The sequence below is a fragment of the Stylophora pistillata genome, chromosome 5, assembly GCF_964205215.1.
Source record: "Stylophora pistillata chromosome 5, jaStyPist1.2, whole genome shotgun sequence".
Lineage (NCBI taxonomy): Eukaryota > Metazoa > Cnidaria > Anthozoa > Scleractinia > Pocilloporidae > Stylophora > Stylophora pistillata.
In genome coordinates, this window is record NC_142523.1 from 22,805,681 (window position 1) to 22,877,769 (window position 72,089).

General features: G+C 39.2%; 5 protein-coding genes, 2 long non-coding RNA genes and 2 pseudogenes across 9 annotated transcripts in view; 3 read left to right on the forward strand and 6 right to left on the reverse strand.

The window, feature by feature from the left end:
• Positions 1 to 2,423, forward strand: part of LOC148730848 (beta-1 adrenergic receptor-like) — a 3,777-nt gene extending 1,354 nt beyond the window's left edge. Inside the window, exon 1 of the mRNA XM_088762102.1 lies at positions 1 to 2,423. This exon is cut by the window's left edge and continues 1,354 nt beyond it. The gene's annotated coding sequence lies outside the window, so the exon portion shown is untranslated.
• Positions 2,424 to 6,317: 3,894 nt separating this feature from the next.
• On the reverse strand, positions 6,318 to 7,939 carry LOC148730849 (beta-1 adrenergic receptor-like). Its single transcript, XM_088762159.1, has one exon. It carries the CDS (start codon positions 7,549 to 7,551, stop codon positions 6,574 to 6,576), a length of 978 nt encoding a protein of 325 aa, XP_088618285.1. The 5' UTR covers positions 7,552 to 7,939; the 3' UTR covers positions 6,318 to 6,573.
• Positions 7,940 to 14,022: 6,083 nt separating this feature from the next.
• On the forward strand, positions 14,023 to 16,056 carry LOC148730850 (beta-1 adrenergic receptor-like). The gene has a single exon (XM_088762139.1). The coding sequence runs from the start codon at positions 14,192 to 14,194 to the stop codon at positions 15,164 to 15,166; it is 975 nt and encodes a 324-aa protein (XP_088618265.1). The 5' UTR covers positions 14,023 to 14,191; the 3' UTR covers positions 15,167 to 16,056.
• Positions 16,057 to 19,366: 3,310 nt separating this feature from the next.
• Positions 19,367 to 21,417, reverse strand: LOC148730851 (melanocyte-stimulating hormone receptor-like). Its single transcript, XM_088761067.1, has one exon. It carries the CDS (start codon positions 21,218 to 21,220, stop codon positions 20,243 to 20,245), a length of 978 nt encoding a protein of 325 aa, XP_088617193.1. The 5' UTR covers positions 21,221 to 21,417; the 3' UTR covers positions 19,367 to 20,242.
• A 19,223-nt stretch (positions 21,418 to 40,640) lies between these two features.
• On the reverse strand, positions 40,641 to 48,575 carry LOC148730852 (adenosine receptor A2b-like). 2 transcript variants are annotated; one of them, XM_088761350.1, is made up of 2 exons: positions 47,781 to 48,575; positions 40,641 to 41,503 (listed from the first exon to the last, which is right to left on the reverse strand). In XM_088761350.1, exons 1-2 carry the CDS (start codon positions 48,413 to 48,415, stop codon positions 41,185 to 41,187), a joined length of 954 nt encoding a protein of 317 aa, XP_088617476.1. In that variant the 5' UTR covers positions 48,416 to 48,575; the 3' UTR covers positions 40,641 to 41,184. The 2 variants fall into 2 exon arrangements, with proteins under 2 accessions (XP_088617476.1, XP_088617477.1); XM_088761351.1 differs by having other exon boundaries at positions 40,641 to 41,484; positions 47,759 to 48,575.
• On the forward strand, positions 41,485 to 46,675 carry LOC148730853 (uncharacterized). Of its 2 annotated transcripts, XR_016001792.1 has the most exons (3): positions 41,485 to 42,317; positions 43,029 to 43,055; positions 43,637 to 46,675. It is a non-coding gene; the product is annotated as an uncharacterized LOC148730853 (long non-coding RNA). The 2 variants fall into 2 exon arrangements; XR_016001793.1 differs by lacking the exon at positions 43,029 to 43,055.
• Positions 45,239 to 47,674, reverse strand: LOC148730854 (uncharacterized). Its single transcript, XR_016001794.1, has 2 exons — positions 46,625 to 47,674; positions 45,239 to 45,878 (listed from the first exon to the last, which is right to left on the reverse strand). It is a non-coding gene; the product is annotated as an uncharacterized LOC148730854 (long non-coding RNA).
• Positions 48,576 to 52,571: 3,996 nt separating the features above from the next.
• LOC148730855 (uncharacterized) lies at positions 52,572 to 54,929 on the reverse strand (annotated as a pseudogene).
• A 298-nt stretch (positions 54,930 to 55,227) lies between these two features.
• Positions 55,228 to 56,374, reverse strand: LOC148730856 (uncharacterized; annotated as a pseudogene).
• Between the last annotated feature and the right edge of the window lie 15,715 nt (positions 56,375 to 72,089).

Below are 72,089 nucleotides of genomic sequence, written 5' to 3' on the forward strand. Positions count from 1 at the left end.
CTAAACATAAACCTAATGATATGACCCGTCAACCAAATAATTGCGCAGTTCCGAATTTAACTACACAACATATCAAATTGTCGCAACTGGAGAGAAAAAGGCCACTTTGAAGAGGAAAAATGGTTTTGTTATGGATGGACCGTGAGATTGTTATTACGGATGGCAATGAAACAAGGATAACAGACATGATATTAATGATATTATTCATATCAAAGTTTTCGTAGCTCTAAATTCAAAATCACGATTGAAAAAGACGGGAGGGGATGCGAACATGACCTTCGTGCTTTTAACTAATTGAAAAGTTTGTCCGTGACTGCGAAATGTTACGCTAACTCTCTGTAAACTAGCACTGATAACTGAATGATGCACCAGCTTGGAATAAAACAGAAGGAAACTTGTGCCATCCATGCTTCTGCCTCAAAGGTAGAATTCCCAAATTACGCCATATTTTCGTGTAGGTCAGGATGTATTTAACTGTCCGACGACACAAGAATAGCATTCAGTCTATGCAAATGTGCGGGACGTAGCTCAGTCTAATGAGATGGACAACCTCGCTGTCCTTATTAAATCGACGGTAACATATTCTATGTATATCTTATGTTATTAATTTGTCATCTGCCTTTTCTTATTTGCATGGCTGTTATTCGAATCTATGGTTCGCTTTCTGCTTTTAAAAAATTGTATTTTTTCTCATGGACTTTGTGTATCTTAATTCATCTTTGAACCCGGTCATTTACTGCTGGAAGATGACACGTTCGACACGTCATCATAAACATACTGCGAAAGATGTCTTGAAAGAGCAATCGGACATTTCGGACAAACTACAATCCGTCATCAAATGTCGTCCATACTGATAAGTAAATCTACTCTGTTTTGCTTACAAGGACTATCCGCGGTAATTGTTTACAATAAATGAAATAGGGAGAAAGAGGATTGCAAGTTAACTTTAGTTACTGATATAATCTAGAGGCTATATAATTGGGTTGTTCCAAATTCAAGTACACAATAAATCACAAGTGAATTCGAACGGGAAAGCTCGTTTTGTCATCGATGGACAGTGAAATTGTAATTATGGATGCAATTAAAAGTAGGATAGCAGACATGATATTATTCTTATCCAGGATTCCGTCGCTCTTTTAAATCCTTATGAAAACAAAACAGAAGTGGTTGCAGACCTCTATAAGCTTCGTACAGGGGTTCTTTCCTCCCACATTAATTTTACCCATGACTGTGGACTGTTTTGCCAAAATTTCTCAGAACTAGCACTGACAACTGAATGACGTGCCAGCGTCCAATAAAACAGAAGGAAGGTTGTGCCATTCATCCTTCTGCCACTAAAGCAGTGCTTAAAATTTTTTATGATTTTGAAGGACAATCGATAGCTTAAAAAACGATTACGTGGCGATTTGAAAAGTCACTTCCAAATATTGGAGAATATTCCCAACAACGTTATTTCTCGTGGCTTTCAGGGTAACGGAGAGAGGATCAGGAAAGGGGATTGTCGCCAATGGAGTGATAACCCTGATGAATAACGATCGGTTTCAAAGGAAGATAAATGAAAATCAACTATTTTTTTTAAGATTTTCTCCTGTACTATCCCAAATTATACGCATTTACTTTTAGCGAGGAAAGAGGTATTAGAAAATCGATGATGCCCAGAGTTTCATGAGCATTTTTTCAATAAAACGATGTTAACAGTTATATAGTAATGAAGCTGGCTTTATAAATGTAAATAATACTTGGACACCGGTCATAATGTTATTCACATTAAGGTCTTCGTTGCTCTTTAAAATTTCGATGAATTCCGAAGGAAAAAAGGTTTTAAAGCTTTTTTGTTGTTTTGTTGGATTTCCATTTGAATGCATGGTGTTTTCTAAAATATCTCTCAAAATTATCATTTAATGCGTGCCAGCGTCATAAAGAAGGACATTAAGCAGTTAGGACGCAAAGCTAAGGAAGACGTCAGTCAAAAAATGAATTTCTACTGATAATTAGAATTTCGAAAATAGCTGCACGTGTTTACCGTCTATTATTGTGCTACATCTCATCCTCAGCATGAAGTATCGAGGAGCGTTGAGTTACAAATGGAAATTAAATAATTTTCCGTCGCGATTTTCGTTTGCAGGCGACGTAGATTTTGGTAATTTCACGTTGTTGTTTTGCAAAGGACTGCTACGAAGTGTACAAAATTTTAAAACGCAGGTGTTGGCCATTGTTCTGCCCGTTAGATCTTTTGTTTTGCCACGTCCTCGTTGCCGTCGCCATCATGGTGTTAATAGGGAACTTGAGCAGTCACGACGGCAACGCCATGGAAGACGTCGATTAAAAGACGTCTATCGTTTTCAGGCGACGTAGATTTTGGTAATTTCACGTTGTTGTTTTGCAAAGGACTGCTACGAAGTGTACAAAATTTTAAAACGCAGGTGTTGGCCATTGTTCTGCCAGTAAGATCTTTTGTTTTGCCACGTCCTCGTTGCCGTCGCCGTCGTGGTTTGCTTAAATTCCCCAATAGGGACCTTAAGCAAACCACGACAGCGACGGCAATGAGGACGTGGAAAACAAAAGATCTAATTGGCAGAACAATAACTCAGCACGTGCGTTTTAAAACTTTGTACATTTCTTAGCCGTCCTTTGCAAAACAACAACGTGAAATCACCAAAATTTGCGTCATCTACGAACCGGAACCGCGACGGCAAATTGTTTTAATTTCCATTTGGAACTCAACGCTCCTTGTATGCGTTTTGTTGAGGTTGAGGTGTGACGCCATAGGAGACGGTAAACACATGCGACCATTTTCCAAATTCTAAGTAAAAGGGGAAACTCGTTTTTAATCGACGTCTTCCTTGGCGTTGTCGTCCTGACTGCTTAAGGTCCCTAATAGGGACTTTAAGCAAACCACGACGGCGACGGCAACGAGAACGTGGAAAAACAATAGATCTGATTGGCAGAACAATAGCCCAGCACGTGCGTTTTAAAACTTTGTACATTTCTTAGCCGTCCTTTGCAAAACAACAACGTGAAATCCCCAAAATTTGCGTCGTCTGCGAACCGAAACCGCGGAGGCAAATTATTTTAATTTACATTTGGAACTCAACGCTACTTTTATGCTTTATGTTGAGTTTGTGGTCTGGCGCCCTATGAGACGGTAAACACATGCAGCCAATTTCCAAATTATAACTAAAAGTAGAAACTAATTTTTTTAATCGACGTCTTCCGTGGCGTTGCCGTCGGGACTGCTTAAGTTCCCTAATAAGAAACACGTTGTTGTTTTGCAAAGGACGGCTAAGAAATGTACAAAGTTTTAAAACGCATGTGCTGGACTATTATTCCTCCAATTAGATCTATTTTTTCCACGTTCTAGTTGCTGTAGCCGTCGCGGTTTGCTTAAAGTCCCTTTTTTTTAAGGTCAGTGATGACGGCCGGCTTGCGGGCTAATTTTCCATTTATTTTATTCAATGAAAGTTGCTGCAACTCGCAGAAACGAAAGAAAAAGAAAGAAGGTAACAAATACGGGGGATAGGGAAGTATTCAGAAAGCGACACAGGCACCAAGTCAAGAAGGCACTTAACATATAAAAATTGGAATTTCATCATATCTCGGTTAGCCTCCCGGTTAGCTCAATGGATAGAGCGCTGGACTGTTGTGCGGGAGGTCGAGGGTTCGAGCCCCGGCCGGACCAACACTCAGGGTCTTAAAATAATTGAGAAGAATTTGCTGCCTTTCTATAACATCAAGAAATGGTTAGATATTCTAGTCTTCTCGGATAGGGACGAATAAATGGAGGTCCCGTCTCCTGCAGGGTTGGGGTAGGAGACGTTAATTTCCCACACACGAGATTACTGTGTGATGGATGTCCTCCCCTGGGGTGGGATGGGTGGGAGGGTGGACTAGCACGAATGGTTCCTATGTTCCTTTCTAGTCCTTCCCCACTGCAAAACTTAATGCAGTGAAAATGGACTAAATTAAATTAAATTATATCTTCCAATTAAATAAATAACTATGGAAAGTCTCAAAGGTTTTCGGGGCGATCCAGGCGCAAAGCCATGGAAATTCCTTATTACAGATCTTGCCATTCAAGTGCATCACACTAAAATTATTTTAGGTCGTGTCCTGCGAGCAAGCGAGCGAAGCTCGATGAAAAAAGTGTGGGCTTCGAGGACAAACATACGAGCATATTTTCGCGCAGCATTAAATAGGGGGGCGAATAGCTAAAGGCCAGGACTAACACTCAAAAAACCGGTCGACCTTGGAAACTCTACTCGGTTGTCAATTTACATTTATGTCAACTCGGTCGATAAAATCGGTCACTAAACTCAGTTGAAAAACCCAAGTTACTTTGTAACACAGACGCAGCATCCTTTCTGGGGAAGTGCATAATTAAAACCCGGACAAAGGACCAGTTTCTGGAAGAAAGATAGTTCGTTCGAGATGTTCATGATATGTTCCTCGATATCCGTTTCTCTGTATAATAACCTTGCGATCTTGCGGCATCATTCCTTTATTCATTTACAGTCTCGATTTAAACCGAAATTTAACGGTTTGTGTCAAATTCAACCGCTGCTTGTCGGGACACCGGAGATTAGCTTGTCCAGTTATTTCCTTTCCGTCTCAATAAAAATGACATAAACGTTCCTGTTATGAATTGAGCCGTTTTGTATGGACTTGGCATGCATAGTATTAAAGACACTTACCAAGCTAAACACAAATAAAATTTCAATCAAAAGCGAATACTAAGCACGTCATAGGCTGGCATAGTTAGCCTTGTTCCCAGGGTCCTCTCTCCCCCAAGTTCCTTCCCCCTTTTCTTTTGGGGGGAGAATATATTTGCACATCCTTATTTCATTGGATGAGCTTCCATTGATAAACTATAACAAAGAAAGGGGAGGTTTGAACTCGATATTCTTGGAAAAAAATCGTCGTAAAGTTTTATTTAATGTTCGAATTGCAAAGCGCCAATGATAGATGCCACAGAAAAGACAGGCCTGGAAGTTTCATGTCAGACTATTGGCAAAAGTAAACTTAAAAAATCACCACGTCATCAGTGGCGATCTAGGGTAGGGGCCCGTTTATTTTAGTAAACGCAGAGGAAGAAGAGCCGGCAGGTGTACATATACACACAGAGCTCTGTTACTTGTTAATTAGTGTGCATTGGTCCAAACCGTAATATATGCAGAGACGCTTCCAAGTATAAAATGAATTAAAGCTCGCGAGCTTTGTTCAACAGGATTATTACTTTGTGTGTAGGAATAAAATTTTTGCAAAACCGAGTAGTTAACAACCATCTGCAAACATTTGCTTCTGTTTTCGTTTCATGCGCGGCTTTCTGCTTCGGCTAAGTTTTTACCTCGAAAGTGTGAAGGCAAATGAGATGATTTCTGCTGTTTCTCTATTTTTCAAGCTTATCGGTCAATCCATTTCCTTTTTAATTCACTCTAGAGGGATCTTAAGCATACCATGACGGCAACGGCAACGACGACAGGGAAAAACAAAAGATCTGATTGGCAGAACAATAGCTCAGAGAGTGCTTTTCAAAACTTAGTACATTTCTTAGCCGTCCTTTCAAAAGACCAACGTAAAATCCCTAAAATATGCGTCGTCTGCGAACCGAAACAGCGACGGCAAATTATTTTAATTTCCATTTGGAACTCAACGCTACTTTTATACGTTATGTTGAGGTTGAGGTGTGGCGCCGTATGAGATGGTAAACACAAGCAGTTATTTTCAAAATTCTAATTAAAAGTAGAGATTAATTTTTTGATCGGCGTCTTCCTTGGCGTTAACGTCGCCGTCCTAACTGCTTAAGGTTCCTAATAATAACGTCAATTAATAATTTACTCCCCTCTTAAACACTAGCTCCTGGTGCTTCTCTTCTTCTGCACTCAGATGTGAGGCTATAAAGTTCTAGTCGCAGGATCATTTAAACTTTGAACTTTCAATGTAAGCCCTGAAAGTTTATCTTAACTCGTGCGTTACATTTACTTTTTGTTTGGTCCTGAGGATCTTTTTATCGATATCATGTCTTCTATATTATCATCTTTTTTTATTCTCATTACCTGCTTGTCCTTATCATGGCGTAACTTGGGGAAATCTCCTCTTGATGCAGAAGAATGGATGGCAAAAGTTTCCTTCTGTTTAATTTGAAGGTGACACGTCATTCAGTTGTCAGTGCTGGTTTTAGGAGATTTTGGCAGAACAGTCTGCAGTCATGGACAAAGTTTACGAGGGATAAAAGAAACCCCGGTACGAAGCCTCATTGGTTTTCAATCCTGATCTTCAATTTAGAGCGACGAAAATCTTAATACGAATGATATCATGTCTGCTATCCTTATTTTATTTCCATCCAAAAATACAATTTCATAGTCTATCGATAACAAAACCAGCTATCCTCTACAAAATATCTTCTTAATCTCCAATTGTGATTATTTGATAAATTTGACATTTAAATGCCACGCTGCTCAATTATTTAGCTTACCGGTAATATCACTAAAGTTTATGTTTAACCTTCTGTGTTCCCATTTGCTTTGTCGTAAATTTGTAAACTGCACACAGCCCTTGTTACCCACACAGAGTGAATCAGTTATTGACATGGACGACACTCGATGATCGGTTGTAATACACCCAAAATGGCGGATTGCTGCCGCCCCGCGACATCTTTCGCAGTATGTTTGTGATGACGTGTCGAATGTGTCTCATCTTCCAGCAGTAAATGAAAGGGTTTAAAGATGAACTTAGATAAAAGAGTGGATATGAGAAAAGAAAGAGTTTCTTTAAAACTATACTCGAGCCACAGATTCGAATAACAGCTATGCATGTAAACCAAGGCAAACAACAAACTAAAAACACGAGATATACGTAGAATATGCCAACTGTGGATTTGATGAGGACTGCAAAGTTTTTTATTTCCTGAGACTGAGCTTCGTCTCGTATTTGCATGGACTGAATATGATTCTTGTGCCGTCGGATAGTTAAATATACTCTGATGTAGATCACAAATGTGAGAATGAAAACGAAAGCTGCAACGACTAAAGTAGTGAGATCCTGAACACTCGGCAATCCCCAAAATATCATCAAAGAAACAAATGCACTGTATACCCATATGCCAATCACAACAATAACAACGCACTTGTGAGTGACAAGCTCTTGGTATCTGAGATGAAGATGAAGCGCAAAGAACCTGTCTACACTTACAGCCACAACACCAAAGAAAGAAGCAATTGCAAAAAAATAATCTGAAATCCTCTGCATTTGGTAAAGATCACAGCTAGGATTGGCCAGTTGTAGCCACTTGATCAGAAGGAAAGTGTATAATGGTTGAGTAAACAAACCAACAGCAAAGTCAGAGCAGGCAAGGCTCAGCAGTAGAGTTTTCAAAGTTTTTGTCATTGTTGAAGTATTGTGTATAGCGTAGATTGTCACGGTATTTAACATGATGGCGGTGTAAGTTAGAAAGTTGTTGAAGATACCGTTGGCGATCAATGTAGCACGAAGATCTTTAAGTTCGGTATATATCGGGAAAAATTGCGAAGACTCATTACAATACAATTTGTTCATGATATCAACTCACTAATTAAAGATAGGAACCTCTAGTATGTGTTGCGTTTCTTTAGCAGGACAATTTCTCCTTATATCGGGCAGTGATTCTGATTACACTTTCTGTCTGAAATGTTGCCTTTCCTTTACAAAATGAAATCCATTTCTCATGGCATGGTGTTCTTAAGATGCAAGCCGATGACAGCTGGAAAACGTTGTCAGGTATATCGACAGATATTTTTAAATTGCAAATTGGACAAATTTTAGACAGCCAAATCTAAATATCATGTTACACAATCGGTGGTAGGTGTTGCGGCTAGGATTGTCCACTTGCAACCATTTAATCAGCAAAATAGTGTGCAATGGTCGAGCAAATAAACTAACTCTAACATCACAAACTGCAAGACAAAACTGCAACCCAATTCTCGAGTAAAAGCCTTGGGCAAAAATAGAGTCTTTTGCATGGCGCCCATATTAATAATATTTAACATGCCGCCGGCATGATCTGAAAATTTTTGGAATAAAACAGCTATGGTTAACGATGAAAGGTGTTCGAATCTCTCTCTCAACTCCCTCTGAGCGATCTTTTAGGAGACTGGAATTATTGAAGAATGTTTGTACAAACAGGGACCGCGGTGGGGGAGGGGCTGGTAGGCCTATAGTCCTAGGACCTTTATTGCTGGAATTTATTTCTTAGGGCTTCCGTTGAAGGGAACAGAATATGGATTTAACTACTTGAAAGTAATAAAAGGCATGAAGCCAAAGAGCTGGTCATTATGTTGGTTCGTAACAAACCCGTGAAGTGATGAGTCAACTCATTTTCACAATTGCCTAAGTAGTGTTCGTTACTGCGAAGATCGTTCTTATACTCGTTCTTTACCCGCAGTTCAAATACACGATTTCATACATCCACAAACGTTAAACGGCAAACAATGAATACGAGGCTCATATGGCACAGCACCAATCAGGGAAGGGTAGTTCGTATCCCGTGGTACAAATCAGTTAATCATCTTCCAATGAGGCCTGATTGGTTCCAGTTCTACCACGTGGAACAAAATAATCCTCTGTAATTGGCTGTGTGCCATATGAACCCCATATACTATTCAAATACGCCATTTTTAACACTTCAATTATGTGCACATAAAATCTCCAGAAAATTATTAAAACCAAGAAAGAGCTATCCCCATCAGTATGGTCAAGCATAAAATGAGCCGTCGTCGTAAAATCAGTTGAAAATAAAAGTTATGTGACTTGTTATCGAGAAGGTAGATAAAGTGAAACATGTTTCCTCAAGCTTCGCTTTCGGAAAACTGTTCGCGCCTTGGAACAGATAATGCCAGCGGGCAAAAGATCCATGCATATTTTCGCGCCAAATAAAGTAGAATACATCGTGCACAACCTCGTCCAATAACTGCTTAGTGTTAGACCCCAGCAAACCTCTCACCGACTCGTCTCCAATCTTCCTACGCGCGAAATAAGGCGCGTCCTGCTGCGCAATAACGAGAGCCTGTTCACAGGACACGACCTGAAAATAAATTAGAAAGATGCACTCGAATGATAAAATCCATATAGAGAATTTTCATAATGGCGATGCTTTTCATAGTTATGAATTATATCTAAAGATATGATGAAATATCAATTTCCATGTGTTAAGTGCATCCTTCGATTGGTGCATGTGGTACTTTTTGGATGCTTCTCTTTCCACACGTGTTTTACCTTCTTTCTTTTTCTGTCCTTTTTGCGAGTTGCAATAACTTTCATTGAATCAATGGAGGGAAAGTTAGCCCGTGAGCCAGCTGTCATAATTTATGACGCAGGTGCGCCACCGTTGAAACAAATGCTAATTTTAAGAGATGTTTTGGCAAATGCCGTGCAGTCAGGGGTAAACTCGACATAACAATAAAAAAGCCTTAAAACCTGCTCGTTCAAAGCGTCAAATTTCTTTCTTTTTTTTTGAAATTCATCGCAATTTAAAGAGCAACGACGACCTTAATATAAATAATATCATGACCGCTATCCTACTTTTATTTACACTTAAAATATCAGCTTTATCTCTATATAATTGTAATCATTGCTTTATTAAAAACGTTTATAAAACTTTTGGTATCACCGCTTTTCCAACACCTCGGTCCTCACTATTCCCGAATAAGTTTTTCCGACAAACCATGCTATTAGAAGGAAATGCGTATAATTTGGGTTTCAACAGCAGTAAGCCACTAAAAAGATAATTCACCTGTCATTTATCTTTCTATGCAACTGATCATTAGATATCACGGGGGAGGGGGGAAGGGGAATTGAGTCATGACAAATTTGCATGATCCCCCTTATAAGACCCCCACGCCCCTATTCCCTGGCTTTCTTTATTAGCAGTTATTTTACGGGAATTTTTTACAATCCCCTTTTGTACTCTGCAGCTGTTGGCGAGGATCCCCTATCCTGATCCCCTGTCCGTTACCACTGAAAACCAGGAGAAATCGACCTTGTTACAAATATTCGCTGAGATTTGTTGATCAGTTTTTCAAATCGCCACGTAATTAGTCATAATGGATTTCACCTACATAACACCAGTCAAAATCGGAAAGTGTTAAAGGGCTTATTTATAACTTGAATATCGTGCTTTAGAAGAATCCTTGTTAGCAGTTGCGTAGCACCATTGATAAAAGGAAGGAGAGCAAAACCGTTTGAGTTCTCTTGAGGTTCAATCCATTTAAGAAACATGCAAACCAATTCTTCAGGTGAATGGATGACAGATGTGGGTGGTTTGGAAAGTTGTTTGGAAAGTTATTGGAAATAACAAATAAGGGATATCTGTTGGCTCGTAGAGCATCAATGATAGGATTGATTTCAATATTTTTCCTCAGGGGTGTACTTGGGAGTTTAACTGCGTGGTGTAGAGGGGTCTCAGCTATATATTATATGATCTTTTGTTTTCTTACAATGTAGCCTTGTTTCGTTTTGATTACGGAATATAAAATATCCTTTTTCGGTTTGCCGCACAAAGAGTTCTTTAAGTTTAGTTTCCTTGACATCATAGAAGTATATTAAGCCTTTTTTCACGCGAAAATTTTAGTTTTAAGGAGTTTCTCTGGAATAAAGAGGAGTTTTATAGGAGTCTTTCGGAGTTTTTGTTTTTTTTATAACTTGGATTTTTTTCATCCCCGGAGTCAAGATCAGACGTAAGTCACGATCGTTGAGTTCCTGTTAATTTTTAGTTGTGTTTTCTGTCGTGAAATTTGTAGTTTAGCTTGTTTCCTTAGTTTACAAATTGTGCATTCCTTTTTAGTTCTCACCGCAACTGTTGTAACAAGTCGGCTAACCTGATTACATGATTTAATCCAATAAACGTGTGTAAGAGTCTGCTGTCCGTCCTGTACTTCAATGTGGTTGATCTGGCGGACCCAATTACGCTACACCCCGTGTCTGCCGTGCTAGGAACGCGACATAATTTTTTACCTCAAAAGTGACGCGTCAAGGCAAACGCAAGGCTTTTCACAGTTTGGTTAGTTAGCTAACAACCTCTACACTTACAGCCAAAAAACCAAGGAACGAAGTGGCCGAAAATGTATAACCTGAGATATCTAACACTCGGTAGTTGTTACAGCCAAACTTTAATTGTAGCAACTTTACCAGAATAACGTACACAGTCCTTAAAAACGTCGTCACATGGTACTCTGCGCTCGCTGTCACTCTGCAAATTATCCTATTAGCACTTTTGTTCTCTTCACTTAAGATAGATAGGAACTTTTCTGACGATGGTTCCTTCTTACTTGTTGCTCGTAAACTAAATTACATTCAATATCCTAGCCGTAATTGGACGCTTCGACATCAGCAACATCGCGGACCGACTTTTCCATCATCTTTCAAGGCGGCAGCTGGACTTTAAATGCTGAACGCATCACTTTTTCCGTCCTTAATATTACTATCTGGAGACGTTAACCTAAATCCTGGTCCTGTTAAAGACCCGTGCTTTCTGTATAACAAGGGATGTAGGACCAATCAAAAAGCGGTTCAGTGTGACGACGTTCTGTGACAACTGGTATCATGTTAAGTGCATCGGCCTAAGGAACAGTGAATAATTCGACCTTGTATCTGACCCTTCTGCGAATTGGATTTGCACCAAGTGCATCTGCTCTCTGCCTTTGCACTTGCTTGATATGGATGACGATTCTTATAGAAGTAAATCTACCTCTCACGAACCAGATAATCCAGAAATACGGATGTTACGAGGATTTAAAGTCGGCCACTTGAATGTCAACCGCCTTTTCAACAAACTAGGCAGTGTGAAGGAATTAATCCATACATACTCCTTTGATGTTTTGGCTTTATCTGAAACATGGCCTACATCTGAAATTGGTGATAGTGAGATTTCTATTAATGGATACTCAATTGTGCGTAAAGACCGACAGGATTCGTCGAAAGCTTGCGGAGATGGAGTTCTTATTTATGTCAGAGAAGGTATTCCATTTATTCGCCAAACTGACTTTGTAGATGATAACTTTGAATGTCTCTGGATCGAAATCAACAGACGTTTCTGCAAGCCCATGGCTGTCAGTGTTTTGTATAGACCGGGCTATTCGAACATCGAAATTTTTACTAAAGCTCTGACACGTCTTTTGGATAAAGTTGAAACAATCACCCTTGGCGATGTTAATGTTGATTATTCAGCAAAGAGAATTCCCTTACGTCGCAGTTTAAATGAATTTGCACTTTCGTTTGATTTAACACAGATGATTTCGAAACCCACTAGAGTCACGGAGACATCCAAAAGTACAATAGACTTAATTTTAGTCAACAACACCCACAAAATAGTTCAGTGTGACGTTTTAGATTCGAGCATTAGTGATCATAATGTAATCTTTTGTGTGGCGAAAGGAGGCGTTAAGAAACTACCGCCAAAGGTCTTTGAGTATAGGTCTTTCAAAAGCTATGACAAGAAAGCATTCATTGGCGATCTAGAACAAGTTCCATAGAGGGCAATTGAGGCAATCGGTGATATTGACGAGACTGTTTTCCTTTGGGAGAAACTGTTTAAAGATTGTGCAGATCAACACGCACCTATTAAATCAAGACGCGTTAAAGGTATGCCAACACCTTGGGTGTCTTACAAACTTTTGGAATTGAGACGCGACCGGGACTTTCATCGAAGAAAGGCATTATCCTCGAACACTCAGTATCATTGGGGAATGTATCGCAAGTTGAAAAATTTGGCTAGTCGGGAAGAGAGATCTCTCAAATCACGGTATTACGGTAAGCTAATTGAAAATGCTAAGAATGACAGCTCTTCGATGTGGAAAGCGATTAAGCAAACCTTGCTTATATTGCTCATATGGATACAAACGCCATCTTCTCTAATGGAAATCTCCACACTAACTTTACTGATATTGTCAAACATCTTAATCAGCATTTCTCGAACACTGGAAGATATCTAGTGATTACGACTTCAAGCTGAATCCGGTATCAAATAATGTTTGTTCATAAAGAATTAAGCAAGATGAAAGTAAATAAAGCTATTGGTCTGGACAAGATCAGTGCTCGACTTTTACGTGACGCAGCCTGGGTCAATACTCCTCCGTTAACTGATATCATCAATAATTCCTTGAAGTTTGGAAAATTTCCTTCTAATCGGAAGTGTGCAAAGGTCACCGCAGTTCACACATATCTTTCATATGTTTGTTGTTGTTTGATTTATCATCTACGGGTTTATATCGAATTAATTTGATGGCCTGCTCCCAGTTGGCTTGTTAGCTCAATTGGTAGAGCGCTGCACTAGTATCGCAGAGGTCAGTGGTTCGAATCCCGTACAGGCCTGAAATTTTTTTCAGGTCTGATTTTCACTATTGCTCAAATAGTGCTTTACTGCGAAGGATCGTGCTCATATACGTCTCATAACTGCAGTTCACACATAGGTTTCATATGTTTGTTGTTGTTTAAACATCACTTAATTAAGCAGCCTCTATGAGCGCTGCACTAGTATCGCAGAGGTCAGTGGTTCGAATCCCGTACAGGCCTGAAATTTTTTTCAGGTCTGATTTTCACTATTGCTCAAATAGTGCTTTACTGCGAAGGATCGTGTTCATATACGTAAGTGATGTTTGTAGACTTCAAATTTAGCACGTTGAACTGAATTATTACAACTTGGGGGCTAATTGAAATTTATGAAAAACTCATTCAGTTTCTTAGGTCTCTGTTTTTGATTTTCACTCAGTCAAACCAAGTTTTACTAAACATATTTTGCTGGTGTGAATGAGGTCTAAGACATACTTTGAAAGTTAAGCTTTTTAAGAAAATTGTCAAAACTTATTTTAACAGATGACATGACATTTAACTTCGACTGTCTAAAACCGCTTAATATTTATTGTCTTATTTGCAATTAAGCTTGTTAAGTACAATTGAGCGTCCTGACCACCTCCATCTGTTGATATGCCCGAAGAAAGGTCTTACTTGTCATTGGATTATATCATGTTGACATTGACTTACATCTTAAGAACACATATCATAATTAGTGTTTACCTTTTATTGAGCTTCATCGTTTTTGCGATAAAAAGGAACATTTTATGCAGAATCACTATTCTGAAAGGGGAGAATTGTCCTGCTAAAAAATCACAACACATTTTATTTATTTGGATTAAGGGTTCCTATTTCTTATACATGAGTTAACATCATGAACGAATTGTTTTGCAACGAGTCTTCGCAATATCTCCCTATATACGCCGAACTTGCAGATCTTCAATTGGCTTTTATCGTCAACTGCGTCTTCAACAATTGTCTAACTTATACCTCCATCATGTTAAATATAGTGACAATCTACGCCATACACAAAACCTCGACGATGGCAAAAACTTTGAAAACCCTGCTGCTGAGTCTTGCCTGCTCTGATGTTGCGGTTGGTTTGTTTAGTCAACCATTATACATTTTCCTTCTAATCAAGTGGCTAAAACGGGACAATACCAGCTGTAACACTCTGCTAGTGTGGACTATTTCTGGTACTTTATTTTCAGCTGCCTCGTTCCTTGGTGTTGTGGCTGTAAGTGTAGACAGATTCTTAGCTGTTCATCATCATCTCAGATACCAAGAGCTTGTGACTCACAAGCGTGTTGTTATTGTGGTGATCGGCATGTGGGTGTATAGTGCATTTGTTTCTTCGATTATATTGTGGGACTTAATCAGTAGTCGAGATCTTCTTACTTCAGTTTCTGCGTCTTTCGGTTTCATTCTGACATTTGTGGTCTACATCAGGATATATTTTACTGTCCGACGACACAAGAATCAGATTCAGTCCTTGCAAATACGAGACAAAGCTCAGTCTGATGAATTGAAAAACTTTGCCAGTCTCATTAAATCAACAGTTGGTATATTCTACGTATTTCTCGTGTTTTTAAGTTGTTATTTGCCTCTTTTCATTTCCATGGCTGCTATTCAAATCTATGGCTCGAATCTCGCTTTAAAAAAATTCCATCTTTTCTCATGGACTCTCGTGTATCTAAATTCAACTTTGAACTCTATCATTTATTGCTGGAAGATGAGACAAATTCGACACGCTATCATGGACATACTGAGGAAGGTGTCCTGTAGAAGAAATCAGCCATCTCGTGTAATTTACAATCCGCCATCGAACGTGGTCCATGTTGATAACTGATCCACTCTGTGTGGCCTACAAGGACTATTCGCAGTTCAAGTAAAATTACTATAAAGTATATAGAGACAAAGAGCACTAAACATAACCCTGATGATAGTACCCGTCAGCCAAATAATTGCGCAGCTTCGAATTTAAGCACACAACATTTAAAATAGTCGCAACTGGAGAGGAAGAGGTTACTTTGAACTTTCGGTTACTTTTGAACAAGGAAGCTAGTTTTGTTATCGATGGACCGTGAGACTGTAATTACAGATGGCAATGAAAGAAGTACAGCAGACATGATATTATTCATATCAAGGTTCTCGTCGCTCTAAATTTAAAATAACGATTGAAAAAGATGAGAGTGAATGAGGACCTGAGCTTCGTTTTTTTAATTCATTGAAAAGTTTTTCCGTGACTGCGATAAGTTTCGCTAACTCTCTATAAACTAGCACACCGACCACTGAATGAAGCGCCAGCTTCGAATTAAACATAAGGAAATTTGTGCCATTCATTCTTCTGCCTTAAAGGCAGACTTCCCAAATTATGATATAATAGGAGGGAAAAATAACTGCTTCTTCTTCATAAAAAGTCAACTACTTGACTTCCCTCTATGTGCAATTTAAAGAAACTTTCAAGCGAGCAGGTAACGAGAATGACGAAGATGATCAACTAGAGATCATGGTATGGATACCAAGATTCTCGGGACTGAGCAAAAAATTTAAGATACAAGTAATGGGAATAAATTTCCAGGTCTTTCACTAAAAGTTAAAAAAATTAAATGATCCTACGACCTAAACGGTATAGCATCACATTAAGAGCAGAAGGAAGAAAAACAACCAAGAGCTAGTGTTTAAGAGGGAGAGAAAATTGATGTTAATCATTGGTTATTGGGTGGATTGAAAAAAAAGAAAGAAAAGGATTGATTGATATGCTCGCAAACTAAACTCGTAGCGAAAAGCATTTTGTTTGCCTTTACACTTTCGAGATAAAAACTTATTCGAAGCAGAAGGCTGACCACGAAAACGAAAGAAGAGGCGGCTTTCGAGTTGTTGGTTAGCCCGCAGATGTTTCCTGGTGGTTCTAGATAATAACTGAACGGGAAGTTATGACAAATTAAAACTAAGCACGTTTCACCGTGTTGTCTCCTTTCGCTTATGTTTATTAATTCTCTCCAATTTCTAGACAAAAAAGTGGGTCAATAATGTGACAGACCATCGACAGCTTATTATTTGGAAATATACATAATGACCACGTGGCGATATGAAGCTTCATTTCAAAACTCGGGGAGTTTTTGTAACAGTGATGAGACAGATAAGACATGGCCATGTGCTGGGGAGCATTTCCTAGAGAAGAAATCAGCTACGACGAATGATTTACAATCGTTGTTCAAATGACATTCATATCAATCAACGAAAACCTTTGTGGGGCTTACAAAGACTGTCTTTCATGAGTGTCTAAGTTATAATCCTCCTGATCACCCAAACAGCATTCTATTTATGAAAGTGACAACAGTGGTGGCATGAGTTAAAACGTTTTAGAAATTAGGCCAGATGTTAATCATTGGCTATTGGGTGGATTGAAAAAAAAAAAAAAAAAGGACTAACCGATACGCTCAAAAACTTAAAATGCATAGTAAACCATTTTCGTTTGTCTTTACACATTTGAGATAAAAAGTAAGTCGAAGCAAAAGACTGCACATAAACACGAAAACAAAGGCCGCTTTAGAATTATTGATTAGCCCGTTGAAGTTTGCAGGTGAATCTAGATAATCCCTGAGCGGGAACGTTTGAGAAGTTAAAATTAATTACGTTTCCCCCGTTAAACCGAAACTGAATGGTTTGTCTCAAATTCAGCCGCTGTTGGTCAGGGCGTCAGCAAATCAGCTTGTCTAACCTATTTCCTTTCCGTCTCAATTAAATTACATAAACTTTCTTGTTATGAATTGAGGCGATTTGTATGAACTTGGCATGCATAGTAATAAAGACATTTACCAAGCTAAAAACAAATAAAATTTAAATCAAAAGCAAATACTAAGCACGTCATTGGCTGGCACAGTCAGCCTTATCCCCACTGGCTAGTGAAAAGAAAAGATAGGACCCTGGGAATGAAGTTATTGCACAAGTTAATTGAAAAAGTTTGAATGATAATTTGACGCGGACAGCATGCCTATTCTTCTTATGCTGCAGAAACCAGAATTTTGCACATCGTGATTTCATTGCATGAGCTTCCATTGATAAACGATAACAAAGAAAGAGCATACATGAAAAATTCAGGAGGTTTGAATTCGATCTATCCTCTGAAAAAAAAATCGTCGTGAAATTTCATTTAGAATCGCATCGTTGAATACAATCTTGCATTCTGATTGGTTAAGGAAGCGAGACATTTAGCGGGAAATTGCGAGTTGAAAACGAGGCTGAGTGATATTGTTTCGCATCTACGTAAGCATAACAACTATCGTCAAAGTATTACAAAGTTTGGTTTATAAGTCAATTTAAAATGTTTCCAAAAAACAATCGTCACCTTTTAAAGAGCCAAAAACAAAAAGAGCGTTTTTCAAAGTGAGCCTGAGGTTCTTCCTTGTTTTGAACAGAACTATAGATTCTTGGAGAGGCATGAAAGACCTCTTTCGCTCGCGACAACGCGAAAGTGAGAAAATCCTGTGAACACGGCCCAAAAACTAAACAATCTCCGAGCCAAAAGATCACGCCAACCCGGGTTCAACATCCACCTACAGCCATAATCTTTTAGAAACACAACGAAAGATGTCAAGCAAGTTGGCTGAGTTTTCAAACGTACCATTACGACTGTCACAGCTACTAACGCCAGCGGCGGTCCACGCACTGAAGCCTTGCGAGAAATTGATCCCAACAGCCTTGCACTTCCATCAATAGCTGGTAATAACACAACAGTAATGGATAACGGCAGTGATGGTCTAACAGCAAGAGTTCTAGCTGGACTGTTCACCAATGCATCGTTCAACAACTCTCCACTGAATATTTCCATCAACTTTCAGTCGAATGCTCATCCAAACGATGCAGCTGATGGCGGTTGCCTGTAGTGAATTTCTACAAACAAAAAGATCAAAATATTTGGAATTTTCATGAAACACTTCTTTGTTTATAAAAGAAAAAATATCGATCAATACACGTATTTACACTTCAAGGTACTTACCTTATATTAATCGCGATGTCAAACTTTCAGTGCTCTCGCTTGCACACTTCATTTCGTTCTGTTTTGCCACCAAAGAGATAAAATTTGTAAACTATTTTTCTTCTCGAGCAAATTCAGTGGAAACTTGAAAAAGAAGATGTTAAACGTACACGGCTTGTAAGTTTAGTGAAATACCAGCATTCTCCTTAAATAGTGTGAAGCTTGCTTAAAAAGTTTGAAACCGAATGTAAAAACAAGGTTCAAATAAAAGATGTCGAAGTTTCTAATGTGCAGGACTGACTTTGCTTCCTATTCGCTAACGCAATGACATTTCGGACAGCTGACTTCGGAATGGCTTTATGGGGCGCGCGCCCAGGATAAAAAGGAACAATATTATACATTGCTGATTTCTTGTTAATGATAAGATTAAAGGAAAATTCATTACTTGACTCGTGAATTCCGCGTTAAATTGTACACAAGTCAGGTAATGAATTTTCCTATAATATTCAATAATATGTAATTATAGATGCCACAGGAACGATGCGCCTGAAAATTTCGTGTCAGACTATTGGCTGGGGAAAACTTAAAATAAGATGTCTTTAGCTAAATAAGGCGCTCATTTTTTTAGACTTGGTTGCAGAATTATGGAGCCTGAACGAGAGTTCATTTTAAAATGAATTTTCAAATCATTACGTAACCAGTGGCGGATCTAGAGGAGGGACCCCGAAATTTAAGCTTTCGTTCATCTGTAATAATAATAAATTTTAAAAACTTATCTTTAAAGACATGTTTTGACACCAAACACATTATTAATCCATTCTTTTGTCAAGAATTTCTAAAGAAGTGTTATTTTAAGATCTCAAAACCTCCCGCTCAGGTATTATCGAGAACTGCCCGCAAACATCTGCAAGCTAGTCAATAACTCTAAAGCAACCTATGTTTACATTTTCATGTTCAGACTTCGACTTCGAATAAGTTTTTATCTCGAAGATGTAAAGAAAAACGCAGTACTTTTCGCTGTTTCTTTAATTTTCAACCATATCGATCAATTCTTTTTTTTTAATCCACTCAATAGACAATGATGCACATCAATTTTCCTTCTTTTGTTTAATATTAGGTCCTTTTTATTTGTCTTCCTGAAGAGGAGACGTGACGCTCTTAATGCGACGCTCTACGTTTAATTGTAGGATCATTTAACTTTTTAACTTCAACTGAAAGACTCGGAAGTATGTTCCCTTCACTCATTTCTTACATTTATTTTGTTGTTTGGTCCTGAGAATCTCGCTATTAATACCATGGTCTATAATTTTGATCATCTTTGTCATTTTCATTAACTGCTTGCTTGAAAGTTTCTGAATTGCGCTTCAAGGGGAGTTAGGCAGTCGGACTTTCTCTTCAGAGGAAGAAGTTCTCTTTGTTCCCTATTAAGGCCTAATTTGGATATTCTGCTTTTGAGCTGAAGAGTGGATGGCACAAGTTTCCCTTTCTTCCATTAGAAGTTGGCTCATCCTTCAGTTGTCAGATCAGGGCAAGGGTTAAGAGGTTTAATTCTGGCAAAACAATTCGTAATCATAAGCAAAATTTGCAAGGGATACTAAAAAGAACGACGGTACGAAACTCAGGTTCCCAGCCAAAGCTTTCACTTCCCGGCCTTTTAGTGTTCACTCCTGATACGATTAATATCATGTCTGCTTCCCTACTTTTATTCGGGCATCCATAACTGCAATCTCATTTTCTTTTGATGAAAATAAAGTTGCTTCCCGGTGGAAATAGATTCTCCCTTTCAAATTGTGATCATTTGATATATTGTGTATTTAAAATTCGAACAACGCAATTACGTGGCTGCAGAGTCATATCACTCTGTTTATGTACAATCTTCTTTGTACCAGCTTGATTTGTCGTTTAACAAACTAAGCATAGTCCTTGTAAGCCACACGGAGGGAATCAGTTATCAACATAAACTACGCTCGGTGACCGATTGTAATTTACGCGAGATGGCTGATTTCTTCTCCAAGACACCTTCTGCAGTACGTCCATGGTAGCATGTCGAATTTGTCTCATCTTCCAGCAGTAAATGACGGGGTTTAAAGATGAATTAAGAAACACGAGAGTCCATGAAAACAGAAGGAGCTCTTTTAAAATGACGTTTGGGCCATAAATATTGAAAAGAGCAACACAGATAAAGAATGGCAAATAACAAGTTAAAAAGACGAAATATACGTAGAATATGCTAATTGCGGATTTAATGAGGACGGCAAAGTTTTTAAGCTCATCAGACTGAGCTTCATGACGCATTAACAAGGGCCTAATCTGATTCTTGTGCCGTTGGACAGTTAGATGTATTCTAATGTACACCACAAATGTGAGAATGAAACCAAAAGCTACAGAGACTAAAACGATAAGATCATGAGTACTGCGCAACCCCCACAATATCATGGAAGAAACAGAAGCACTGTACACCCATATGCCGATCACCGCAATAACGACACGCTTGTAAGTCACAAGCTCTTGATATCTAAGATGAAAATGAAGGGCTAAGAACCTGTCTACACTTACAGCCACGACACCAAGGAACGAAGAGGTTGCAAATAGATAACTTGAAGTATTCAGCGTTAGAAGAACGTTACAGCCAGGAACCTTTGATTGTAGCAACTTCACCAGAAAGAAAGTGTACAATGGTTGACTGAACAAACCAACAGCAACATCAGAGCAGGCAAGACTCAGCAGCAGAGTTTTCAAAGTTTTTGGCATTGTTGAAGTTTTGTGCATGGCGTAGATTGTCACAATATTCAGCATGATGGTGGTATAAATTAGAAAAGTGTTGAAGATACAGTTGACGATAAAAGTCGAACGAAATTCAGCAAGTTCGGCGTATGTGGGTAAAAGGAGCGGAGACATGTCGCAATACAATTCGCTCATCATATCAACTCACTTTTTGAAGATAGGACCTCTATTTCAGACAAATGGCCTCTCCTGTGATTTTCTAACACGACAATTTCTCCTTATTTTGGGAAGGGATTCTCTAACTGATTCCACTTCCTGCCTAAATTGTTATCTTTCCTCCCAAAAGTGATAAATGTCAACACAAGAAATCCATCTATCATGGTATGAGTTCTTAGGATGTTAGCCAATGACAAAGAGGGAACTTACGTCAGAGACATTAACAGACGGTGGTGGTCGAAAACACGACAACATAATAGTGCGGCAGTTAAATATATCCTCTTTCCACTTATTTCCGCGAGACTTTGTGTTGTGAGGTGAATTGGAAGTTGTTGTTTTGAGACTTTTCCAGTTAAGCCTTTTGTTTTGTTAAACTTTTCCTTTTGCGCCTACGTGTTTTTTTGGCAGATTTTTTATTTTTTTTTAGGCTCAGCTCACGGATTTCCTTGTTACCGCGTCAGACATTTAGACAGTTAGACAGTTTGACAGGATGTCGTGTTTGCGTTGGCGAGGCTGACCTTGAGTCCTACCCACACTGAAGTTCGTGTTTGCGTGCACGTCTCCTGTGCGCAGCTGCTCGCGTCCAATTGGTTTCTTGGCGCTCGACGAGTACTTCGGTGAGAGCCAACCAGTTTCCCCTTTTTTGGCAAAATAAACGGATACACTATAGAAACTCTCACGGTCAGCTAACCCAAATATGTCTACGGTTTTCCTACTTAATACTTTGGTACTTCTCGCTAGAGAGAGAGAAAGGAAGCGTTGCTGTAGTAGAAGAAAACTCTTTGGATGAGAATTAAAAATAAGTACGGAATCCTAGTACCTTTGGTTAATTTGCCTAAGCGAGTTGTACAACCCCCAACATTTGTTTTGCGATTTACGGAATTTTAAAGTTTTGACGCGCCAGTTCTTTTTGTCTGAATCAAAATGATCATATATCTTGCTGCTTTTTTTTTTTTTGTGAAATGTACTTGATGCAGTAATGACACAATCTATTTCCATCTGGCTCCTTTTATAACATGTCACGACAAGCTGTTTATAGCGATTAATTATTTCTCTGTTTCTGTCGATCACTAATTTGCCATTTTTGGCGAAATTTAAGTTACCTTTGATATATTTCGCCCGTTCCACTTTCGCGAAATTAAGCTCACGCGAATATAATATGTTGTTATCATATAATCCGTTCGGCCCTATTCAAACAATCCTGCGAAACACCTTCGTGAAAATGATGTGTGTATGGCCGGGAAGGGTTGACCCGAGGCGGTCCGGAAAAAAGCCGTCTCGTCCTAGTGCACTTGCGCGGCTTTATTGCCCTACAAACCAGTTAATATATAGATTTAGCCAAGCTTAAAAGCAGAGCTCCTAAGTTCGTAATATTAATGATAACATAAAAAATGTGCATTTGCCAAGACTCGCCTGAGAAACCCCTCCCTTCGTTTTGATAGTCTTCCCTAACCTACCCGTGCAATCTGAAGGCACGTACGCTCGGTCAATCAAGTGACAACCAAACAAAAAGAGGTTGACCCTATTCCGTGGGTACGGGGCTCTGCCCCACGCGCGCTTTGCGCGCGTGGGAGCCCCGCTAATAAGTACATAATGAGTCAGACAAAGCTAAAACTCATAACATCCTTTGGGACGGTTTTAACAACTTTTTTCACAAAGCTTGTTTTCATGATAAAAACATAGTTGAAACCTGTTAACACCCTTTTCACACTTGAATTAATACGAGCTGCTTTAACGCAAAAAGAACTGAGTGGACAGAGGTTATCAAGAAAAACTCATCCTTTGGAAAAGTTGGAAAATTTTCTCATCTTTCAACAGGCGTGTACCATTTGCAGGCCTGATTTCTAAAACGTCTACGTAAACACACCATCGTGGTCGCTTGGATTAGGATTACATCTTAATGCACAGTCACTGTATACCGTTTTATTAGTCACTGAGAGGTATTCAGTTATTTTAACATGAATGACACTTGAACATCGATTGTAACAAACGGAGGGTGGCTGATTTCTTCTTAAAGACGTTTCCCGCAGTATGTCCATGAAAGCGTGTCGAATGTGTTTTATTTTTCAGCAGTAAATGTCAGGTTCAAAAATGAAGTCATTGAGGAAAGAGAAAAACATCAAGGATATTTTGATTGCTCTCCGCGTTAATTCTAGAGTTACAGCTAGCTATGTTTTGAAGATATTAATAAAACTTGCATTCGAGAAAGCCTTTAAGATTAGCATGAGTAGCTGTGGACACACTAAAGGCCTCTACCAAGGGGGGTGGGGGAGAAAACTTGACTTATTGACAGTTTACCAAGGTAAACCTGAAATTTTGCAATGTAACTGACTTTTCACGAGGTAAATTTCCTGCCTCGATTGGGATCGCCACCTTGTCGTGGTGAGGTGGCTTGCGTTCCCCAGTGACCCCTTGAGCTATGTTGGTTGGAGTTGTGCACTCCTGGCAGGGACACCCATGCCAAACAGGTCGAATGAGGAGCCATAGGAAGAGTGATCCCACTGACCCTCCAGGTTGAGGGTTGAGCAGAGGGCTGATAACTCTCTCCCGTAAAAAAAAAAAGAATTATTATAGAAACCAGAAGCAGAGTGAATTCACTATTTCAAAGGGGAACCATGGCAGTACCTCACAAGAGAGAATTAATGAAGCACGGGAGCCAAAGCCCGCAGGACGCCTCCGGGCTGATCAGGCCGCTGTTACACCCGAGATGCACCATGAAGATAGGCAACTCGAACGTAAGGACACTTTACAGAAGTGGCAACATTGGACAGTAATAATGATTGCAATGTTGCAATGAGCTGGGAGCCAGAAAGTAAAAGGAGAAGGGGAAGACCAAAATCCACTTGGAGACGTACAGTGGAGAAAGAAAGGCAAGAGGCAGGTTGGAGGAGGTGCGGACAGCAGCAACCAATCGAGAGGAGTGAAAAGCTTTGTGAAGGCCTTATGTGCCACGAGGCATGAAAAGAATTGATGATGATGATGATGAAATTTCCTCTGGGTAAAATTTCCTCTGAATGAAATTTAACATGTCAAGCGAACGATAGAATTTCCCTTGAAACCCCAAGGTAGCCGCCAGCCAATCAACGCTCGTCGGCAAGTCCACTAATGAAAAATAAGAAATCGCCTTTTCAGTTGTTTTGGAAACAGCATTGCAAATAAAATGAAATGTCTCTCCCGTAAGTTTTAGGTCTACCAAATGTTTCAAGAATTTGAATGGAACAAATTTTCAAACCAATGACGGGGCTGTGGAAGAGCCCGGGCTAAAGTATTAGGGCGGTGTGGTTGAATAGCCACTACAGAGTTCAAGTAACGCGGCTTGCCGTCTTCTTTAGGAATGGCAGGAAATCAACCGCAGTTGGAAAACAACCCTTGACCGCGTTATTCGTTAAAATGGAGTGAAAAATAGCAGTGAAAGGCGAATAAAAAAAATACCTTTGGCCTCCTTGAGTCCTATATGCATGCTTTCGAATTACAATGTAAAATGAGAGTCCAATTGGCCCGAATAATAAGGCCAAAACGAAAATACGACGGCCGATTTGGAATTTATAGTGGCCAAAACAGCCCCCAACATTTCATCCTTTTCCCGAATGGTCCCTCGAAAAAGGCCAATAAGCTTCATGTTGAGCTACCTTAGTCGCTGAAGGATCTTTCCTCTGCATGCCAGATAATGAAAATAGACCTCATATACTATAAGCCCCAAAAGTGCATGTTACGCGGCATGAAATTTTAAATTCATCTGATCAAGAAACCCGTCAACCCTGTAGTGTGATCTTTCTACTAAGATAAAGCAAAACCTGTGATAAAGCTACCTCGGAAAATTCACATCCTTTTCCCCAGGTAAAATTCCTTTGCGTGATCACAGCTAGTACTTCCTGAACAGTAAACAACGTTTGGTTAAGTTATCTTGACGGATAGAGCAGTTTCTAGAGCAGTGTCACAAAACCAAAACCAAAGTAATACCATCGACCGATCAGAACAAGGGTTTCCTTTATCACTAGCCAATGATAACTCAGAGAATCAGGCTGCTCATTCTTTCAAGATAGGAAAACGCGGGCGACCAAGTAGCGATTGATTTTACTTTGTATCTGATTAGTTAAAGGATGGCGTGGGTTTTTTTTCAACCAATCTCAGAGAAAAGTTAAAAAAAACCAATGTAATACCGGATATTTTTTTAAACGTTATTGAAAATTGCATGCTTTAAAATGTTTTTTGAAAAACTTTTGGTATCATCGATTTTTTAACGGCTCCGTTCTATTAATACTAGGGGGAATCGACGCTATTACAAATATTCTCCGAGGTTTTGAAATGCATTTCAAATCGCTACATAATCATTATGTATATGAATGATATTTGGGCCATCGATTGTACTGTCAAAATAAGATTTTAGCGCGTTTTACACGAGACTAATGTTGTGACACTCATAACATTATTGAGCCCTTTTAGTCTGTAGCAAGAAATAATTTCTAACTCGATTCGAGAGCCTATCTGTTATTTGTGTGAGAGCAAAAGGAGATATGAAGGGAAAAATGGACTTAGTTTTCAGTTCTTAAAACTCCCGTTCAGGCATTATCTAGAACCATCTGGAAACATCTGCGGACTAAACAAAGCGGTATTTGTTTTCATTTTCTTGTGCGAATACGTTTTTACCTCAAAAGTGGAAAGGCAAACGCAATGCTTTTGCTGTTTGTTTACTTTTTAAGTATACCAGCCTATCAATTGTCGTCTTCCGTCTACTCAATAGCAAATGATTGATATCAGTTTTCCATCTCTCTTAAATACAAGCTCCTGCTTGCTTTTCTTCAATCCAGAGGAACAAATTTCACACTCTTAAAGTGTCCTATAACATTTTAGTAAAGGCTGATAGTTTCGAAAGAAACTGTTTGGGGCTGCGTCGGTGGGAGTAACGAAATAATTTGGATATATCAACAAAGTTGAAATGGTAAATTGGCCACCGTAATGATTACAAAAGCTGACGTTTCGAGCGTTAGCCCTTCGTCGGAACGAATAGAGGAATTGTGGGTTGTGTGTGCTATCCACCAATAACGTAGCTCCATTTTCTGCCTTTAAAAGCACACACAACCCACAATTCCTCTATTCGCTCCGACGAAGGGCTAACGCTCGAAACGTCAGCTTTTGTAATCATTATGGTGGCCAATTTACCATTTCAACTTTGTTGATATATCCAAACTATAACATTTTAGTCCTAGGATAATGTGACGCTACACCTAGAAGTTGATTTTCTTCGCTAATTAAACATTTATTTGTTGTTTAGTCCTGAGAACCTTGCTTTCAATACCTTGTTCCCTAATTGATCATCTTTGTCATCCTCATTACCTCCTTGGTTAATCGGACTTTCACCATTGCTCTAAATTTTTTGATTTCATTTATTTGGTGATGATACTAATTTATTTTGCAAACATAAAAATCTCCCTTCTCTACAGGCAAGTATTAATAATGAACTCTCTAATGTTAATTCCTGGCTTTATGCAAATAAACTTTCTCTCAATATAGAATAAACTAGTTTTGTAATTTTTCATCCTCCTCAAAGGAAAGTAATATTCAACTTCAACTTAACTTTAAAAGGGAAACAGTTGCAACAGGTTTCCTGTATTAAATACTTAGGAATTTTAATTGATACAAATTTATCCTGGAAACCTCAAATCGCGTGTATTGTAAAGAAAATTAAAAGAAGTGTAGGGATCTTGTTTAAGCTTCGTCATTATGTTAATATTATTGATATTCTTACTAGTCTCTACTACTATTTAATCCACTCATTTCTGATTGAGATACAATGAATATATGAAGATCATATATTTTGAACTGCGGTATTAGATACGTATGATGCACGATCCTCGCAGTAGATAGCGCTATTTATGCAATAGCGAAAATCAGACCTGAAAAAAATCAGGCCTGTACGGGACTCGAACCACTGACCTCTGCGATACTAGTGCAGCGCTCTACCAATTGAGCTAACAAGCCAACTGGGAGCAGGCCGTTAAGTTGATTCGTAATAAACCCGTGAAAGTGATAAATGAGATACAATGAATATATGAAGATCATATATTTTGAACTGCGGTATTAGATACGTATGATGCACGATCCTTGCAGTAGATAGCGCTATTTATGCAATAGCGAAAATCAGACCTGAAAAAAAATCAGGCCTGTACGGGACTCGAACTACTGACCTCTGCGATACTAGTGCAGCGCTCTACCAATTGAGCTAACAAGCCAACTGGGAGCAGGCCGTTAAGTTGATTCGTAATAAACCCGTGAAAGTGATAAATGAGACAGAATGAATATGTGAAGATCATATATTTTGAACTGCGGTATTAGATACGTATGATGCACGATCCTCGCAGTAGATAGCGCTATTTATGCAATAGCGAAAATCAGACCTGAAAAAAATCAGGCCTGTACGGGACTCGAACCACTGACCTCTGCGATACTATTGCAGCGCTCTACCAATTGAGGTAACAAATTTCTGACTTATGGTATAATTATCTGTGGTAATACATATTCAACTACGCCTCAGCCTTTATACATTTTCAAGAAAAAAGCAATGCTAGATTGTTAGCAATTATGAAGCTCTCTGATCTTGTTACTTTTCATATTGTACTTTTTATGCATAAATTTCATAACAAGTTATTACCTTCCTATTTTGATAGCCTCTTTAACTCAGTATTTAGTATCCATAACTACAATACACGAAGTGCAGCAAATCAATCTAATTACCTGCTTTGAGCTAGAACAAACTATGGAATTTTTAATATTCGCTTTTTAGGAGAAAAGGTATGGAACTCTCTTGGGAAAGATATAAAGTCAACTCCTTTCAGTAAATTAAAAAAAAAAATTAGACATGAATTACTGTGCCAGTATTAATGTCCACCTGGTTTTTTGCTCTCCCCAGAGTAATCAGCTTCTTCCTAGCTATTCCTGTGATTTATTTGTTGCTCTACGCTTTTTTATTTTATCATAATTGTTCAGGATTTCATTTCTAATATATACATATATATATATATATATATATATATATATATATATATATATATATATATATATATATATATATATATATATATATATATATATAAATATATATATATAACTGCAGACAGTGCACACTGTTTCGACCTATGTGGGTCTCATCAGTGCAGTGCATACACTGGGCCAAGCTCTGGAATGAACCATTGCCTGGGCGCTACACTTGTGGGACCAAGTGCAGACACGTTGCCATGCGCGAGTGCTCAAATCACAACTAAGGTGATGAGCTTCGCCCGAAGGCTAAGTGCATGGCAACCCCATGCACTTAGCCCCATAATATTTTTTCCATGACTTGTAAATTTCGTTTATTCATAACAACAACCCCATGCACTTAACCCCATAATATTTTTTCCATGACTTGTAAATTTCGTTTATTCATAATTATTTATAGTTCAATTCTGTGTGTGTGTGTGTGTGTGTGTGTGTGTGTGTGTGTGCCTGTGTGTGTGTGTGTACATGTGTGTGTGTCCCGACCCTAAGATTGTAATTCATTCTATGTAATTTGGCTTCCTAGCCTTGTTAACTTTCTAGTTATTTTAGGAAGCCATAACCCTCTTAGTTTAAATTTTCTTATTTTCTTATCTAATGTTGATTTAATCTTCTCAAGAATAATGGTGAATAAAGTTGTTGTTGTTGTTGCTTGGAATTCGCAGTTTCTTCAAATTACACATGAAGAGGAGTGAAGGAGTCAACTTTTGATAAAGAGGAAGATGTTTGTTTCCCCTTCCTATTACGGCATAAATTGGGAATTCTGCTTTAGAGGCAGGTGAAGGAATAACACAGGTTTATTTCTGTTTCCTTTTTTTTATAAGTGGGCAAGTTACTTAGTTTTTAGTGCTAGGTTTAAGAGATTTTGGAAAAACAGTTGGCTGTCATGGACAAAGTTTTCAAGGAAAAAAGAACCCCCCGTACGAAGCTCAGGTCCACGATTACTCTTATTCGTTTTCCATTCTGATTCTAAAGAGCGACGAAAACCATGATACAAACGTTATCATGTCCGCTATCCCACTTTTATTTGCACCCATAATTACAATTTTACTTTTCCATCGATGACAAAAGCAGTTTCGCTGTTCAATAGGGCCTCCTCCTTTTCAATAGTGAATATGTGATAACTCGTGTATTTCAAATTCGACTGAAGTACGCAGTTATTTTGCTGCCGAGTCATATATATCAGCTTATGTACAATCTTCTTTGTCTCTTTTTACTTTGTCGTAAACAAACTAAGTAGAGCCCTTGTAAGCAACACGAGGGGAATCAGTTATCATGGACGACGCCCGCTGACCGATTGTAAATTACGACAGATGGTTGATTTATTCTACGGGACACGCTCCGCAGTACGTCCATGACAGCTTGTCGAATTTCTCTCATCTTCCAACAGCATATGACAGGGTTCAAAGATAAATTTAGGTATACGAGAGAGATTGAGAATAGAGACGAAAGCGGAACTCGAGCCATAGATTGGAATAAAAGCCGAGCAAATAAAAAATGGCAAATAACAAACTAAAAACACGAGATACACGTAGAATATACCAACGGCGGATTTAATGAGGACAGCAAAGTCTTTTATTTCATCAGACTGAACTACGTCTTGTACTTGCAAAGATTGAATCTGAATCTGAATCTGATAGCACCGTCGGGACTTGGACCAGGAACTTCACCAGAAGAGAGTTTCGCGTCTCTCATCTGCTCAGGCGTCTCGATATCATTTCCAGCGTTAAGATAAATCCTCATGTGTGACTTTATAGTCGCAGCCTTCCGATCCTATGCCGACTTGCCTCCTTGTGGATCAGAAAAATCTAGACGCCTGATCTTGACACCTTCATGGCCAAGGGCTGCAGCACAGACAGGAGTGGTTCCGAAGTGGTAGCAGCTGGGATTATCCTGCCGATAACAGACGGTCTTGAACGCACAAGACAAAGATTTAGGGCGAGTGACATATAGAGGTATAGGGGTATCTGCCCAGCGAGGGTCACACCCACCTTAAAGTCGCTTTTAAGGTACCGTTTCGCCTATCCCATGCCTTGTCCTACATCTTTAAGGGTTTCAACAACATCGCACAGATCGTCAAATGCTTCCTCACCTGCAGCGCTAACATAATCGAGGCCTTAAACCGATGTCCGAACAGACGCAGCACACTTGCTCAAAATCCGCAAAAGGGTAGGGCGGCTTAGTGGTGTGAACCCAGATTCCTGGCAGTAAGTCATATACTGGATGAATATTCGCTCTAGGATAATCATCCGTATGACGTTTGGAACTTTGATAGTCTCTTTCGTCGATAGTAATGATAATAATAATAATAATAATAATAATAATCATAATAATAATAATAATAATAAAGCATTTATATAGCGCTGAGCTCGACTAGTTCTCCGTAGCGCTTTGCAAAATTATAGACTAATTAACATAGCAATTAAATTACTGAAAATCGTAAATTAAAAAGCGTCTTTGAAAAAGTATGCTTTAAGGTTCTTCTTGAAAATTGCAACGGATTCAGATGTTTTCAGGGAATATGGTAAATCGTTCCAAAGCTTGGGACCGGCAATGGAGAAAGCACGGTCACCATAGTTCTTTCGAAATGTTCTTGGAACCATCAGGAGCATTTGTGATGAGGAACGCAGTACACGAGAGCCATAGTTCCTTTGATGCAACAGTTCAGCAATATAAGTTGGAGCTAAGCCATGTAGACCTTTATAGACAAGTAGAAGTATTTTGAAGATAATGCGATACTTAACAGATAGCCAATGAAGTTTCTTTAATGCAGGTGTAATATGTTCCCATTTCTTTGTCAAAGTAATAACTCGCGCAGCAGCGTTCTGTATAGACTGTAGCTTGTTAATCATATAGTTAGGTAGTCCATAGAGAAGGGAATTGCAATTATCCAAATAATATGTAATGTAAACTTGAATCACAATTTCAGCAGTTTCCGGACTGAGATATCTTCGTATCTTACTTATATTCCTTAGGTGATAGTACGAAGCTTGACAGACTCTTTTCACTTGCTCATCCATTGTTAGATGTTGATCGAAAAACACCCCTAAATTTCTTGTAGATTGAGCTGGGTTAATCTTTTAATCAGCAACTTAAGAAAAAATTGAGTACAGGAAATTGACGAAACCTGGAACTGATGAGTAACAATTCGGTTTTATCTTGGTTGAGCTTCAAGCCATTCAATATCATCCATGAATCAATGTGTTTTACACACAATTCCACTCTACATCTAACGGTTGCTAGTTCATCTTGCGAACTTGACAAGAAAGACACAAAAATTTACGTGTCGTCAGCGTATAAATGATATTTTAGACCACAGCCCTTAATAATATCAGCTATTGGAGAAGTATATAGTACATACAATAATCGGCCCAACACAGATCCTTGTGGAACGCCATGTACCAATTTGCGTAACGTTGACTTGCAGTTTTCAATTTGTACAAACTGTTCACGTCCATGAGATAAGACTTAATCCACTGGATTACTTTTCCTTTTACACTAAATCTTTGCTCTAGTCTTGACAACAGTATAGAATGGTCTACCGTATCGAAGGCCGCAGATAAGTCTAATAGTAGCAAAACAATAGAAAGGTTTGTATCAACAGCGCATAGGATAGCATTCTGCACTTTTAACTAAGGCGGTTTCTGTAGAACGAGAGACTTTATAGGAGATTGGAACATCTCACCCAAGTGGTGCTTCGTTAAGTAATAGGTAAGTTGAACCGCCGCAGACTTTTCAATAATTTTAGAGACTAGGCTTAGGTTTGATACTGATCTGAAATCAGCAAACTGGTTGTGATCAGCATTGGGCTTATTTACGAGAGGAGAGACAGTAGCAATCTTGAGGGATTTAGGTACAGTAGCTGTATCGAGTGACATGTTAACGATCTTTTCAATAACTGGAAGTAGCACTTTAACCCATTCTTTGTAGACGATAGATGAGATAGGATCTAAACAGCAAGATTTATTAGAAGATTTGGCGGCGTACTCCACAATGTGCTTTTCTGTTACCTCAACGAAATCACAGAATGACGTTGAAATTTCAGTAGGTGGCTCCAAAGTGAGATCATTGCTGATTGCCTCTTGTTTAGCTAACAGTGAATGATAAGATGATTGTTCTTTCGCCAAAAGGCAAATCTTGGATAATGCGGGAACTAGTGATGAAAGTTATGAAGTGGTCGGTTTGAGCAGGGGATACTCTCATCTTTGGCGTCGGAACTGTCAGCACTGGTGCTCCACTTCCATCTACTAAGCAGTGGCGACTGGCCTCAGTAAAACGATACTGAGATAAATCGGGTAGCCAGTGTCGGAGCTGATTCTTATCAGCCATAATGGACAGGATTTGCCGACGCTTCTCCCAGCTGTCTGCTGCACGGTAGCACTCGGCGTGTGCGCTCATCATGGTTTTGTCGACTGAACTGCTTGTGGCTTCCCCTCCGTTACATTGTAAGGTTCTTTGTATGACACCAGAGGAATAGACTGCCTCGAAGAGAGAACCACTATAACTTGGAGTTATGTCTTTTAGAAGTGTAAATAGACCTTGACCTGCCTTCCGCAAGTGATAACGTCGTATTCTTTCACTCGCTTCTTCCCAAGGCCGTTGTGGCCGAGAACGAATGGGACTGATTTCTCGAGTGCGTAAATAATTATTGAGTGGGTCAGTGGTCTTGGACCTTGTTTCGCACTATGTTGTAGCTGGTGCGCTGTCAAAGGAGATTTCCTCAAAGGAGGACGAGTCGCCGCTAGGTGGCAAATAGAAGCTTCCTCCTGGGGTGGCTGGGGTACTGTGTTCAGGACGAGTAAGAGTCGTCTCCTCAGCCAGGAACAGCAACGTCAACTGTTATATTGCGCACGGTTCATGTTAATATATAGAAAACAAGGCGTGGCATAAATGATTGAAAATCTTTAGAAACAACCATAACAATAGCGTCGCTAAGTATAATCAGGGAGTCTGATTAAAAAAGAGCGATGCAGAATAAGAGTTGTGTGGTGACTTAATGAAATTCAGGCTTTGATGCTGTACATATAAAATCAATGGTATGTGCTAGACTCGCAAAGTAGCTAGTACTTACCAAAGAAAGCTCATGAATACTCTTTGAAAGGGCAATAAGTTGTGGGTCTTGGCAACGCGCCAAACCCCTTCTCCACCCAATGCCCAGCGAAGAACGATGAGTGGGACAAATATCTATTTCAGAAGTGTTGGAAGGGAAAACTGAAAATTGAAGACCTTGATAGATTCAGTTCCACTTCAGTGTCTACGCTGCAGCCGGTCCTCAGCCCAAGAGAGCTTTTGTGGCGTGATATATCCTTGTTACAAGTTAGCAAGGGAACTAAATCTTGGACTTTAGTGCTTCGAGGGTCTTGACCGCATTGGCCACCAACGAGATATAGCCGCTGAAACGAACAATTTCTCTCCATTTTCCAATTCTTTAACCGATGACGCAGCGCAAATGACTCAATTTCGGCAGAAGTAAACACGTGCATCCTAATTACTCGAGATGCCGAATTGTAAATAATGTTTGATTTCAAATTTTTTTTTGGACAAAGTGAGCGCTCAAGTTATACAATACACTTTAACAGACCTAAACTTACTTTCCTGCACATATTTTTGTAAAGTTGTAAAGATTTTAATCCAGTGGAGTTTGCCCGCGTAATAAGGTTTGCTGAATTTAAGAAACAGTTAGGAGCCTTGCACGTGCTAACTTCGCTTATCGGGCAAGCGATCGACAAGTTCGATTTTAAAAGATAACAGCTCGAACTCTGAGAGAATTCTATATTTAGAACTTTTGAGAGGTAAATAAAGCGTTTGCCATAGACCTATTTGCGTTTGGTAATTATCTGTTTTAAACTTAGGCCCTGTTTACAAGCAGGTAGGGTAACCCTAGTGCTAGGGTTACTCTGGCAGGAGGGTTACCCTAACGCTCCTACATTTCTTCTTTTTTCATGGACGTGTTTACAAGGCAGCTAGGGTTACGCTAGCACTAGGGTAACCCTAGCTGAGCGCTAGGGTTATCCTAGCGCTAGGGTAACCCTAGCTGCCTTGCAAACGCTCTGCTGGGGATAACTCGCCTACCCGGGACAACTTTTTACTTGTTTCCAGACCCTTTGAACATTGATAACAATTCGTGCGGTTACCAAGCATAAGTAAGTTGTCCCGGGTGGTAGGGAAACCCTACCTGTGAAATTTTGCTTGTAAACCCGGGCTATCTTTGACCCGCCTGCTAGGGTAACCCTAGCACAAGGGTTACCTTCCTTGCTTGTAAACAGGGCCTTTGATCTCTCTTGATGGGAACCCTCACAACAGTTTTACGTGCTCTACGAAAAGAAACATGACTTGTGCGAACCTAAAACCAAATCATTTTCAGTTTCCGAAGGGACAGTTTTCGAAGAATCATATAAAAGCGCGCGTCTACTTCTGCATCGAAAGGTATCTTGTTGAACATAATTCCTAAAAAGTTAGATGCACCACGAAGGGGACCTATTTGCGTGTCCACCTGCCATTGGCAAATTGGTAAATATAATGAATACAAATTACAAAGCACGTATGATGCACGGTCCTTCGCAGTAGAAAGCGCTATTTATGCAATAGCGAAAATCAGACCTAAATAAAAAAATCAGGCCTGTACGGGATTCAAACCACTGACCTCTGCGATACTAGTGCAGCGCTCTATCAATTGAGCTAACAAGCCAACTGGAAGCAGGCCGTTAAGTTGATTCGTAATAAACCCGTGATGATAAATCAGATACAATGAATATATGAAGTTCATATATTTTGAACAGCGGTATTAAATACGTATGATGCACGATCCTTCGTAGTAGAGAGCGCTATTTATGCAATAGCGAAAATCAGACCTGAAAAAAAGAATCAGGCCTGTACGGGATTCAAACCACTGACCTCTGCGATACTAGTGCAGCGCTCTACCAATTGAGCTAACAAGCCAACTGGGTGCAGGGCGTTAAGTTGATTCGTAATAAACCCGTGATGATAAATCAGATACAATGAATATATGAAGTTCATATATTTTGAACTGCGGTATTAAATACGTATGATGCACGATCCTTCGCAATAGATAGCTATTGCATAAATAGCGCTGTCTACTGCGAAGGATCGTGCATCATACGTAAATTACAAAGTCACGCTTTGCGGCCAGTAACTTTTTCAGATCTACATTATTATTCCCTTTTATCTAGCTTTAGGAAATCATTAGCAATGGACTTGCCCAGGCGTTTGAATTTTGAAGCTAAATCTAGATAGGATTTCTAGTTTGTTGCACAGTCACTAGAAAATGGGAAAAGCAAATGTGTTGCGTGTCTATACACCGACTCAAAGTATGGCATACAAAGAACTCTCCTTCAAAATAGGCTTGTGATAACAAAAAAAAAACAAAACAAAACAAAAACAAAAACGAAAACATTGTATGCTAATAAGGAAGAAAATGAAGAAATGAACAAAAGCAAGGCAAAAATATCCATGCGGACGTATTTGCGGCACGTTATCACTTAGATGTGAAGATTGCGTGACATCTATCTGGGTCTATTTTTCAGTTCAATTAATTAGTTCCTTCACATCTTGCCTCTTTTCATTAGAGGCATTCAATAAAAAACTCAATAGACACCCAAAAGAGGCTCTATATGTAAGAAATGGATCCAGGTTCCGCAAAAATATTGCACAAACCGGGGAAACTTAAGGTTACACTTAGAAAATGCCGTAGCCGTATGAAAAGGCCGGTGGCTAAGCAAGACACTGGAACATTAGCATAGAACATCAAAGTTATTTGCCTTCAAACACCCATTTAGAAGGTAAGCTGTCATCTAAATTTTATCTTAGATTTACTGGGCAGTTTTAATGGGAACTGGCAGGGTTTTTCTATGGTTTGCTTAGAAAGCGAGCTAAGGCTAGTCGAATTGTTTACATTTCCTGGTGAAACAAAATCTCTTCGAAAGGTCAAATTGGGTCAACTTGCATGGGGCCGCTCGCCTCAGAAATAATTTTTGCCAAGAAAAAAATTATGTCACGTTCAAAAAAAGCTCTTTTAATTGCTATGAATTAATTTTGAAAGAATTCTACATAATATCGAGTATGTTTTGAGATGTTTGAAAACGGCATGGATTTTTTTTTATTTTCAGAGTCTAGAAATTTCGGTTCTCTTTGCTTGCTCTCCAGGAACTCGGAATTACTATTGCAAGTCTGAAATGTCATCAAGGCAGCTTAGCAATACCTCCTTAATAAATTTATAAACTAAGGAAAACCATAATTTGTTATGCGCCTTCACGCGAGTTCGATTATCTGATCATGAAAATTGACCTAATTTTTGTGATTTTTCGGCTTCACGGGTGGTCGACGGTTTTTCGTAATTTTCTCAAAAATGTAAAAACTCTAGAACATACAACTTATATCACGATTCATAGTATACTATAGGTTATCTCTGGATGAAATATCGAAGAGTACATTTTACCGACCTTGTGCCGCCCCTCACGCGGTGGTTAGGTAGAGTGACTCTTAAGTTTTCTAGCAAATTATTAAAACCAAGAAACAGCTACCTCGATCAACATGGTCACGCAAAAAGAGGGCTGTCGCCGCAAAATCAGTTAAATAAAAATTAGGTGACGTTATCGAAGAGGTACATAAAGTGAAACACTCTTCCTCAAGCTTCGCTCTCGAAAAACTGTTCGCACCTTGGAACCCATGATGTCCGCGGGCAAATACCCATGCATATTTTGGCTCCAAATAAAGGCGAATACATCATGCTCAACCTCACCCAATAACTGCTTAGTGCCAGACCCCCAGCAAACCTCTCAACGACTCGTCTTCAATCCTCTTGTGCGCTACATAACGCGCGTCCTGCAACGTAATAATAAGAGGCTACTCACTAGACACGACATAAATTAACAGTTGGTTCATGCTTTAGCGTGCACTATCGAGTTATGGAGCACGCGGGAAGTTTGGAGAGCACGAAAGAAGCGTAAGAGTTGCCCGAGGCGATAGCCGAGGGCAACTCTAGCTTCTTGAGTGTTCTCCAAACTTCCCACGTGCTCCATAACTCGATAGTGCACAGCTGAAAGCATGAACCAATTGTTTTAGAACATAGCCGGTAGAATTGTGCATCAAATCCGACGGGAAAAATGGACAACAATATCAGTTGAAGCGAATCGTGACGGCGCTGATGCCGAGTCTCCTTTTCCTTTTTTTTCTCTTTTTCTGCCTCATTTAAGAACTCTATCCCAAGGGAAAAGGTCGAAACATTGTCTTCGCTTTCGGACTAGTAGGCCGAGTTTCTGTTTGTATCCATTATTGTCGCGAAATATATTATTTTTCCCGCGCTAACAATCGGCCGCTTGCGCGAAAAAAAAAATTTCTGGCGAAGCGATTTGCTGACGCTGTCAGCGTGCACTATCGGAATTTTGAGCACGCTTACAAATATTGAATTTGATTGCGCGGTTCTGCCAGCTATGTTCTAAAATAAATTAGAAGGATGCACTCGAATGATAAATTCCATAATGAGAACTTCCCAAATATCCATGGCTTTGCACCTGACGCCCTGGAAACCTTAGAGGCTTTTCATAGTTATTTATTTCATTTCATTTTGAGATGTGATGAAATATCAATTTCTATGTGTTAAGTGCATCCTTGGTTTGGTGCCTGTGGCGCCTTTTGGATGCTTCCCTCTCCATATGTTTTTTACGAGTTTGACTAATAATTGTCGTGGGTCGTGGGTGCAAGTCGTGGGTCGTGGGTGTGGGTGTGGGTAAAAGTCGTGGGTGTGGTTAATACTTAATAATAAAAATAAACATTTAAAATATTAAACATAATAATACATAAATTTTATACAACCCTGTCATTCATTAATTTAACTGTTCTTTCCTCTAGTTATTTTATTTTGTTTATTCAATTTACACTACTTTACGTCTATTTTTATCTGTTATCTCACTGTCAATTAAATTAGTTTTAGTTTCGCGACGGAAAGAGAGATAAATCTTGTAATTACTTTAAATTAGTTTCACAACGCGATAATTCCGGATCTGTCACCAACGCGATCGCCGACGAGCGTCCATTGGTTGGCTACTCTGGGATTTGATTTTTCCCTTTTTCTGCTTTCTAGGGTAGTTGTCAAGGGAAATCCACAGGACATTCTTTTGTTCTCTTGCGGTTTTCAAGCCCCAGACGATAAAACTTTCCCGAGGTAATTTACTTAGGGAAAAACGGCCACACTTGCAAATTTGAGTTTCCCTCGGGAAACTGTCAACAAGTCAAGTTTCCCTAGGACAAAACCCTGTATTGTGACCACAGCTAATATCACGCTTACGATCCTCCACTGTCGAGTTACCAGTCTGGCAGAGGTTATGCGTGTGCCTTTTGAGTCAGTCGACTTGTGCACAATCAGTTTTCCTTTGTGTATACAGTGTGTAATTACCAGATTTATCTATCATTCTTTTGTCATTGATGTTGTGAGACGAGATCTCGGAATTTCTGTTCCTTGGCCCCTGACTTTAGCCGCAAATATAGAATTCACGAGCACTGTCGCAATTTTAACGTTATAGTAGTTCTACTATATGAAATCATTTTTGGTACAATCGTACAAAGCAACTCGGGTGTCTCGTTAACACAGACCACGAAAACGCAGAACGCAGACCGCAGACCGCAGACCGCACAGCTCGAAAAACGTGTACACAGTGTGTAATTACAAGATTTATCTCTCTTTCCTTTGTTATCAAACGAGATCTCGGAATGCGTCGTGAAACTGAAACTAATTCCATTGACAGTGAGATAACAGATAAAAATAGACGTAAAGTAGGGTAAATTGAATAAACAAAATAAAATAACTAGAAGAAAGAACAGTTAAATTAATGAATGACAGGGTTGTATAAAATCTATGTATTATCATATTTAATATTTTAAATGGTTATTTTTATTACTAAGTATTAACCACACCCACGACTTTTAACCACACCCACACCCACGACCCACGACTTGTACCCACGACCCACGACCCACGACCCACGACCCACGACCCACGACCCACGACCCACGACCCACGACCCACGACCCACGACCCACGACCCACGACCCACGACCCACGACCCACGACCCACGACCCACGACCCACGACCCACGACCCACGACCATTGGTCAAACTCGTTTTTTACTTCAAGCTCTTTCTTTTACTTTCCTTTTTGCGTGTTGCAATGACTTTCAATGAATCAATGAAGGGAAAGTTAACACGCGAGCCGACCGACATCAGTTATGACGCTGGTACGCCACCGTTGAAACAAAGGCTGATTTTGACAGATGTTTTGGCAAATGCCGTTCAGTCAGAGATAAACTCAACAAAACAACAAAAAAGCCTTAAAAGCGTGCTCGTTCAAAGCGTCTAATTTCTTTCTTTATTCTTGGAATTCATCGCAATTTAAAGAGCAACGACGACCTTAATGTAGATAATATCATAACCGCTATCCTACTTTTATTTGCACTTACAAATTCAGCTTTGTTTTTCTATAACTGTAATCATTGCTTTATTGAAAACGTTCATGAAACTTTTGGTATCACGGTTTTCTAACACCCCAGTCCTCGCTATTCCCGAATAAATTTTTCTGGTGATCGTTGCTATTAGAAGGATTTGCGTATAATTTAGGTTTCTACAGTAGAAAGTCACTAAAAATAGCGACCTGTCATTTATCTTTCTACGGAACCGATCATTACTTATCACGTGGGGGAGGGGGAATTAAATAATGACAATATTTAAGACCCCCACCCCCCCTTCCCTGGCCTTCTTTATTAGCAGTTAATTTACAGTCTTTTTTTATAATCCCTTTTGTACTCTGTTGGCGATGATCCCTTGTCCGTTACCACTGAAATCCAGGAGAAATCAACCCTGTTACAAATATTCTCCGAGATTTTTAAATTAATTTTTCAAATCGCCACCTAATCATAGTGGATATGGCCGAAATTTAAGCTGTCGATTGTTTGTCAAAATCATGCAAATTTCAAACACTTTTCGTACGAGACTAATGTTTATTTTACTAAAACTCACAATTTCGACCCATCATTTTGTCTAGAAATTTATAAGAATTATTAAATTAATTCGAACATCTATATGTTATTTGTATCGAAACGAGACGAGATAACAAAAATATATAAAGCGTGCTTAATTTTCAGTTCTCAAAACTGCAGCTGTCAGTCATTATCTAGAACCACGAAATCATCTGCGAACTAATCAATTACTCTAAAGCAACCTTTGTTTATGTTTACATGTGCAGCCCTCTGCTTCGAATAAGTTTTTACTTCAAAAGTGACGTGTCAAGGCAAACGCAGTGCTTTTCACAGTTTGATTATTTAGCTAAGAACCCGTCTACAGTTTAAGCCACAACACCAAGGAACAAAGTACCTGAAAATGTATAACCTTAAATATTTCACACTCGGTAACTGTTACAGCCAAGATCCTTTAATTGTAGCACCTTCACCAGAATGATTTTTTTTTTTTGTAATTTTTTTATTTTTTTGGCATTTTACAAAACATTACTCAACTTGCAATACACTACAGGACACAGTTATAGTACGTTGCTTACAATAGTTAACTGAGAACACACCACAAAGAAAGTATAGTTTACAATAAACTTGATTACAGCAGATGACTTACTATCAATTATTTTCACTATCTACACGATACTCTACATTTACATTACGTAACGGCATATTACACTCCTTTCAATACGTTACAGAAATTACTTACAGTACCTTAATAATAGAATATAGCGAAATTGTGTGTTTTACATTAAAATTGACTTCGTATGCTACTCTACATTGTTTGGGCACCCATCCCACAAAACGATATGTGGCAAAAGCTTATTCTGAAAATGTTTAGCTAATTTAACAACTTCACCAAAATGATGCACACAGTCCTTGAAAACGTCACGGAGTGATCAGTTATCAACATGGACGACGCTCGCTGCGCGATTGTAAATTGCGCGAGATGGCTGATTTCTTCTCTGAGACACTTTCCACAGTATGTCCATGATAGCGTGTCGAATGTGTCTCATCTTCCAGCAATAAATGACAGGGTTTAAAGATGAATTTAGGTATACAAGAGTCAATGAGAAAAGAAAAAAATTTACTGAAGATGAAGTCAAAATAAGGCAAATAAAATATGGCAAATAACAAACTAAAAACGCGAGATATACGTAGAATACACCCACTGTGGATTTAAAGAGGAGAGCAAAGCTCTTTACATGACGAGCTTTGCTCAAGAAAAAAATTCTCAGCAGGCATCGTAAACTGATGCCGAGGTTTGGGGAAGAAGGCGTTGGGTGGATGTCATCACATTAATTACACCACAATGTAATTATACAGATTAGCGTCCACGAATCCACGAGAGATACGCGATTGCGTGCGAGTTAACGCGGGGTCATCTGTTGGCGATGAAAATCAAAATCATGAAATGAAATGAAGTTTGTTGTGCGCGTAATGGTCATAAAATACTGCGTTTTCTCTGTTTCTGCCTGTTTCCTTATAACGACATTTTTAATCACGTAGCCTTTCAAAGATCCTTCCTTTTCACAGAAGAGGCAATACCGGCGAGGCGCCGTATTCGAAAAGCCTCTCTTTCGATTATTTAGGTATGATTCTTTCGCTTGGTTTGCCATAAAACAGTAACAAAAGATATCGCAATTTTCATGTGCCGTACGACCTGAATAACAACCGTATCGAATTTCCAGTATTGCGTCACTTGGTGGATCGATCAGTGTTCACGCTTTGCGATCGTAGTACATGATGTTATTGTTTTGGTACAAAACCTGTGGCGGTCGCACGACTTGGCCTCGTATCCTGGTTAAATTCTTACCAATATTATAATATTAAACCTCGACGAGATTTTTCATGTCGAAATGTCGAAAAGCATCATGTTTTCGATTTCGAAACCATTCGAAATGAAGTCATAGAGGCAGTCGGATTTTCGACGTGCGGCTTTCCACCGGCTAACTTAACCACGCAGAGTCTTTGCAGGATTACAAGTGCCACACTTGACCCTTGCAAGCATTGGTATCTACTTTTGAAAGAGGTATATGACGTTCCTTTGCGTAAATATTTCATATGCGATGTATTTAAGATATTTCCCGACGAAATCCAAAGTGTGGCGACACGGGAACTTCAGCCGGCCAACTCATCGTTCGAAGTAGTGGGGTTAGCCAGGATTCCCGACCTCGTTCACGTTGTGTTCACGTTCCGTCTAATAGCTGGTCTATCTTCTTCGTAATAAACAATCCCCGACGAATTTATTAAATCTGCGGGATTTATGACTATCGTAAATCTGGTGAACTCCGCCACGCTAGACTTTGAGCCCGAAGGCGCGAAAAATTTATCTTTTGGCGCCAAACTCAGTCACGACTCCGAAGAGCTCGCTTCCTAACTTACCGAAAGATCAGCTAGAGTAAATTCCCTTGGAGTGGAACTGAAGAGGCTTCGAACACAGATTTCTCATCTCGAATCAGCATGGAGTCAATTTTACAGACCCTTTTTTCCACCTCAATGTTCGTACCTTGTCGTGGTGAGGTGGCTTGAGTGCCTCAATGACCAATTGCAATACAATACCTTTAAAGAATTCAGCTTCAGTTGGTGGGCTGTATTTTCTGCAAGGTAGAGGCCAGACTAACACGGACTTTGTCATTGTAGTTATTGTTATGATTTTTATAATTATCATTATTATTAATGATTTTGTTATTGTTATCATTATCTTTATGATTTTGATTGAATCATTTTCAAAATGAAATAGGCTGCTCAATGAGGATGGCATGCTCAGGCAACTAGATTTTCATTTATTTACCCCCCCTCCCCCCAAGTAGAAATTCAAGTGTTTCTGATAGTTTTTCTCTTCAATAGATTGTTAGAATGCAGAAGATTTTCTAAGATACATTGTTCAGAGGGCTTGTCTTAAGTAGTTGTTTTCTAATTCAAAACCACCTGCCTAGTTCTGTTTCTCTTGGGTAGTTAGTCCATGGACTGTTGTTATCTGATGGCAGAACTAACAGGTGGATCTGTTTCTCTTGGGTAGTCAGTCCATTATGGGCTGTTGTTATCTGATGGCAGAACCACCAATCTGTTCTGTTTCTCTTGGGTAGTCAGTGTATGGACTGTTGTTATCTGATGGCAGAACCAGTCCCTATTTTTTTCAGCTCTATGCTGTCAGTCTTTTATGGACAGTTATTTTTATCTGATGGCAGTTTTAGCTTGCTCTTTTTGTTTTGAAAAATGTATTGCTTATGCTGTTTGTCACGTATCATCTGTTATTAGTCGGAGGCACTTTGGTCAATCAATGCTATCATTGTCTTCATTATTATTATAATTGTTAATTCAGCTGCTACTCTTCTCTCTTTGCCACAGGGCCCACTACAGACAGCACTAGCTTAATGAAGTCCCAAAACCTTTCACAATGAGCCAACTCAAGAATTGCAGTCCTGAACAGTTTTTGGGGTTTTCCTGGCTTTTCTTGAGATTATTTTGTCTCAGTTTCAATTACTTGGATACTCATTCAGCTAGACTAACAATAACACCATTTTGTTCTTAGATAAACATTGAAATAATCATAATAGTAATATAAATGATAATAATAATGATTTGTTATTGTTATCATTATCATTATCATTATCTTTATGATTGTGATCATCATTTTCAAATTGAAATAGGCTGCTCAGTGAGGATGGCATGCTGAGGCAAGTAGATTTTCATTTAATTCCTCCCCCCTCCCCCCAAATAGAAATTCAAGTGTTTCTGATAGTTTGTCTCTTCAATAGATTGTTAGAATGCAGAAGATTTTCTAAGACACATTGTACAGAGGTCTTAAATAGTTGTTTTCTGATTCAAAACCACCTGCCTAGTTCTGTTTCTCTTGGGTAGTTAGTCCATGGACTGTTGTTATCTGATGGCAGAACTAACAGGTGGATCTGTTTCTCTTGGGTAGTCAGTCCATTATGGGCTGTTGTTATCTGATGGCAGAACCACCGATTTGTTCTGTTTCTCTTGGGTGGTCAGTCTATGGACTGTTGTTATCTGATGGCAGAACCAGTCCCTATTTTTTTTTTCAGCTCTATGCTGTCAGTCTTTTATGGACAGTTATTTTTATCTGATGGCAGTTTTAGCTTGCTCTTTTTGTTTTGAAAAGTGTGTTCTTATCCTGTTTGTCACGTATCATCTGTTATTAGTCATAGGGTGACTTTGGTCAATCAATGCTATCATTGTCCTTAGTATTATTATTATTAATTCAGCTGCTACTCTTCTCTCTTTGACACAGGGCCCACTACAGACAGCACTTGCTTAATGAAGTCCCAAAACCTTTCACAATGAGCCAACTCAAGAATTGCAGTCCTGAACAGTTTTTGGGGTTTTTCTGTCTTTTCTTAATTTGTTTTTGCCCCAGTTTCAGTCACTTGGATACTCATTCAGCTAGACTAACAATAACACTATTTTGTTCATAGATAAACATTGAAATAATCATAATAGTAATATGAATGATAATAATAATGATTAGATTAATGGAAATAATCATAGGAATTATAACCATCAGGATAATGAACATTATTTCTCTAACCAATGTAAATATTTTTATTATTATTATTATTATTATTATTATTATTATCATTATTATTGTTATCATTGTTATTATTATTATTATCATTATTATCATTATTATTGTTATCAATGTTATTATTTCCATCATGAATTATTAGAGATGCTTGGAAAAAAATGATCTATAGTTTCCTCCAACTCATTATTCTTTCAGTTAAGTGAATTAAGACTTTGTGAACAGTTACTGCTTTATTCTGTCATTCCTGATGACCATAGAAATGGTGAAAGTCCACAGATATTATCCCTCTAAGAGTTTCTCCAGGTGTTTTTTTTTCCTCTGAATTTGGTTACAACAGAATGAAGGGCATCAGAGTATAGTGCGCCCAGCTAGACATGAATTGCATTAATATTACAGGGTCATTTTGCTGTATTCAGGGTTTAATCTTAGCCTTCTACAGACAAGTTTGTTCCTCTAAATGCAAAACACATTTTACAAACTTACAAAAACTGCCAAGAAACAGCTGCTAAATTTATGGAAACATGACGAACAAGTCAACTAGACTGTGTACTACACATCATTGAAATCAAAGTATCACTTTAGGAACATAAAATCGCAAGGTCAGTTTCCCATTTTTAGTGCCTGAGAAAAGATCAGGCCACCAGATTACTTCAAATTCCCTGGTTGCTCGTCCATCTCAATTGCTAACAACCATTTTAGTTTACTGGGTGAGAATCGTGCTTGATTTCTTGCCCCATGCTCTTTAATTGGCCGCCTGTAAAGCTTGTTGAGAGTTTAACAGCTGCTACTTGCAGCAACCTCCATATTCCCCCGATAGCTTTTCTTAACTCTAATGGTACAGAACTTTGATGACTCAGACCAGAAATAACATCATTCACTCTACCATCCCTGTAATAAAAAACTTTGGAGTTTTCTCTCCATACAGGGGGCCGCAAATGTATTTTTACCCTCGCACGTTTATAAAAGCATTCGGCATGCCTGCTAACAAAGCTTGGATGTATGTTTCAGGAACTTAGTATCTTTCAACTCGACACCATTTGCCTGAAACCAAAATAATAATTACGAAAGTTAAGAGATTATTTACTTCTGGAGTGAAATGTACTAAATGATTTGCCCTTTCAAACATAAACCTGAGTTATCAGGTTTTGTCAATCACAAAATTACACCCCGGGTTATTAGTATTCCTTGGGGACCTTCCTATATTATCATAAATATCTAAGACAAGCAGGTCATTTAGCTAGGTAATCTATGTTTAAAACCGCGCTGTACAGCACTTAGAATTATTTTCCTCACTCATTTTTCTCACACTGCAACTTCGCGTACAATGCAATTATTACTACGCAGTCATATCTGGTGTCCAATTGGGAGAAGAGCTTATTATTTTTGTTTTAGAGGTGAATTGCGATTTCTTCCCCTATTTCGTCGAAGAAAAGCTCGAACAAATACTGAAAGTAATGAGTAAGTCACTATGAACAACTAGTGCAAAGTGACAGCACTATCGAGCCAAACTGAGAACTGTTCTTTAATGATTTTTAACATGAACCACCAATTCTTACTATTTTTAATTTCTGCGTTTTAATAGACTTTGACATGTTCTTGAGAAGATATTAAATCGGTTAGCGCTGTTGTTCCCTTCTAAATTATTTTGGTGGAAGCGCCTCAGAAGACACTGGTTTAACTAAAACCATGTTGGGCGACGTTACATTTTGACTGCACAACCCGCAATTAAATTTAATTTTAACAGCTATTCGAGTGTGTGAAGAACGGAAAAGAGCAAAATTACATACCATCGGCCTTTCGATGCACGGACGAATTAAAACTTTTTACAATTCCACTTATCCATTGCTTGTAACTGATAGACCCTGTCCTTATTCTTGCGGGAGGCCGTACGATCTCTTGTCCATTGTAGAACTTGGCAAACTTAGCGCACTCTGCCTCGAGCGCAACAATGTGATCTTTCGATTCTCTATCTCACTAGCGCAGTTGTTGTGTTGGACATGGACGAATAATACATCGCAGCGTGTCTTGTAGATAGCTAGAGATGCCATGTTTAGGATAAGCGCTGAATATGGACGAGCGTTAAAGCCGCCACTGAAATAGCACAATCGACCGTTTTTCATTGTAAGGATCAGGTCTCACACAGCTGTCAGAATTAAAGAGAGGAAGAACGTCGATCTCGCTCACCTAAGTAGCGAAGTACACCACGAGCGGCGACGATGATCAAACACCTGGAAGATCCCCGTGGTGTCCCTCTACTCTTTGGTATCATAACCGAGAGCGAGCCCTTTCGACTTGTCACTAAGTTTTACGGTTTATAAAACAAAGGCCCCGCTCTACACAAAGCCTTAAAGAATGAAACAGTAGAAAAGCTTACTTAGCTTGGAGTTATAAAAATTTCCTTTCTTAAAAATCGAAGATTTTCATGGTTTCCGTAACTTCGTATTTTTCCAAATTTCCTCTTTTACATGTTATGCTGTTTTGCATTTTCTTCAGCGTATAATTTAGTTCAGCGTCGATCATTTATCATCCTTAGAAGAAAATATTCTGATCGTTACGTTTAACTATAAAATTGTTTTGGCTTACATTGTGCGCATAAAAGGAGCGTTAAATTAAACATGAGTTGATTCCACGCGAGGGCTTTACCTGGAAAAATGCCTGCACACGAGAGACACCGACATTACCGCGTGTCCCTTTCTGGAAAACATTCGTGTTATGACAAGAAAGGTCAGCTTAAGGGTTTTGGGTTACCCAAACTATGCAATTTTGACGCCGAAAAGTGCCAAAAAGTAATTACAGAAACTTCATCCGCAACACCTTGAACGTGCTGTGGGCGCGAACTGAGATCCTCTCTTACAGTTAATAATTGCCAGGCGGAACTCAGATCCGGCTTAGCCTAATTTGCATAAATTTTTTTGGTGGGCAAAGCTCGTCATGTCATCAGACTGAGCTTGTTCTTGTACTTGTAAAGACTGAATCTGATTCTTGTGCCGTCGGGCAGTTAAATATATCTTGATGTACACCACAAATGTCAGAATCAAACCGAAAGCTACGGCAACTGAAATAATAATATTCTGAGTAATGGACAATTCCCATAATATCATCGAAGAAACAAATGCACTCCACATCCATATTCCGATAACCACAACGACAACGCGTTTGTGAGTAACAAGTTCTTGGTATCTGAGATGTAGATGAATAGCTGAAAACCTATCTACACTTACAGCCACAACACCAAAGAACGAAGCAACTGAGAAGAAATGACTTAAAATATACAGCAATCGTAGAGTGTTACAGCCAAGATTATCCAGTTGTAACCAATTCACCAGAAAGAAGGTGTAGAATGGTTGACTGAACAAACCAACAGCAACATCAGAGCACGCGAGACTCAGCAGTAGAGTTTTTAAAGTTCTTTCCATTGTCGATGTCTTGTATATGGCATAGATTGTCACAACATTCAACATGACGGTGGTGTAAGTTAGACAATTGTTGAAGATACAGTTGGCGATTAAAGTAGAACGAAGATCTCTAAGTTCGGCGTATATAAAGAACTGAAACTCGTTACAAAACAAGTCTTTCATGACATAAACTCGCTTATGACAGATCAGAACCACTATTCCAGAAAAATGGAATGTGTTGCGATTCTTTAGCAGGACAAATTCTACTTAGTTTGGGCAGCGATTCTCCACTTGATTCCACTTTCTGTCAAAAATGTCACCTTTCCTCCCAAATTTGACGAAGTTCAACAAAATAAAATTTGCATCTCATGGTATGGGTTCTTGAGATGAAAGCCAATGACAAAGAAAGAACTTACGTCAGACATTGAAATTAGCGGAAGGATTCAAGATGTTCAATTGTATTTGTTGATTAAGTCGCCAAATCTCTCCCTAAGCTTGTTTATTGAAGTATATATTCCACATCCTGATAATCTTTTCTTACCCTTACGAGTTCAACACAAAATGCTTAACACGAGAACTTGAGAGTTATCCTTGACTAAGCGGACAAAGGTAATCAAGACAAGTTAGTTTTTTTAATAAGTTAGATTCTGAAATTTTCTCGCCTGGCTTGGTACTGGTCTGAGCCCTCTGCAGAGATCTCTGGCCTAATTGCTCTAATCAAAGGAATTGGTGAAAAAGTTGATGCACTAGCAGAGCAGAAAGATTGTGAAAATGCAGGACTGTGGGGGAAGTCTATCATAAATCACTTATATTGGATAGCTGCAACTGCCCCAGAGGGAGATGGAGACATGCTAGAGGCTGTGTGGAAGTCAGTGACTAGCCACATTCAAGATATTCATGATGGGCATAGCAAATGGTATCCAAAATTTGCCCATGGTGATCTAGATGATTACGATCGAGACAAGGAGTGGTTCCAGTTATGTAAGATTACATGTCAACAAATTTACAAAACTGCTTCTTTTGTGAGTTTTTTTTATGATGGCAAATCTTGTTTTACTTTATGTTTCCTTTTCAGCATCGAAGGTTTGAGAGAAATTAACTGACATCCAACTAAGCAAGTCTCTGTTGAAAGATATCAAGATGGTATCACCTCTCTACCAGACTTCTTCTCTTGAGGCACCTCACAGTCTTGACATAGTAATATTTGCACCCAAACATATCGCTTTTACATTCTTGGCTATGTATGCCAGGTAAAGTGATGAAATTATTGTACAGCATGATAAACCTATCCTTTGCTATAACTTGTCACATTTTCAAATGCAATAATGGACAAAACATCCCTCTTTGGCTTTCAATCTACAGACGTTTCTCGGCTGCCCTTCACTACAATGAAAACAGTGATCGTTTACAGGCAGTCGCAAAGGATGGAACACCCTGCTACACAATTAGGTTCCCAAAGTTCAAAAAAGGAGAGCACTCGGTGCGTAAGGAAAGGACATGTGCTACTTATGGTATACCACTACTCCCTCTTACTATTTAGCAGAACTAAAAGAATTAAATTTTTCATTTGTTTGTTTCCTTGTTTTAACTTCCCTTTTAAATTTGTCTTCGTTAGTTCTAGTTCTAGATATTCTTTACAATTCTTCGGAACTAATCAGTAGTTTTGCACTAAATTGTGTATGTATAATTTAATTTCATAACCCAACAAGACAAACAATTATCATAACTCATGAATAATTGTTATTTCTAGGTTATACTGAGGCTCTACTTGAAATTTTTTTACGCAGGTATGAAGAGGACAAGGGGTCGTTAAAAAATTCTATACAGGATTTGAGAGAATCTATGTCAGCCCCGCTTGCTGCTTCCTTCGAGAAAATCCTGGAAAGAAACAGCAGTTGAAAAATTTGTGTCATGGTTTGCACAGCGGTGAGGTTCTAATCTAAAGTCATTAAGAAAACATTTGTTGCTTTAAAAATAAATCAAAAGATCCGGAGTTCAGCTTGCGAAACTATCTTTCTGTATTTCCCATCGAAGCAAACACAACAGGTTCAATAATTCTACAGGCCACACTCTCTAATCGCCACGTGGTCAACTTGACTACCAGTGTGGAGTGTGAATGGAACTTTTGTACATAGTTTATTTTATCCCTAGCTTGTTCCCTCTTAGTCTTATTGATTCCTGTTTATTTCCTATATATGCATCATAATTCCCATATGATTTTATAGTTCCTTTTTATTACTAGTATTATCATCATTGTCCAGCTTGTTATATATATTATTTTAACCTGGCACGTTCACTTTAAAACGAGTTATACTCAGTTGTGAAATGTGGATAAATAAATTACTTACTTACTTTATAGACAGCCGAGTTCTGTGCCTCGATGGTAATGGGCCTTTTGTGCTGTCCCATTCTCGAGCTCAGTGCCTGTTTGGTCTCTCCAACATAGGTCTCACTACATCAAAGAAGTGGCATCAAAGAAACTGTTTGGGAGAGGGTAGAGGACCATTCTCTTAATAAGAAAGGAGGCTGCGGTTTGTACTCTCACACACGTGGGACCGTGTGTTCCAGGAAGTGCCGAGTCAGCTATCACGTGACACTTGCGTGACCCAGGCCGTCTCAGCAGTTTGCTGATGAAGGCCGTGTGATGTGGCCGAAACGTCGATCGTTCGTCTATAACTTTCCAGTATTTGAATTATTTTCTTTTTATCACATTCTCAACTGCATGACTGATACAGTTCATAACTTTCATGTTTGGTCGGCATTGGCTGACAAGTTCCACGTCGCACTCGCACCTTTGACAATTTTATATAAAACACCCACAGAAGCTCATGTTAAAATAACTTCTGTTGTATTATTTTAGACTGAAAACGTGCTTTATTAGGTTTTCATGTCAAATACAAGTAAATTGCACAATGAATCAAATACCAGTCTGTGTTTCCGAGACGATCGGCATTGCTGTGAACTGGTTCTGTGCTGTCTTCGTGGCGATCGATTCGGTGAACGCTACGCGGCTCATATTGATAAGGACGTGGCCCAGACTCTCCTAAAGGTTCTGAATTATCCCCATCGCTATCATATAGGTTTAAGGCGTTCGAGTCGCTTCCCTCTGACAAAATATCGTCCGAACTTGCACGAGCTGCCACACCAGTGCTACTGTGGAGTCCGTGTTGCGCAATATTTTAGTTCCACCTCTTACGTCACAACCTCTCTCTATTGTTTTCACCGGAAGTGAAATTTCAGCATAAAATGTCGATTTTCTCCTTAAATAATTCGAATTGGGCAAAACGAATTGCAGATTCGTTTATTACGGCCCTTTTTACATAGAATAAGAAAGACATGTATTTTTGGGTTTACATGCCCTTTAAGGTGGCTCTATATAGTATTTTACAAGGCTTTGGGTATTACATATGCATGAATAATTCAGTCTCCCTTGGCAAATGTTTATCTCACAGCACTCGATAGAAGATCAGTAATGACAGCCTACAGCCTTAGACTATATATGGAAGACTTTTTCAGAACCTTAAATTTGTTGCTATGGCAACTAATGATAGAAATGCTTGGTTTTTTTTTTTTTTTTTTACCTACCTGACTTCTAGATGGTGTTTCTCGGTTTCTACGTGGTAAATTCTCTTTTTAGGGGGGAAAACAGAGTTAACATCCAAGGAGTTTCAACTGATGAAGCCACAAGAAAATCTGTACATAATTTTCGGAGTAATTCCCAATTTTCGTTTTTGACGCGTATTACATTTATGTATGTATAAATTTCGATGATTTAATTGTAAGAGCTAGAAAAAGAAAAATCCCATCCATGTGCCAATTTTCCAAAAAAATTCACAGTCTGGAACGCGCCCAATATGCGCCTTTAGATCACTCTAAAACCCTTGTTTTTCGTGACCTCATCAAAACAGAAATTCTTTAAGTTACGGTAATGCGCATGCTCGCGTCGCTCTTTCTTCAGCACGTGCTAGCTGAAAATTAGCCGAGAAATAGACGCTTACTTTTCCCCACCACGGCGATAAGTATACCTACGTGTGGAAAAACATATGGAAATGCGTGTTAAATTGTAGTTTGCTCCGCTGCTTGGAAGTGTTCAACGATCTTGGCTCAAATACGGGTTGTTTTTGTTACTCACGGGGCTTTGCAAGTTGTTGAAGATGGAAATAGAGACATTAAGCCATCAAGCCCTTTTGCTCCGAACTTCTCGAAAACATTTTTAAGATCTCGGTATAAAATGCCCCTTCCGGCTATTTTTTAAGCAATTTGTTCCTTGATGGGAGATTCTGCGTTTGTTGGATGATAAAGAGTTCCTCGGAACGTCTGCAGGAGTTCATAGCGACGATCAAGGTATTTCATGTCGTTTTCTGCGTACTGTGTTGATGACATGCTTTCTATCAACATGTCCTCTGAAACGTTCAAACAGGAGTCAAAGACTATTCTTCTTAAAGCTTTAACATCCTCCATTGCATCGTGTGCGGGGAAAGGCTCATGGAAAAGTGTCTGGTAAATGGATTGTTGATTTAATTTAACTGTGGAACCATCCGATGAGACCAGAGAGGGATGTTTACGTTTGACCAAGTTCTTCATCACAGGGAGAGTGTCAGAAAAGAAAACATTACGACAGGAAAGTTTTTCACAAAGTTGATGTCCACCTTGACGAAGAAGGGTTGGAGTGCCGAAAACCTGAGAGTTGTGCCCGATTAAAACAGTATAAATATTATTATCGCTTTTGACACGCCTGACAGTTTTCTCCAAGAAGGTTAGAAAATTTTCCAGTGACTTTCCAAGTGACGCAGTTTCTACTGGTTGATTGTCTTTGAACAGAGTCTTGACTCCTCTGGCTGTTCGGACACTTAAACCATTTACCCTTGTAGTATGAATTTCTACATCCCTCAAAGGCAATATATAGTTGTTGAAACAGTGCAAACCTGATTGATCAACTGTTCAAAGTTGCGGTTTTTCCACACGTGTTTGTTTCAATATCGTAAATTACGAAATTGTAAGCAGTGTTTCTGTCATAGGAAAATCTCTCCACCACTGGTTTGATTGTTAATTCAGGAATGCATGTTTCAAAGGTTTTCAGCTCCTCACTTGAAATTTTCAAATTGATGATGTCAAATTCTTGGATCAGTTTGGTAGAATCGTTTGGATTAAGGTTAAGTCCTATTCCACTTTGGTATGTGTTTCCTTCTTTAGCTTGTTTTTTACCTGTAAGAGTTAACTTCTGCTTATGTAGTTGAGCTCTTTGGCATTTGAAATTAATGCTGGTTTTTCTAAGTTTGTCATGGGTAGCCTTGTGATCCATCCTTTCAATGTGGCTGATACAGTGTATACCAGGTTCAATGTTGAGGCTCTCAAGTGTTTGGCTAATGTACTGATATACAAGGTTTACTTGGGAGATGCCACAGGCCACTCGGAAGTCATTACTTGCACTTGCCCCATAGTATCTAATTTTGGGTTTTTTTTTACCCTATAACACTGTTTAAGGCCTCGTTTCTGTGCGAATTTGCCCCAGGTGATAACTTTGCAACTACTACATCAGTACAATATTCATCAAAAACTCTCTCCAAAGCTTTCCTTACTTCAACACCATAGAGATCTTTGCCATAGGGTAAGTCAGAGTGTTTATAGTTAATAAGGTCTTTCTTGGCACCACACCTGGATTCATTGCAATTTGTGTGGTTTCCAAAGGAGTGTGGTAGAATGGCTTTTAAGGATTTTTGAAGGGCTGATGGATTCTCCTTATTTTGAGACACGCTATAAGAAAAACATTTGACCGATTAGTTGACAACTTTCTGTGGGAGAGCCGATGAATTTACACATTTCCCACGTTTGCCTAGGTTATACAACCTTGTAGTTAGTGATCTTTTGGCATGCACAATGTCTGTCCACTTTTCTACAGGATAAGGGACATTCTCTTTTATATGTGCAGCTGTTGTGGAGTCTTCATCTCCGACAAAAACAGATAGTTTGACTCTAGAATTTAGGCTTTCAGTAAACAAATGGACTGCTGCCATAGGCTCCATTACCTTTGGTGATGCTGTATGATTGAGTCGACAATTGTGTTGCTTCGCTTCTTTTCCAGTTTTTCTAGCATTTGTGCAGACCCTGCAGGATTTTGTTCTCGTAGTATAATCCATAACCTTCCCATAAGTTAAGCCCATCACTGCAGCTTGACCAGTTGACGAGTTATGCCCCTTTCCTTGTTTTGCCAACCCATGTCATATGAGCAGGGGATATTGATGCAGCCTTGGTCATCTGCTTTTACACCTTTTTTGAAAGCAGCATTTCTATCTTCTGACATTGCAGTTTTGCAACTTTTTTTCGCTACTTGCTCTACTGCATGCCCAATTTCATTTTCTCTACTCTTAAAAGTTACCGGGTTCACAGAGGGAAAGTTTAATGTACACACTAAATAATTTAGGTGGGTTTCACCGATTCCTGTGTGTAGACACCCAAGAACAGCTCTTGAATTGACATCATGACTGAGAGGACCTCTTTGACCACTCCTGTGTTCATTGGAGGTCTTGACAACATTCTTTCTACCACATGCTGCACAGGTAACTGAGAACACTGAGAGTAACCAACATTTTTTTCTTCTGTTGTGTTCCACAGTGACAAATTGGCTGAAAGTGACAATATTGATACTCGAGAAAATTTTACACTTAGTTCTGGCAGTTGGTCTTCTCTTTTGAAATAAATGAGCAAAGGTAAATTTTTTGCAAAATTAACAAAATTTTAAAAAGCAGTAAATGCTACTTGTGGTTTGTGGAAAATTTACAATGCTTGTTTGTTCCAAATTTGCCAAAAAACATTTTTTGTTGCTATCAATAGAAATACAATTGTGTGACACTTGGTATAGGGTAAGAACTTGCCCAAAAATTTATTGCTTATGAGAAGTTTTATATCGTTTTGAAGATGTACATGTTTAATCAATCACATAACTGTTTCTTGGAAACATTTTCATTTAATAGCCTTAAAGTTGTGTGTTCGTGTACTTACCATAAAACTGAGAATTCATTTTGACTTTTCTTTAGTTGTGATTTTCTTTGGGTAGACAAAAATTGTTTCTTCTTACCTGCTTTACAGTGCTGACAACATTTCAATGAACCTCTCGAAACATCTAAGTCCATAATTCTACTTCCATGTGGAATGCAATTTTCCTTCTTTGTTTGTTTCTGATTAAAAGTCAATGTTCGTACGTGTTAATGGTAATTGAATATTAGGTTGTAACTGTAACCAAACGTTTGTTGGAGTTTTAAAATGAAATGTCAAAATGTTTAGGTGTAATCATATTGACGAAACAACTTGCTATGAACTATTTGTGGTATAATACAAACATTCTATTGGAAAATTCATTACTTCATGAGGGAATTCCGCATTAAATTGCATGCAAAAACCGATATCAAGTACAATTTAAGGCCGAATTCACGAGTGAAGTAATGGATTTTTGCAATTCTGCGCTAAATACCTCGCTTCGTTAACCAATCAGAATGCAAGATTTTATTCAATGATGCGATTCAAATTGAGAACAATTTCTAGAGCAAAGAAAGACTTAAGGAAGCACTTTTCTTAAAACTTTTAGGTGAATTGCTTGGTGCCACACATAGTGAAAACAAAATTTAAACTACACCTGACTTAAACGGGTTTCTCTTTTTTTCGGTGGCGATCAATCTTCTACCATTCCATTAAAATGTAATTTCCTCTTTGCCCTCCACTCGTTTATCTCACGAGTCCTGTCCTCCACGTTTCCACTTCGAGTGGGTTTCTTTTGTGAAAACCGACCCTTTTCGTCACGCATTGGTGGTTGTTTTTCCCGTGTCAGTTGCACCTCTGCAGACACTCCAGCCGTTTTCAGTGTATCATCGCCCATAGAGCTCAAAGCGAAGCCTCCAACCATAAAAAGTGCACCGTGACCACTCTGCGACTTCGTTCGCGTTCGATCACGATCGTCTACCCTTTCTGATATCGGCGCAATAAATGCTGCGAATTGACTCCTCAGTTTAACCACGTCAAAAGAAGAGGAAAGAAGTGTATCTTCAAACACATTTTTAGGAGTTTTTAAGTGGAACGCGACTCGCGATAAAAGTCTCGTCGCCATGTTTATTTTTCTTTTTCTTTTAAATACTCGCGCGCTCGCGCCATTCGTACCCATGTTTCGTGCGCCAATAAACTATATAGAGCCACCTTAAATAGCTATCGACTCCTAATATACTTGTTTCATTACGCGTGAAGAGAGACTTTTGCTATGCGAGTGCAGCATGTGAATGATCAACAACACTTCTCGCGTAATCAAACAAACATATTGAGAGTCAATAGCTATTTAATTACAGAAATGTTTAATAAAAAGGTTTAACAGGAGGTTCATACTCTACTGGGTAAAATCCATGGATGGTTTTCAAAGTCTTTTTCAAACACGATCAGCCGTCGAGGAAATGAGAGATTAGGGAGAGTGAATCGAACAACTTCAAACGATATCAACGTACGAAGACTCGTGAGTACATCAAAAGTAAAACTTTATTCCTATGGCCATTTGTAATTACAATTATTTTTGGACGCTGTTCGTCGTTGGCGAACTGACATGTAAGCATTGGCGAACTGACCTCAGACGTTCGCGAATCGACCTCATACATTGGCGACCTGATGTTGGCGAACTCACACGTTGGCGAAACGACCGGCGTTCCACGCAGCCACACGAGCATAAAAAAGTTCTCCTGTTAAGAACGTGTCCACGAGAGCACCGGGCAGTCGTGATACATGCCATCTCACCGATTTCAATGAAACTGTGCCAGTTAAAAGGATCTACCCCAAAACTCAAAATGGCAATCTGGTTTCTGCTTTAGTTATTTCGGGGAGATAAACGATTCCCCCGATTTTTCAAGGTTTTCACTAAAAAACCTCAAAATAGGTAAAATGTAGGAAGCTCTTATTGCAACTGTATTCAACAAATTACCGTGATGGCTTACATGCAAATTGGTACATCCTTAATAAACGTACGATACAGGTTTCAATCGCTTTTATTAACGGCCTGTCAATCAACAGAGGTGAATAAATTAGTGTGTTTTCACGCTTTTCGATTCACTCAAATATTTGGTAACTTTGAGGTCTAATATCTCTCCTTGCCAGAAAGCTACAACACTAATTTAAACGCCCCTTTCTCGTCCATTAGTTCATCTCTGAAAATCATTAAAACAATCTTTGGGCACTGCCATATTTCTGTCTGGAATGCCTTTTGAAATCTGCCACTGCGAAAGCTTCTCTCAACTACACCTTTCACGCAATTATAGCTGTTGGCAGTTATTTAGGCAAGTATGCCATCTTTTTATAGCTCGTTAAACAAGATAATTAAGCAAGGAAGCTACGAAATGTAGGCAAATTTCCAGATTCTTGGTAGAGATTGGAAATTTCACGTTTAAAGAGAAGCATGTAGGCGAATTATTGATGGAAGAATCGTACCATTTCTCCCTTCAGTCGTTTCTTTTGAAGATTTGCTAAAAGCAGGCAAATATGGCTTTCTTACGGCAAAAAACATTTATCAGTCTTTGATTTGATTGTTTATCATCACAGTTTACAACAGGAGAGGAGAATTTAAAGTCACATGCCGCATAGTTGTTGACATACAAGTTACTGTTTGTAGCACAGACGAGAAGCTGTGCCTTCTTGCTTGAAAGGAAATCTCAGTAACTATGTTAAATCAAGAAACTGCGCTATTATTCCAGAAAATAAAACAAGAATGGTGTTATCGTTGTCACTTACTACTATGGAACATTTCCACGCAGAACTTGGCCGAACTAAATATCTGTGGCGTCACTTGGAAACGTTTCGTTGGGATACGAATTATTTAAGGGCCCTTTAAGCGCGTTGTTCACACTGTCTACCAAGGACCAACTTTCAAAAATTCTGCCGATCTCTTTCCTATTTGCTTGCTTATTGATCAAGAAAAATAGCTGGGTTTTTCTTAAAATATGCTGTAACTACATGAATAAAATATCAATCTCTCTCGAGCTCGATCTTAAATTGCGCGACTTAGAGAAGACCGCATTATTAGTATGATCAGTAGACTCCGTGCAAGTTTCCATTAAAGTTGGGTAATAATGAAAAAAATTCCAAAAATATCCAGTTGTTTTCGGAAGCATGACAATAAATTTGAACATTAGCCACGAGTTAAAGTGGAACATGCACACCTCTAAACTAAGTAGAAAATGTTCCTCTCTTCTCTACTTCTTGAGACAACTCAAGAGATCAGGAGTTGCACCAAGCGAACTTGTGCAATTCTATGTGACATGTATTAGGCCCGTCTTGGAATACGCAAGTCCTGTCTTCCACCGTTCTCTACCAAACTACATCAGCGAAGATTTGGAACGGATCCAAAGAAGGGCACTCAGAATCATCTATCCTGACCTGTCATATAGTGTAGCACTAGAAACAGCTGGCCAACCGAAACTTCACGAGAGGAGGGAAAAAAATTTCAACCAATCTCTTTGACGAGATAGTCCGTAGCCCCACCCATAGACTCCACAACCTCCTCCCCCAAAGAAAGAGTTGTAGATACGCGCTAAGGCGCAAAAGTGATTTCACTCTCCCCATATGCAAAACCGAGCGCTTGAAGAACAGTTTTATTTTTAGCCATATTTATAAGATGTAGATAATTTTCCTTCTTTCTTAACGACGAAGTTGTAATATTGTATACGTTCTTGTTACCATCTGTATTTGTAAATATTCCGTAATTCAGCCTTTGGCTGCAAGGTGTTTATAATAAAGTATCTATCTATCTATCTATCTATTCAAAAATCGAGACGCAAAGGTCCGCATTTTTAGTAACTTAATGGTAGCTGTGCCCTACCCTGCGGTTTTCTGCTAAATTTCGCCACTTCACATCTGCTAAAAAGCTACGAAAATTGATTCAGATGTGGACTTCTAGAGAATCTGAATGGGGCTAGCTGTAAGCTAAAAAATGGCTATAAATTCTCATGATTAGCTGAGCTCTTTTTGCTTGCAAATTAAACAACGAATTATAATGCGCAATTAATAAAAAACCTACTTCCGACAGCTGGCAAATGAAAGACTGACAAGTGAATAATCTAAATTTCAAGGTCTCACCTTATCTTCTACCTTGTTTAGTCAGTTTTGACGTCTAAGGCTAGATCATCCGCATCAGATCTCCTCGTCCTCAGTCATTCTTGCAGTGGAGGACCTCTGTAGTAAACCAGCTCCGGTTAGGGTAGATAGTCGGCTGAAGTATCGACCGCTATGCTGCTCAGCCAACCACTCAGACTTAGAGAACATTTTCTGGCCAGTATCATCTCTTAAACTCTTCATTTGGGAAGCCACATCTGAAACTGTTGCCTTTTTAACAGCTTCCTCCCCTGCGCAGAACACATCTACGAGATAATTCTTTGCTTTCTGAGAGAAGGCCCTCCTGAGATTGTTCGTCCGGATCTTTAGGTGAGGATCTTTGCATGCTAGAAGCCAACACCTGCGGAATGGACTGCCTCATATCCACTTTCTCTTGATCGTGTAGTTGGCGGATTCTTTTGTCAGCCTCACCAGGTGTTTGCCGATGTGAAGGTGCTTTTGGAGGGCAGTGAACTACTGAAACACCTTGATACACCCTTCCTCTTGACAGGAAAATCCTAGCTTTTTTCTTCTGTTTGCGACAGCCCGTCGGCACAGACAGGAGAAGAAAGCTAAGACTGGCTAGTTCTCGTAATGGCCCAGGTTCAGAAATCTGCGCAGGATTCAGATAACTAATTAATTGCTTCTACATATGAATATATCAACAAAGTTGAGATGGTAAATTGGCCTCCGTTACGATTATAAAAGCTGACGTTTCGAGCGTTAGCACTTCGTCGGAGCGAATATAGGGGAATTGTGTGTGCTTTTGAAGGCAGAAAATGGAGCTACGTGATTGGTGGGAACATGGCAACGAGAAAAATACGAATGAATTAGTGGAATGAAAAGCGTTCGTTGATACCTGTGGGATTTAGACTGCCGGTTTGAAAGAGGAGCTTTTGTTCAAGAGTTTTCCGGCTTTCCACGCTACCTAAGTGTAAGGAAAGACCGCAGATTGCCATGTGTTGGTTAGAATTGTTAGGTAAATTAAAATGTCTAGCGACTGGTTTCGATGTGTCCTTGTCATTCCTCTCCACGTCGCGAAGGTGTTCTCGGAATCGGTCACTTAGTCTTTTGAATAAAGGCTGATAGTTTCGAAAGAAACTATTTGGGGCTGCGTTGGTGGGGGTAACGAAATAATTTGGATATATCAACAAAGTTGAAATGGTAAATTGGCCTCCGTAACGACTACAAAAGCTGACGTTTCGAGCGTTAGCCCTTCGTCGGAGCGAATACACGAATTGTGGGTTCACGGTGTGTGCTTTTAAAGGCAGAAAATGGAGCTACGTTATTGGTGGGAACATGGCAACGAGAAAAACAAGAATAAATTACTGGACTGGAAAAGCGTTCGTTGATCCCTGTAGGATTTAGACTGCCGGTTTGAAAGATGAGCTTTTGTTCAAGATTTTTACGGCTTTTCCGTGCTACCTAAGTGTAAGGAAAGACCGCAGATTGCCATATGTCTCTTAGATTGATCAGGTAAATTAAAATGCCTAACGACTGGTTTCGATGTGTCCTTGTCATTCCTTTCCACGTCTCGAAGGTGTTCTCGGATTCGGTCACCTAGTCTTCTGCCTGTTTCGCCGATGTATATCTTTTCGCAATAAGTGCAAGTTATGCAACAGATTACATTGGCGGAGGTGCACGTGAAGTGATCGGTGATCTTAATGGATCGTTCAGGTCCCGATATTTTATCAGTGTTGTGAATGAAAGGACACGTTTTGCATCGTGCACGAGCGCATTCCTCTATTCCTCCACAATTCCTCTATTCCTCTATTCCTCTATTCGCTCCGACGAAGGGCTAACGTTCGAAAAGTCAGCTTTTGTAATGGTTACGGTGACCAATTTACCATTTCAACTTTGTTGATATATCCAAATCACTTAGTCTTTTGCCTGTTTCGTCGATGTATATCTTTTTGCAATAGGTACAAGTTATGCAATAGATTACATTGGCGGAGGTGGACGTAAAGTGATCGGTGATCTTAATGGATCGTTTGGGTCCCGATATTTTCTCAGTGTTGTGAATGAAAGGACACGTTTTGCATCGTGCTCGAGCGCATTTAAAAGTGCCTGGTTGGTCATTAGTCTGAAAAGAACTTCTGACCAAAAAATTTCCTATGTTTTTGTCGCGTTTGAATGAAATGTGTGGAGGCTGCGAAAAGATAGTGCTTGTCTCTGGATCGTTTTGAAGTAATTTAAAGTTTTTAAGAATGATAGATTTAACTGAGTGGTTGTGAGGGTGAAACGTGAGAGTGAATGGAATGCGGTCGAAATCTTCCTTTTGTGACGTTTGTAGTGCTGAATGTCGATCAATAAGTTGGGCGCGGTGGTAACCCGCTTGAACTACAGAATCAGGGTAACCACGTTTATCGAAAAACTGGCAGATTGACTCTGATTTGTGGTGGAAATCAGAATCATCACTACATAAACGACGAAGTCTTAGAAACTGAGAAAAAGGAATGGTGTTCAAAGACGAATACAACAAGTAATTATGCGAGTCTTTAGGTTTGTAATACACACTAGTGAATAAACCGTTCCCTTCAATTGAAACTTTGATGTCTAAAAAGGTTAAAGACTTGTCAGAAATTTCCCAGGTATATTTCAGAGCCGAGTGAAAATAATTGACTGCGGTTATGAATTGAGTCAGCTCCTCTCTGGTAGAGGAGGTGGCGCCGATACAGTCGTCGATGTAGCGACCGTAGAGTTCAGGTTTGGAGCCGTTGTATTGGCTGAGAAATTGGTGTTCGACAAAACCGACAAAAAGATTGGCATCGCTAGGTCCCATTTTGGTACCCATGGCTACACCATTGGTTTGTTTGAAAAAGTTGTCCCCGAATGAAAAACAATTGAGTGTGAGCGCTAGTTCGGCTAAGCGTAGTAAATGGTAAATTGGTAGTAGATTTAGGCTCCTTAACAGTACGTTCGATCAAAAAAATGTTTAAGGGCCAGAAGACCTTCCCCATTAGGAATGACAGTGTAAAGAGACGTAATATGCGAAATATTAGTTACATCGCAGCCTCCACTCATTTCATTCAAACGCGACAAAAACATAGGAAATTTTTTGGTCAGGAGTTCTTTTAAGACTAATGACCAACGAGGCACTTTTAAATGCGCTCGTGCACGATGCAAAACGTGTCCTTTCATTCACGACACTGTGAAATTATCGACACCCAAGCGATCCATTAAGATCACCGATCACTTTACGTCCACCTCCGCCAATATAATCTATTGCATAACTTGCACTTATTCCAAAAAGATTTACATCGGCTAAACAGGCAGAAGACTAAGTGACCGATTCCGAGAACACCTTCGCGACGTGGAGAGGAATGACAAGGACACATCAAAACCAGTCGCTAGTTATTTTAATTTACCTAACAATTCTAAGCAACACATGACAATCTGCGGTCTTTCCTTACACTTAGGTAGCGCGGAAAGCCGGAAAACTCTTGAACAAAAGCTCCTCTTTCAAACTGGCAGTCTAAATCCCACAGGTATCAACGAACGCTTTTCATTCCACTAATTCATTCTTTTTTTTTCTCGTTGCCATGTTCCCACCAAGCAGGTAGCTTCTTTTTCTGCCTTTAAAAGCACTCACAACCCACAACTCTCCTATTCGCTCCGACGAAGGGCTAACTCTCGAAACGTCAGCTTTTATAATCGTAACGGTGGCCAATTTACCATTTCAACTTTGTTGATATATTCAAATTATTGCATTACCCCCACCGACGTAGCCCCAAACAGTTTCTTTGGAAACTATCAGCCTTTATTAATTGCTTCTAAGTTTGAGTTGCTGAAGGTTTCAATTGTGACGAGCCTAGTGGAGCCTTGGCGTGTTTTAAACCGTGCCAGCTGGTCTGCGCTATAAAACTCTTCACCTCCAATATCATAAGCACGCCACATTCTCAAGCTTCTATTCTCGTGCGAGAAATTATTCAATACCTGTACGCCGGTCATGGTACGCTGTTGGTCATTGCTTGTGCGGATGGCTAAACTTGACACACTGTTGCTTAGCAGCCCTTGACTCCACCCGGCTTAAGAGCAAGATGACAGTTTTATCTGTTTTTGTTTTTGTTTTTTTTGTTTTTGTTCTTTTTAACCGAATTTTTTTTTGAATGATAAATTAGCGAGCATACTTGACTTAATCTCCTACGCGTTCCGTCTGACAATAGCAGACTTCATCAAGGAGTTTTTACAAGTTTGGTAAACCTTACTTATCTATATATCTATTCTCGACCTGTGCGCATAGTGTGAAGCAAGGGTTAAGGTATCCCCGAAATGTTGTGCATCAGTGACATCTTTTGGACGTTACAAGCATGATTAGTTGATGTTTTTGGAGGTCACAGACTTGGTGAAGCAAACGGAAGGCATCCACAACGACGCAAGAATTGCCTAAGGTGCTGTACGCGCGTGAAATTTTCAGACGTTACATGAATGTGTATGGGTGCGTTTGGGGTCACGATAGCATCTCAAACCCTCAAACACATCACGTACTCGTATATGTAACACGTCTAGTTTATCATTCCCAAAAGTTTCCTCCAAAATAATATTGTCTGCATTATGGTGTTAAAAAAGCAGCGGAAGTTTATGTTGCAGGCTAATTTGCAGCATACAGAAATGTCTTAAACGAGACCTAAACACCTGAGCCCGACACTGCGCAACGAAACCCCCAAGAGTGCCATATATCATCTGGCTTTCACATTCACACAGGAAAGGCCATAACATTCAGGGAAAATAATAGACGGGTTCACGCTCTTGAGTGCATGCTGGGTAATTAGGGCAAGCAAGTCCGAAATGGCGGATACGCTCAGCTACACTCTTTTGCTTGATCTGAATACTTAGTGAATATCGGCTTTGTTTCAGAACTTGTTGCAAACTTTAGTATCCACAGTTCAAGATAAAAGTCACAGTTACATTTTGAGCTCTGTATTTTCGATTTTAATGCGTCAAAAAATAAGATATATAGTGGTTAACTACCGATGTTGTGTTGGAGGTTGTAACAACGACTCAAGATATCCAAACAAGATCTTGAGAAGGTCACATGTCGAAACTCTTCGCTAGAATTTTTTTCCGAAGGATCCAAAGAAAAGAGCCAAATGGATTTCCAGCATATCCAAAGGACTTGTTGGATTCGAACCCGGCAGCTACAAGAGTGTTTGTTCGAATCACTTTCAATATAGAAAGCCAACGTACTCCTCACCAACTCCAACTTTGTATATGGTGCCAAGTGACTCTAACAAACCTTCACCCAAGAAAAGAAAGCTTGTGGCAAGACACGAAGTTGGCCCTACTACTGGGGCATCCAATAACTCAAGCTTCAAAGAAGAAGGGACTCAATGCTTGATAATAAATCCGTTAACATACGGAAGTATGAAGTTTGCTGATTTAACAACAGAGCAAGATGTCCAGCGTTTCACTGGATTCCCTAACGTAGAAACATTTCAATTGATATTTAACACACTTTTTGAAAAAACCATGTGTATGCACTACTGGAAAGGAGACAAAAAAAGTGCTTTGAAGGACACCACAAAGCCCAGGTAAAATAATGTACAGAGAGCTCTAACCTTGGAGCAAGAGTTTTTGCTAACTATGATGCGAATCAAGCTCGGACTCTATGTATTTGATCGGGGTTTAAGGTTCAAATTTTCCGAGGTTTCTGTCAGCTCTGTCTTTACCACTTGGGTTAAACTGATGTCTAAAGAATTAAAGTGGATCATATCCTGGCCAGATAGGCATTTAATTCAAAGAAATATGCCTGATGTTTCGACGATATTACAGAAAGTGTAGAGTCATCATTGACTGCACAGAACTATTCACTGAAACTCCTTCAAGCCTAGAGAATGCGGCAATGTGTTGGTCAAATTACAAACAACACTACACTTTAAAGTTTACCGATAGGGGTAACACCAAATGGCCACATATCATTTGTCTCTGAGACCTTCAGTGGGAGGTCATCTGATGTTTTTATTGTAGAAAACAGTGGTTTCTTAAACTATCTTCAGCCACATGACCAATTTATGGCAGACAGGGGATTCAAGATTCATGACCTGTTAGCATACTACCAATGTTCTCTAACAATTCCACCCTCCAAGCATTCCAATCTCAAGATGTCAGTTACTGATGTTAGGAACACATTACTTATTGTTAATGTACGGATTTATGTCGAGCAGGCTATCAAGTGAATTAAAGACTTTGCTATTTTAAAGATGAAATAAACAATGTTTGGCTGTGTAGCCGCGTGATGCGGTTCCAGTCAATACCCACTAATTGACCTTTGCTCACCATAGAGTCTCCTGTAGCTCAGTGGTTAGAGCATCCGACTAGATCACGGAGGGTCGTGGGTTCAAATCCCATCTGGAAACTCGGTTTGCTATTTTAAAGCAAGAAATTTCCATTAGCAATCTTTCCCATTTGGATGACATAATCATCATTTGTGCAGCAATATGTAATATGAAAAAGCCTTTGAGTACATAGATTTTATTTCATCAATTATGTTTGCATTTTGAACCAGTCCAAAATGTTCCCATTCAATTTTCTCACAGTTTATAAGCTATGGTAGTCAAGTTTATTAACACATCTTCTAAAATACAATTCCTTTATGGAATTACACAAACATGCTGGTATATAGCTACAATAATGTTCAAACAATAACTTTGAAACTTTAGTAATACTAAATACTATAATGTTTCGGTTTCATCCGCACTATTTTGTACTATTTAGTACTTTGTTGGGGTCATATTGCTTCCACTCTATAATTTTAATCATTATCTAGTGCTTGTTCATTGCAAAATCTACAAATGAATGTTGATTCTTGTTCAAAATTTGAGCAGGCCCAGTAAAACCATAGCATACAACATTCACACTGAACACTGTTTTCATCATCACACTCAATTTCATCTTGCTCAAGACAGGGTTTTTAACAGACAGCACAATAATAAATAGGCCTAGTACCTAGCAACACCCTAGCAACATAAGTCTCGAAAAAAATTGTTAGTTTTGGTATGATATCTTGCCACAGTTTTAAATCAAACTCAATAATCTCAATATGAGCACCACTAAGTGGAGTCCAAACACCGAAAAAGGTCTTAGGACATCCTGTTAGGGCCATTTGTCCTTGTATCTGGTAATAATAACTGTGGGTTCTCTTGAGCATGATATTCCCATTCACTAGTTGTAGATATGTTGTATTGTTCCAATGCTCATCTAATTTCATGTCTGCAAGTGAGTATGGACATTTATACTCAATACAAGAATGACCACAGCAGTCGGAGTGAAAAATACCATCTGGGGTAGCTCCCACAAAAGGGTAAGTTTTAGATATAAACAAGCCACAAGTCTGAAGCTCTGCATTCTTGTGTTTTTTGGATTCTTGTGCAAAGAATGATGCAGCAGCATCTCTCTCATGTTCTCTTCCCCATTCAATGGCAAGTATCAGTGACAGATCGGTACAATATAAAATTCGCTCAAGAAGGGTGTTACCTTGCAATTTGGATTTCTTTTTCTAAGAATTGTCTTTGTCTTTGTGTATACTTAATGAAAATGAGATGCAGTTATTATACCTTTTCTTTGCTCTTTCCATATGCTAGAGTTAGCCTGATCCCTTGAGGCCTTTTCTAATTCTTTAATGCTACTGTCATTGAAAGATAACTGCTCCAGAAATAGACCAATTTCGATATATTTCAACGTGAGAGACTGGTAGAGAAAATTCAACACCCAAGCGAGGCTCCGGGGAACAAAATTCATTCGAATCGAGCTTTGGTTGTTCACATCTTCGAGCAGAAACTGCTCTCTTGGGTTATCGTTTTTCTAGTGTAAATTCGTATTTTCTTCGAGTAAAAAGTGAATCGAAGTAATCATCGTTGTAATGGCCACGTCGGAAAAAAAAAGTGAGATCAATAATCTACAATACTTTCAGCGTCAAAAGTTGCCGTGGTTGCGAACCTTCCTTCAAGGAAGAGGGATACAAACATCCTCGGAGGGAAAGTGTAAAAGAAAGGCCAAGTTGGTTGAGCTTGAGTTTAATGCTCATTCAATGAAGCTCCCGAAAGTGACTGAAGGGGAAATTGAAAATGAAAATCATATCATGGCCGAATTACTTTCCACAGACGAGGGTGTTTTGCCAGACCCTGCATACCTATTGAAATCGAACTGTAGTAGGAACCTCTCCATATTTCCAGAAGTCACCTTCCCAGATATATGCTACTATCTTGTGGGGAAGGCAAACGAGCACTCTGAAGAAACCTTAAATTCTTTTAAATGGCTAATGGTTTGACATACCGTTGAACATTCACCTTTCGGAAGCGTAGTATCAGAACCGTTCGAGTTACTTTTCGGTGTTGCTTGTTCCTGGCTGCAAAAGTACGAGTGATGATGGTTTACTGAAATCGCATCAGCACTAAAATCCGCCGAAGTCTCGTAGAAGTCCTCATCAAGCTTTCTGGGACAAACTTTCTCGGCTTGCGGTTATTCATCACACTGTGCCTTCCTATCAACAAGACGTTTCGAACGTGAACTCCACAGTATTAGTAGATTTCGTTCGATCAAAGATAGTCGGATAGCAGTCTGAACGTACACTTTAACTACCAGAAACTGAAGTCTCGATGTCGCTTTCCTTAAAATGCAAGGAACAGATTCGTGGATCGCGCAGTGCCTTGGATTTTAAATACTCGCTTACAGAAAACTTCCCACTTCTTACGCTCATTGTGCCTTGTAGGAAAGTAAAAATAACTGAGATCTGATCTTTCCTTACTCCCACTGCGGCAAAGCGCAACAGCACAATACTTTACCATGCTACAGGCGAAGATGAACAGCAATGGGCCAAAATAAAACCGAGAATATTCCCTATTTATCAATCGCACATGGCTGTCCTTGCAGTGTTTGCAGTGGTTTGTTTGTTTTTATTATTCGCGCCGTATTCCCCGGAGCCTCGCTTCGGTGTTGGAGTCTCGTCACCAGTCTGCCACGTTGAAATATATCGAAAATGGTCTATTGTCTCACTAATTCATCAGCATCTACACCATTGTTTTTAGAGGACATATCATCAGCTATACTTTGTAGTGATGGGGGAACATCATCAGAAGTTGGTCGTGCATATGAAATATGGATCACAGCATCAGGATTTATGTTTCGAAGGGAAGTTAGAAACTTTTGCTTGCTTCCTTCGGTAACAACCCTCAAGGATTCTGGCCGAGGATCAAAGTTCTATTTTTCCTTGCTGTTAATAGCATAACTTGGGTTTTCTTTAACTACCTTGTGGCTTTGGAACACCATGTCCTTTAATTTCAAGGGTTGAATGTCTTTATTGCTAGTATTATTCCACACACATGCCTTATCTGTGCTGGAAGGATCTGGGAAACCTTTCTGGTTGGCAAACTCAACTTTATATAAAAGAGCTATGACATGATTACAGCACTGACTGTATCCAGCTGTATAGCTACAATATGCCCCAAGAATTTCACCGGCAGATTTACAAATTATCCACACGTTATGAAGTTCTTCGCGAATTCTTTGAGATGGAGTGACAGATGCAAACAACAGAACTTTGTCTTGTCCATGAATTGTTTTTGAGTATACAGTGTGCACAAAACCACTTTAAAGTATGTATACGCTTTTCTGATTTTATATTGACCAATATAGTCAGTGTCGAAAGCTTTTTTTTCCAATTATAAACGAGAATATATGACCAACGTTTTTATGCGGCCACTTTGTTACACAGTCGTCCCAATCGACCATTGATAACGGATCCTTTATACCGCATGTGCGTATTAGTTCTACATGTTCATTTTGTGGTGACTTGGCTTGGCTTTTAGCCGAATCTCGAATAGGTGTTTTATGCTCAAAAGCTACCAAAGCACGAACAGCAAGATCCGAGTGTGTCCCTCTAGACGGAAAACCTCGCTGTTGAAGCTGCAATTCCCCACATGAAAGTTCCAAAAAATCTTCGAGGTGAGTGGCCATGATCGTGTTGCTGGGATATTGAAATGTCAACGACTTTTAAGCGAGATGGTAATAACGTACAGAGCTCAAAATGTAGCTGCGACTTCTATATTGAGCTGTAAGTATTCGGAACAGAGTGTAGTTGAGCGTATCCGCCATTTTGGATTTGCTTGCCCTAATTACCCAGTATGCACTCAAGAGCATGAACCGGTCTATGGCAGATGCAGATGAAATTTGCTGGCGAAAACCAGGCAGTTGCAATGATAAAGGTTTTTATAACATTCTGGTGGTGTTACCTTCTAAAAGGGCTCCATAATTATAAAAGGTCACGAAGTCACGCCATAAATACCATTTTTGTGAAAATTTCATTGTTGTGGTAAGTGGCAACAATAACACTTCCCAGTCTTATTTTCCAGAGAAATAACGCAATTTATGAACTTGATAGAGCTATTGATATCTACTTTCAAGCGAGACAGCAGAGTTTCTCGTCATCCGTTGTATGTAGAGGCCGAAGTTGTTGTACTCGGGAGCTTGTATGTTAACAAGCACGCTGCATGTGACTTTAACATTTCCTCTCCTGTTACAACCTCTTGATTGTAATCTGTGATAATAAACAATCAGATCAAAGAATAATAAATGTTTTTGCCGTAAGAAAGCCATATTTGCCTGTTTTTAGCAAATCTCCAAGAGAAACGACTGAAGGGAGAAACGGTACGATTCTTCCATCAATATTTCGCCTACATGCTTCTCTCTAAACGTGAAATTTCCAATTTCTACCGAGAGTCTGAAAAGTTACTAACATTTCTTAGCTTCCTTGATTAATTATCTTGTTTAAAGAACTATAAAAAGATAGTATACTTGCCTAAATAACTGCCAACAGCTAGAATTGCGTGAAAGGTGTAGTTGAGAGAAGCTTTCGCAGTGGCGGATTTGAAAAGGCATTCCAGACAAAAATATGGCAGTGCCCAAACATAGATTTATTTATTTTCAGAGATGAGATAATGGACAAGAAAGGGGCGTTGAAATTAGTGTTGTAGCTTTCTGGCAAGGAGAGATATCTGACCTCAAAGTTACCAAATATTTGAGTGAATCGAAAATCGTAAAAACACACTAATTTCTTCACCACTGTTGATTGACAAGCCGTCAATCAAATCGATTGAAACTTGTATCGTAAGTTTGTTAAGAATGTACTAATATGTATGTAGGCCGTCGCAGTAATTTGTTAAATACAATTGCAGTAAGAGCTTCTTACATTTTACCTATTTTGAGGCCATTTTTTAGTAAAAACCTATAAAAACCGGGGGTGGTCTATCCTCCCCCGGAAATAACCAAAGCAGAAACCAGACTGCCATTTTGAGTTTTGGGGTATATCCTTTGAACTGGCAAAGTTTCATTGAAATCGGTGAGTTGGCATGTATCACGACTGCCCGGTGCTCTCGTGGACACATTCTTAAAACGTCTTCCTTATTTTTTAAAGTCAGAACAAGAAACTCCCAGTTCCTTCAAACGCGCGTATTTTTGTTTCTCGTTTCTGTTTTCCATTAAAGTCTTGAAACAAAGCGACGTGAGCGCAGCAAGGACGAAATGCTTTTTTGAACCGGCTAACGTCAACCCGTCCGGCCGTGCACACGTCAGCTTTCATTAAGGTTTCCCATGGGATTGCGCGAGCGGGGCCAAACGGGTCATACGATAATCTTACTTATTTTCTTGGGAATTTCTTGAAAATTTTTCGCGGAAATTAATCAGGAGAAAGGTAATGGATCCTTTTAACTCGTCACGATAAGCTGTTTACACTTATTGATTATTTCTCTCTCCATGCCGATTAGGTTTTTGACAATTTTCGCGTAATTTATTTCCTTTCATTAATTATTTTTTGTCAAATCGCAAAATTAGGGTCGCGAAAATAAGTAACAATAAAGTAGTCGAAATGAAAAAGAAGTCAAACTGAGTTTTTTGAGAGTTTCCTTATAAGGCTTATTTTCTCAAATACACATGTGCGACATGTTAACACTCTTTTCAAACTCATTTGAAATTAAGACAAACTGTTTAATACGAAAACCCGAATTAAAAGTTACTCTTGTCTGTCTGAGCGGACAGAGGTAATCAAGAAAAACTCATCGTTAAAAAAAGTTCTGAAATTTCTCCATCTTTGCACAGGCGCACACCATGTACAGAGACCTCTGGCCTAAATTCTAAAAAGTTTAACGTACGCCACCGCTGTTGTCGCTTTCATAAATAGATTGCTGTTTAGCTGATTATGAGGATTACAACTTAGACAGTTACTGCACATCGGTATTCAGTGATTAATATGAATGTCATTTGAACACCGATTGTAAATATTCGGGATGGCTGATTTCTTTTCTGAGAAATGTTCCACGGTACATGTCCACGATGGCGTGTCGAATGTGTCTCATCTTCCAGCAGTAAAGGAAAGGGTTCAAAGATTAATCAAGAAACACGAGTCAATGAATGACTGAAAGAAATATATATAAAGCGCATTTTAGTTGCTTTCGTTTACTTGATAGTGACAGCTATGTTTATTAGGAAACTAATAAAACATGGAAAAGACTTCAAGATGATAATGATATATTCTGAAAACTAAACAATGTTTGGTTTAGTTTTCTTAACAGATGATACGCCCTGGAACCTTAGGTATCATTCTTATCATCGCTTTTCTTATGCCTCAGCTCTCGCTGTTCCCAAATGAGCTTCTCCGTTAGAGCATGGGCGGGCGGTAGTTTGTGTTTTCAAGCGCGAGATTCAGCGCGGTGAATATTCGGTCGCCATATTGGACGGGTGGAAGATCTGGTAGATC

Bases quoted from the DNA above. Each gene is read 5' to 3' on its own strand.
- LOC148730849 (XM_088762159.1), bottom strand. From the start codon at position 7,551: ATGAACAAATTGTATTGTAATGAGTCTTCGCAATTTTTCCCGATATAT.
- LOC148730850 (XM_088762139.1), top strand. From the start codon at position 14,192: ATGAACGAATTGTTTTGCAACGAGTCTTCGCAATATCTCCCTATATAC.
- LOC148730851 (XM_088761067.1), bottom strand. From the start codon at position 21,220: ATGATGAGCGAATTGTATTGCGACATGTCTCCGCTCCTTTTACCCACA.
- LOC148730852 (XM_088761351.1), bottom strand. From the start codon at position 48,415: ATGAAAGACTTGTTTTGTAACGAGTTTCAGTTCTTTATATACGCCGAA. The intron at 41,485-47,758 runs GCCCACCAAAAA...CGTCATGTAAAG, and splicing joins CTGATGACATGACGAGCTTT to AGCTTTGCTCTCCTCTTTAA.